The following is a 72,089-nucleotide window of genomic DNA, read 5'->3' as shown; positions in this document are numbered from 1 at the left end:
TTTTTTCTTGATTTCTTTACAAAATTAAAGTAAACATCTAAAACTTTTGGACCCGTCAACAATCCAGACTGATAAATGAGTTATTAAGTTGACATAAACAGCCATTTCTAAAAGCTTGTACCATTGTAATGTTTCTAATAACTCAACATACAGCACATGCTGTACTTTAAGAGACACATGTCCCATTACGATCTTCAAGCATCTTAAATATCAGTTCCTCAGTTTTAAGATGCTGAAGCCAGACAGAACGCAGTATTCCTGTTTGACATGTGACACGATACAGACACCGGAGTGATACTCCGTGATTCTGATAATGAAGGACAACGTACAGCAGTCAGACGAGGCTTTCTTCACCCTTGACCTCACGTCCTCCTGGTTGTGACCCCTGCTGATTCAAACAGCCTCCACTGTCTGGCCGCTAGCTCATTTGACCATGACCTCTGTCACAGCTCAATTCCATGGGCACGGACCTCCACATTGTGTTGCACTGCTCATTAAAGAGCGTGACACTGGATAACTTTGTTTCCTCATCGATTACCCAATCTGGCATTAAAGCCAATTCCCGTAAAAGCTTTGTGTTTAACGCATCATTAACTCATTGAGCAAATTTTGTTTATGATGCCTCAATTGGTCTCCGTTGAGCTACAGTTGCTTTTCGTCTACTGAGAACCGACTGTCTGAAGTCGGTCTGCGGAAGTCTGGAGGCGAATCTAATATGTGTGAAGCAGGAAGGGAGTTGTTTCGTTCCAAAGAATCTGACCTACATGAGTTTAACACACATTCATCATGTCTTTGATTCTCCATTAATCGCAAAAGCCACGGAAAGCTTGATGCGACTGATAGCGATGATGGAGCATCTCTAATACGGGCAGATTTGGTCAGATCACACCCCGGCATCTGAGCTGTAACCTTAGAGGCTCTGTAGCAAAACGACTGGTTCTGATCCCATTACAGACTCATTGATCTTTGTCTGGCTCCTGTTCTGCAACGTCAGCCCGGGGATTGTATCGATTCCAGGTAGAATCAACAGAAGCGCTGACCAGCCATCATCGACTGTCTCGGAGGATAAATACTTTGCTGCTGTGATCCCATCGGGCCGAGAAAAACTCAATAGTGAGGGCCATTTCACACTGATAATTGTAAACAAACACAAATTATATCATTAAGCCATCGCATGGAAGTCAACAATGTATGGCTGCATGCATGCTTGGGGGATTAGACTGACGTGTTTTCACACACTGCATAACACAATGAGGATCAGTTCAGGTGTTACAAGACTGCACAAAAACTTCCCCCAAACTGTTTTACTCAAGGCTAGGGCTGGGGACCAACCTTCAATACTTCTATGGTATAGACTGGTTATCACATTTCCTCTGCACCACCTAATATCAAAAATGTGTTGTCATTCAATATCACGTTTCAGGATCTAAGACAGGAGTTCATGGTGTGCAAGAGGTTAGGACCAGAGAAGAAGAAGATGGGGGGCTAACTGCATGGAGAGGGTGGTACTTGGTTTCATGAATGAAGGAATGTCAAGACGATCTAAAGTTCAGAGATATGAGAAATATGAGAGCAGAAAGTTGCTCAGTGTTCTACTGCAAGAAGATGACTGGACCAGCTATAACGTCTGAATTTTACTGTTAGGTGTAAAACTGGTACAGAATCATTCAAGAATCAGTATCAAAATCCAGATATAGTCTCCTAAAGAACTCCTAAAACCCCCAAGACTTCACCCACTCATTATCTCACTCACTCAAAGCAGATGGCACAACAGCTAAGCTGGGGACTGGCACCCTAAGACAGATCAGACACACGTGATTAGGGATATTTAATCAACTAATTTACAGCGCAATCTCTTGCACCCCATGAAAACCTCTGATTCCAGAATGCCTCATACATATTCTCCTCCAACCCTGGACAGACGAGGTGATGAAATATAGTGGAAATAGTGTTGGGTATCATTTAAATGTTATCTGTTCTGGTTCTGATACCAACTCGGCTCATCAATTCCAGTTCTTATCTCAAATTGGGTCAAATATTAAATAATGAGTCAAGTCCAACAGATGTAATCATTTAAGTCGTGCAGAACGTGTACCTGTCTGTTGTGCTGATGATGTAATAGTAATAATAATAATAATTATTATAATAATAAAAATAATAACGATAATAAACTTTATATGCATAGCACCTTTCATACAAGGATTGCAGCTCAAAGTGCTTCACAATATAAGGGAAATACAATTTTAAAAGAAAAGAGATGCAAATACAACAATAAAACACAACATAGGGTGGAATAAAAAGGAGCTAGTTGGAGGCTAGAGTAAAAAAGGTAAGTGAAATCTGGCTTCTAGTGTGTTCCAAAGTTTAGGGGCGTAAGTTAACAAAGGCGGCATGGCCAATTTCCTTCAACTGTCGTGGGGAACCTCCAATAAACCAGCAGCGGACAATCACAGTGTTCTTTGCGATACATATAGCTAACAAGGGAGTTGACAATGTAGCTTGGTCCTAGCCCATGAAGTGCTTTGTATACAATGAGGAGGACCTCTAAATGTTACAGGGAGCCAGTGTAGGTGCAGCTAAGACTGGACTAATGCTCTCTCTTCCTGGTTCTGGTGAGAGCAGCAGAGTTTTGGATGAGCTGAAGTCTGTCAGTGGTTTTCTTTGGGAGGCCAGTAACAAGTGCGTTACAAGAGTCAAGTCTGCTTGAAACAAATTGTATTTGTTTTTCCCGGGGACCCACTGCCCTGAAATTTTTTTTGCCCCAGAAATCTCTGGGGCAAAAAATTGGTTATGTAAAAGGGTTAGTTGGGGGATGGGGCAAAGGGCAAATAATGAATTCAAGCTTACTGGGGAGACGGAGCTGAAAGAGAGGGCGGTTGGGGATGAGGTTGTGCAGCTGAAGCAATGGGTCGATCCTCAAAGTGGTAAGGCAAACAAGATGAATTAAAAATAAAGCAAGTAGTAATTATGTAGAGTTTTAGGTAGCCCACGGGCGGAGGTGGGGAGTGGGTAACGAGGCTTGCTTTAGTAATCCCTACACTGACCTAGTTTTATAAGGTCAACTAATGATGTTATGCCAGCTGACTTTTTCAACCCCCATTTACACCCATTCTTAATCCCATCAGCTGACTGCTCCCCCAACCAGCCCCCGACCAAACCGCTCACCTCAAATGAGTCATGCAATTTACAGCCACTGGCAAATTGAGCGATGTCTGTAGGTTGTCCCGACAACATACCACCCAAGTACATATCTTTTGAAGGGGAAGGTTTCCAGCAGCGGCATGTTTATATAATAATAACATATATCCGACAACGGCTGCGTTACCAGCAACTCGACCTTGACGGCTTACCAACACTAAACATGACCTTAAAATACTCGCAGGGTGAGACACAACATGACTTTAGCCACTTTTTTTCTTATCCCCAGCTCAGCCAGGTTCAAATCCGAATGGTCTTTTGACATATCAGGTCCGGCATGCAATGTGGACATTCTTGCAGTGAAGACAAGGAGGATTAGAGCGGTAGAATCTGGGTTAAAGACACTGCACAGTCCATCTGTTGTTTTGATTTTCACCTCCAATGACCACAAGCAACGTAAATGCCCCCCGTTTCCCCATTGCCTTAAATCATTCTTCATTTCACCAGCGTAAACAAGGCAGTGTAAATACTGAAGCAGAGACAGAGGTATGTGAGCCGATCATAGCAATAGGAGAGTAAAACACATTCATAGCGATGACAGAGAAGCAATAGTCATAAAGCTTTGGCACAAGCTTTGCTTCAAACATCTCTAAAGGTTATAAGATTCACAATTTCCCTCAACCCAAGGCCCCCCCCCAAAAAAAAATAAATAAATGGAATTCATGGCAAACATTTATCTTTTTTCCCCCTTTATCTCCTTTTCTTTTGAGCACAATTGTTGTCTCCCTTTGTGAACCCCTTTGTCTTTATCTGGCTTCGGTGTATCTCAGTCTGTGGCTGTTTCCCAGGCTCCTACAGCTGATAACCCAGCTTAGTGATTTCCACACAAACACACTCAGTCGTGGACACACACTTCTTACCCGGCCACAAGCTTGCAAACACACACACACACACACGTACACACACACACGTCTGCCTCAACTCTCGTCTGTCTTCACACTCTGGTCTTATAGCTACAAACACAGGGACACCTCTGCAGACAGAAAGCCATGTTTTATTCAGGCCCGAGCCATTTGACTGACAGTGCTTCACAGTCAAATGTCTCCTCCCACACTTCCCAACAACATTTAGCATTTAAAGCAATAATTTAATTACAACCAGATTAGGTAATACTCTCACTACAGATTTGTTTTTTCTCTCAGTGAACACCCATGACTAATCTTTTTAATCACATTAACTAATAATCAGTGTCAGCATAAACTCATTAACACACCGCGATGTTTGTCCAATCACTTGGTTTATTTATCCGGGCACGTAAACACATCATCTCATTTCATTTTCATTTTGAATTTATGTACGTGCCGTAAAGGTCACGGAATGTAAAGTGGGGTTTCTATAAATAACAAGTGATGGCGGAAAATTTAATATCCATGAACTATGTGCAGAAATGGGGATTTCTTTTTTTCTGACAGAAAATAATGCAAAATATGATATAGTTCTGCAATTTTTTGATTAAGCGCATTGATAAATTCATACAAATGTTGTTTTTTGAGAAAAAGATGGACCTACAGTGACTTAAACATCACCTATTTATCACCTAATTATTATTTTTTATTTGTTTAAAGTCTGACTCTCATCTGTAAAACAAGGGCCTTTCTGTTCTTGAGCTATATACTGTAAGTCAGTTCCCCATTGATTATCTAATTTCGTCACACTCAATCAAGTCGAAAACCATGAACGCTGGATTTAAACAACATCAATGTTAAACAAGCTAATTTGTAAAAGACACACATTCCTATGGAGTCTATGTTTCACCTTTTTAACTCATTTAAGAAAATGATGTCATTTACCAAGTGAAATGCTGGCAAGACACACGAATGTTAAAGGACTTGGAAATGTAATGTATAAATTGCTTGCATCTGTGTGTCGGCAGCATAAAAACGTGTCTGTATGTTCTTGCACAACGGAGCCATGTGGCCCTTTAGTAATGTGGCCCTCCCATGTGTCTGTTCGGGGACCGTGGACCCAACACAGAGGCAATTTTATACCACTGACATAAAAAGGGGAAAGAGGGAGTAAAAAGAAAGGAAGAAAGGATAAATCAAGCCCAAAGAAAGACAAAGGCAACTGGCCAAGGGGGCCCAAAGTGTCATCTTGCCTCCACTTGGGGTGAAAAGAAGGGAGGGGGGGAAAAAGAAAAAAGGAAGTCTAGAATTTACCAGAGGAAAGTTCTCTTTCTTTTCCTGGACAGCTGAGTGTCTTATTATGGGATTAGATTTAACCAGTGCCCCCCTAGGAATGTGGAACAGAGGGCTGGTGGTAATGGGTGGAAGAGTTTTAGGGGATGATATGGGTCGGGCGCTGAGCTGTAGGGGTGGGCCTGGATGTGGGGTGGGGTGCCGTTTGGTGGTGGTAGAACGGGTCAGGGAGGCAGTGTGCGGGAGGGCTTGGCAGCCTGCCCAGGGTGAGGGGAAGCCGCAGCACTGGGGCCCACATGGATCCTTGCCAACAGCGCAATTACTCCTCATTCTGAACAGCTGGCACATAATGGGTATCCAGGCACTTGTAGTCCTTCGATAGGACATGGAGATCCCAGGTCACTGCCCCTTGCATGTACAACATGGCAACCAGAGATCATCCCACTGAGGTGGGTTTGGGGATGCAGTCATGCCAGCAATGCCGATGCACGCGAGTGTCATAACGGATGACCCCGGTTAAAAATAACATTAAAAAAAATGCTGCTTTGGAAATGTATTAAGTAGGCGCAAATACAATGCAAGCACAGACACATAAATGCATCAAAGTACAAGGATAGGCCTCGTCTGTGTTTGATCCACAGTTATATGCTAGCAGGCTGAGACCCGCGAGTAGAGTGTGGGGGAATTCTGTGTTTATAAGTTCAGTCTGTTTGAAACTCAGTCCAAGTTTATAATCCACCCACTGTGTGGCGGCTTTGTGCTTTCCCTCAAAGCACTCACACAATGTAAACACAGCGTTTAAAAGGGAGATCTTTTTTTTAATCTACAGTCTAAAACAAAGGGAGCACAGGAAATGGACTCCATCTTGAGGAAGAAAACAAACAGACGGCCTGTCAGTCAAGCTCATATGGCACGGCGATGTCATGAAGGACGAGATGTGGGTACCGAGGAGTCGTGGGGCCCCATGCGCGGTCCCGGGTACCAGCACCAGTAGCTGGGAACACATGGCGAGTGAACGTGCAGTCGTAATGGACGCTACACCCGTTAGCAATACAATTGACATCCTATGTGTAGAGTCCTCTTTGTCAGGTGGTAATGATGACGACGATGATTGATGTCTTGTGTGCAGTGATGGAGCAGTGAATCAGCCTGGCTTCTGGGTAGCCTCACCACAACCACTCCAAGAGTCTTTGTGACTCTCGGAAAGCCTCATCCCCAGTAACCCCCCCCCCCTTCAGAGGTTCACGTACAGGACTCGCGGAGACCATCAAAGAAGATGTGTAGGTTTCGAAGATAATGTCAATACTATTGAGTGTGCACATGTGTACACGCACATTACGCCTATGCAACTGTGTGGGGTACAGAACAGATGACAGCCTTATGCCGAAAATTATAAAACACCCAGGCCATCTGATAGAGTTTAACTGGCATGTTCCACTTCACTTAAGGGGCAACAAACAAGAGAATCTCTGTGTGCTGCTAAGTCAACACAGACCCGGCTCCACATCCCTTTAAATATGATTAAAGATTTGTTTGTACTTTATTTCTGCTCTTAATTTTATCCCCTCTGTAATTTCTCTATCACTACTCCATCGCAGATTTCGTATAGAGTGAACATGTGTTAATCATTCTTTCTTCTTTCACAAATGTTTATCCAGGAAAGAGTTTATTTAGCAAACACACAGGTCAACCATTGAGGAGAATCACTTCAGTACCTGCTTTGTGAAAAGAAAAAAATTGACAGGTAAAGGAAATAATTTCAATTCCCCTGACCACATTTTCTCTGCTTTTTCCCAAGGTTTGACTGAGCGACCTCCCGGTAACAAGTATACCAACTTGTAACCTTTTCCATGGACAAACAACGAAGGACCATAAAAACACTCCCAGGAATTCAATGGGGGAAGTTAAAGGTCCATTTGTGCTTTTGTTGTCCCACCCCCCACCACCTCTCAAGAGCCACATTAGACAAAGATTAGGCAAATTGGCCCAATAACAGATTGTTTGAGATGTTATTTTGTGTTGCTGTGCTTTTGTCTGGAATGGACTGTTGTTGTGGGCGTGAGGTGTTTCACTTAGTGTTGAAAAGAGCGGTGCAGATGTGCACTGCAGTTTGAAAAAGGCGCAATGCCTTTTTAGTGGTGTACCGCATAACTGTCTTTCAACAAATAAAATGTGAACCTTCTGTTTTGTTGATCACGCTCTTTTGTTTGACTCATTCTGTATTTCCTTTGTTTTTCTCTTTCAGGTCAGGAACTAAAACTGGCTTGACACGATTACAATTTGAGCCCTATCCATACATTGCCAGCCGGAATTCATTGACAGATTTAACAGCAGATAAAATGGTATCACCGTTTATGTTAGCAAGTAAGTTACAAGAAATCCAAGCAATGGAGGGTCAAAAATAAGTGTTGAAGCTATTGTTATCACTAACAAGTCACAGATCCGCTATGATCCTGTAGTGCAGGTACAACGTCACACACCGAATCCTGCTGACATGGCCATCGGGCACAACGCACACCCTGCCCTACCAAGTAAAGGCACCTTCCAAATGCAAGCCTGACTGAGGGCTTTACTGTTCCAAACCTTACCGTACTGTACCAAACCATAATACCATGTACCAATGACGGAAACATGGAAAGAGTCCTTAATGAACTCATTGGCTGCCAGCCATTTTAGGAGCAGTGATCAAATTGACGTCTATAGCGGTCAATAGCAGCCAATGGTCCGTCTGTGCTGAACGACACAATGATGCATGCACTTAAGAGTTTTCCTTGAAAAACTTGCCTAAAGTGCCTTTAATGCCCTTAGCTATAGTCTGACTTTCAATTTTAAAATAGCTGTCTAACCGGTGACATGCGAGGTAGAACTATGACAAACATTTGTTCACTGAGATGAGTAAATGGCAGTGAAGGCTGATTTAGACGCTCCCTAGGGCCTGTCAATCACACAAAATTAGATCTTTATTAAAATCTGCCACTAAACAACCCCCAAAAACACCATCAGTCAGGTTGGACGAGACAAAAAGGTACTTGTTTACAGTCTGAGTGACACATGGCAGGAGAGTGATGCTGCTTTTTATGAAACGAATCCTTGCTTTCGGCCATAAAGCAGTCAGCGAGAGATGAAATAGTTGTTTGGATGTCACTGATAGGGACGCAGGCAGGAGAGCAATGGCCTTAAAAACGTCAGAGTGTGACACGTTCATAACGTTTCATTATTTAATATTTATAACACATTTTGAACTAATGGTTCTTGGGAGAGTAAAAGAGTTCTATCACCTTATCCGCTGTTGGGGGGGGGGAAAAAAAAACCCTAACGCCTTCAGCATTCCTCCTTACATCATTCCAGTGTGGGAAGTTGGCGGTGCAGTGCTGAGGGCTGTGTTTAACGTGCCTATCAGCAGCCACCATACTATCAACATCAGCTTATGACTGACTGTAATGTGATTAGAAGCACACAACATTAAGTCACCGCCTGCCTTGAAGCATAACCATGACTTCCATTGCTCATGGGTAGGATTATGCTAATGTGAGGCAGTTGGTGTGTGTGTTTGTGTGTGTGTATGAGTGTGCAGAGGAGGAAGAGTGAACAAGAGAAAAAGGAAATGATGACCAGTCTTTTAAAAGAAAAAAGGCACACGGCACTTATTTCCCTCATGTTTTTCTTGTCCAAACACTATTGTTTCTGTCACGCGCCATTGTTTTTCCTCACCTCTGTTTCCCTTTTTTCTTCCCTTCTTTTTTCAGACTTTTCCTTCCACATCAGATGACTCGGGGCCCTCGCATCTGCCCTGTTGGCACAAACCCCGTCCGTAGCTGCCAGCAGAGGCTCAGCAGCCTGCTGATGTCAGAATAGCTTTCTTTCATCTAAACCTGCCTCATTCAGCAACTCCGCTCTCTGGCCTGCACTTTGTCCTGAACCCTCTTTTGTGTGTGTGTCTGGGTGTCTACGTGCCTTGTGCATGCACTTTCTATGAGCGGGTTTTTCACCATAGGGTGGTCGTCAGTTAAGACTTACACCTGTTGTTAGCAGAGGAGGAGCGAAGACGTCCCCGGCTGCGTCACACAAGATGAATTCGGAGAGTGCAGCTGCCAGGATGACAGAAACAAGGCTTTATAGTAGAAGCAGAGGCCGGGGTATCGGAATAAACACTGGGTTAGTTTTTCTGCCTATTTTGAATGCAGTATCTCTAAAACTTTAGATAAGACTTAAAACAGTTCTCCTGTCAAACAAGGCCCAATCAAACAACTGAAATTTGACAGCGATGCGGATAAAATGAATGAATAAAATTATGAAAATATAAAATAAATATTGACACTCGGCTCGACTACACGGTTTGGTTGGTTTTTCCATTACAATATAGCGCCTACTTAACGTGGGCAGAGTCATCCCTGCACAGCTGCATGAAACTGCCGTGACTTACACGTGACACACACACACACACACAAACGAGTGACTTGTAAACAGTTGTTTTCGTACTCTGTTAAATGTTGAGCTTTTTAGACATTCCCTTGCTGGAGAAGACACACCTTTTTAAGGATTTTTAAGTCATTTTAATTGATCTACAGTTCAGTTTGATTCTTGTGTCGGACGTCGCGCACACAACTCTTCCTGTGACGGCACTCTGACCAGTCGGTGGCCGACTCAGCTCACTTGGAACCTCGCCAGAGCACAAGTACTAAAAAAAAGGTCCCAGGTACTATCGCTAATAACTTCCTTTCGTGCCCTTGCTATCCCGAGGTCAAGAAATCAGGTATGTAACGTCTCTCCTCAGAGATGGCAGATATTTGCATCGTTTAAGTGACGTTTAACCAAATGATTTATACGACAGTTTACAGTGAAGAGACTGAAAAATAACAAAGATGCAGCATGATAGCCCAGTAATTTGACAGGATTAGTCTGAACCACCAGGATGCCTCGGTATTTACATAATCAATAATCTTGTAGGATAAAAAACGCTGAACACTGACAAAGACTTATTTCCATCGTTACAGATTAGCGGTACTCAAGGACGTGTCTCGTCTTTAAGGTCAGTGGGACTGGTTGATAGGGTTGGTCGATGGGTGCACACCCCCCCACCCCACCCCACCATGCACCAAACAGCTGCTCCTGTTCACATAGATCCTCCCTGGTTTTAGGAGTCAGAAATCAGCATCTAAAACAAAGCCCCGGTGAACTTTAAACACCCAGTGTGACACAAAAAGATTGACCTCGAGAACTGGATAACTAAAGACGGAAAAAAAAATGCAACCACCCAGAGACGTCCACTTTGGGGTCAGCAAGGCCAAGAGCAACACTGGCTCTATGTCTGGGGACATTTATGACGTCTGGGTCCGTGAGTGGTGGTGACTTACAGCACTAATCTCCGGGGTTATTTAACCTCTTGGAGCTTACAACCGCACAGGCTTTGATGTCATATATTGTTATGGCATCTGACCGCATTCCATGGCTCGAAAGACGTGATTAGATTGTGTTGTTTGCGGCACATCTGCGTGTTTGCCAGGCAGAATTAATAATTAATGACTCATTGGCCACAGTTCAGCCTGGGTGTTTTCCCCATTTCTGACCAGTGGATTCCACATGATAAGAATCTCTGTCAGTCTAGCAGATCGTGATCTATACCGAGTCAAGTTTGATTCCAGAGTCGGGAAAGCTTTACTACTCCATTCTACTATCGCAGACATGCGATGTTCCCGCTCACACCTGACTATTTCAGGACAGACAACCTGGAAGTATGAGAGTCCTTGTCACTTCCGTCTCCGGTGACAGGGTGCTTTTCATCACATGTTCAATGTCAATTCGGCCATCGTGACTGTGCTGCGATGTGAAGTTTCTCACTTCACTGCTGGGCTGTGGTGATCCACAGAGTGGTGGCGCAGAAACAAGGGAACTCATTTTCATTGAGCTCCCCAAGGAAATGTAATTAAATTTCATAATTACTTTGGGGACGTTAACTCTGCCGTCTCGGCCAAAACAATGGGAAATTAGGCTACCGTGTGTGTGTGTGTGTGTGTGTGTGTGTGTGTGTGAGTGCTGTTCATGTGCCTTCATATTTATTTATTTTGTAAGTGACAGAACCTCTGTTTCCACTTCCTTTTTCTCTCATCTTTTTTCCAACCCTCCTCCTCCTCCTCTCTTTGGCCCATAAAGTCACAGACCTTGGGGAGTTCCACTACTTTACCATTTCACTGGTGTTTCATTGCTCCCCATTGTGTGTACACACTGCAGGTCAGGGGTCACAATAGGAGGTCATGGCACAGTGGAAGTGTCCAGACAGCTCACTTTATCGCATTATATTGGGGTGGGGGACCCCTTGAGTCTTTACGGGCAGCGTTGGAAAATGATACATATCATTTTGGCATCAAATGGTTCAAGTGCCGTTACAGCGCCAGGAAAATTAAGGAGCACTTCCAGAACATAAAAATGATATACGAGCGTGAACATTCAATATGAGTTTAACTGCGGCAGCAAACGCGACACACACAAAAAAAACCCCGAGATGAATGAAAAAACACTTTCTCTTCACTACCAGCCCTGGAGGAGTAATAGAGCGAGGCAATTAAGCCTCAAAATACATAGAAGTGCTTTCCAATGACCTGCAGTTGAAACTGCTGAGCACCATATGGACCAAAAACATGACGGCGGTGAAATAGAGCCTGTGCGCTCAGCAAAAACACTCCGCGGGACGCAAAGATATTTTATTATCGCAAACAGGATTTGCCCGTCGGATTAAGGTTGTGTAAATTACAAACCGGCCTCCGAATCCCCAGTCAGCCTGCAGCTGGCGGCGCAGAGGTGCCAGCAAGAGGAAGGGGAAGTGCTGGCACAGTTGGGGCTCCACTAGATTTCCCTGTATTGAAGTAGAAAGCGACAAGGAAGTGATATAATCCTCCTCTGGACATCGGCCAACATCATCCATCCTGTGTACAATTCGTTTCGACACCTCGCTCTCTCTCTCTCTCTCTCCAGCGAGCATGTTGCATATTGTGTGCGTCTGTCACCGTCTTCCTCTAGTGCCTGCCTTGTTTAATAAGTGCAGAGATTATAGGGGCATATAGGAAAAGATAAGGAATCATTTGAGGGGTGGTGGGCGACAGTGGTGGGGCGGGGGAAACCTCAGGGGGATTTGGGCTGCATTCCAGCACTTTTTCTTTTCCACGCATTCCCTTAAGTGCCTCCACACACACACACACACAACCTCCCTTGGGCCAGCACGCGACAGGTGCTGACTTAAGAGCCCCTCTCCTTCCGCCCTCACACGTCCACTTATGCCCCCTTCACACCCATTACAACATGCACTGGCACCCTCCTTCCCCCCAGCCCAGACCAGTTCTCTGACATGGACTTGATACGCATACCTGTGCATGGAGGTATGTTTTATAACCCAGCCTCAACACACACACACACACACACACACACACACACATACACACACACACACATACATACATGCCCTCCATGGCCAGCTGCTGTCAGATGGGTAGATTTATGTTCTCTGCATTGCAGATGAATTTTTGCCTGGATACAAAAATACAAAACACTCAATTTCAGGCTCCATGGGCGCCTCATCAGTGTCTCCTCCTTTACTTTCCCTGTCTATTTCCCCCTATTTTCTGGTTTCCTTTCTATTGTTTTCTCACCTCATTTGTCTTCATATCAACCTTCATGTCTGTGTTTTTCTTCATTGAATCTTTCTTCCTTTTTACCCCCCTTTCTTCTCCAGTCTCTTTCCTTTTCTCAAACCCTTCTTCTAAATCCCTCAAGGTTCCAGAGCATCCTATTGTCTCTCTCTCCATCTTTCTCACTTACTTCATCATTCCATATAGTGCCTCCTCTGCATTACATTTTCCCTACCTCCTTTTTTTTCTTTGTCCTTTTTTTCCCCGCAGTCTCTTTCCTTCCCCTCCCTCCCTTCTTTCTCGCTTTCCTCTTTCATTCTCTATCTCTCTCTTCCTCCCTCCCTTGTGTCTACTAGTGTTAGCCAGTGCCAGACTACGGTAGAGAGATGCAGAGAGCGTTGCAGACTCCAGGCAGTTGGTGTTCCTGTTAGACACACACACACACACACACAGAGTCAACGAGGACAATGTGTCTGGGCCGAGGAGGTAGGAAAAACGCATGGCTGCGCTGCCACCCTGAGGCAACTCGAGGTATAGCTGCAGAGGGAGGTCATGAAGGGGAGACAGAGAGGATGATGAAATACTGGCAGCTTTTCAGTAACGGCTGAGCTGAGCCTGGTCCTGGTGGGCGGGGTGAGCAGCTGTGAGCTCATTGCTGCTGCTACTACTCGCTCTCGGCTGCGGCGGCTATTATGCAAGAGAAAGATGGGAAGGGGAGGGAGGAGAGAGACGCGAAAGGAGCTTTGTGAACAACAGGAGGTTCAGCGAGTGTACTATGCTCGCTGAAATGATGTGGAGGATGTCTTCAGCGAGCGTCTCAAAGCCACACACACTTGGTATTTCACAGCTCCTTTGTCTCCAAAAGTGGAGACCCCTCTCTTTGGATGGCATTCCAGAGGAGACTTGCAGGCTTTTTGCTGCTGCCCTGCAAACAGTAATCATCACAGAGACAAATGATGATGTCCCTAAGCGCAGTAGGGACCTTCAGGAGATAAATGGCTTTAATTAATCTCGTGGAACATAGCTCGGAGATATGTTCAATCAATGAAATATGATGGGAACATCCTCAGTGAAACAGATATGCAAATAGTCAACTGCGAGGCAAATCCATTCAAATTGGCATCGTCTCTGCACGTTGGGAGTGAGTTCAAAGAGGGACAATTTATTGCATGTTTCAGGACGCTTAGGAAAGCACAAGGTGACCCAGACAGGCGTTCTCATGTAATCTAAAGTGGAAATATTAACGCATTCCCCATGTTGCAGCTTTGCACTCGATGTCCGTATTTAAAGAGAAACGGGTTTGACGAGAGTGGCATTCAAGGGCGAGCGCGGTACTGTCAGGGAGGTGTTACACAACTCTGAAGAAGACACTGATGCAGGCTGATTGTTGTGCTGAAGGGCTCGCCATTCATCGCTCAGAGTCAGAGACACTTACAAGAATATGCGTTCCACTCCACCTTCCTTCAAAAACACGGGCAGCCACTTTAACTCGAGCACTCAGTGGGGTTTCATCAGGCTGAGCGTCAATTTCAATTCTGAATTTGATGCACGGGAAATGAATTCCCTCTGACCCTGGGGATCATGCACTCGCTGTCTTGTTTGCCTTTGTTTGTGCTTACTCTTCATTCCTGTACCACTTCACTAGAATGGCCCCTCCCCTTCACACACACACACACACACACACACACTCACACCTGCTCTCAGACTACAGTGAATGCTGAGGTGACCTTCAGAAAAGAAATGCCTCCTTACATTCTGGTCTATTTTTACCTCTCTTTGTGATGCGAGTGGGATTTATATACGTGTTTCTATGAACTCATCGCAGGGTCATAATAAAAAAAATGTGCTGCTTTTTGCATGCCGCACAGATCTCTAAGGTCTGAGTCAGAGGGTTTTCAGCTTTCGGGATATTGCCTCTTGTCACACAGGTGTCAAGTCGAATTTCTGCCCGTCTGCATCAGCACCTTCTCGGAGCCCTGTCCATCCAATCATCACCCAGCCCGTCAGAAGCATGGGAAAACTCAGTGATGAATATGAATCTCAAAGCAGCGTTAATTAGTAGACAGTCAAGGACTGCGAAGACAAAAGAGTGAAGACAAAAAAAAAAGGAGGAACTTCTTTTTTTCTTTTCCACAGCCATCTAAGACGGTTTAGATGTGTAAAGTTTCGCCGAATTGAGGCCGACAGGCTTCTTCGAGCCCAGTGGGGTACTTATAATTTGTTGGGGGAGTAAGGGAGGGAGAGACTTGGGAGAACAATGGCATTGTCCCTGTTGCACTAGAAACCTTGGCTGTCACTACTGCCTGCCCGCCTGCTCGCACACTGTTAACATTCATTTGCTTTATGTTGAGTGGAAGCAAGACTCAGGACGAAGTGAAGCATGTGGTAATTCCTCTGCAGGGATCATATGCCCTTATCAGTCCCCAATCACAACTCCATCAGCAGGGGGTTACATAACCCATGATCTTGGTATACTGTCATGGCGACCACCCAGGGCCGGTTTGTGCCTCTGCCAAGTTGGTGGGATTATGAGCAACTGGCATAGTATACGGTAATCCGCCAGAAGCGACGCAGGATCAATACGATTGGAGGAGGAGAGGACAGGGTCAGGCTTCTTCCCGGCCAGATCTCATGCAATACTCAAATGGCGCATTCGTCTTCACCGCAGCAGAACGAACACAAGGATTGATTTTGCCTGCCTGTGATCAATAGCAGACAAACAATTGTCTCGGCGTAGCGTGAGCAAAACAAAACCTTGATCCAACAATCAATTAGGAAGAAGTCATATGAAAAAGAGAATTAAATCACACACGAGATTAGCAATTGACAAGTCTGGCCACATGTGTTCGCTGAACTGACGTCCTCCGGCCTCATTGGGCATGACAGGAGTAATGACAGCAGCGAGGGGGGAAAAAATAGACTGAGAGACCAAGAGACAGACAGAGCGAGCAGAATAAAAATTAGACACAGCTAATGCAGTGGGACAGTAGCTTTGTACTAGTCATTGTGCTGTCCAGTGTGTGATGGCTTCCCTCAGGCCTCCGCGCCCTTCGTTGGCGGTAATTTGCTGTTGTCACATTCGGTTCATATCAAGACTGTTCTACAGGCCACATCATACAAAAAGACTTCTACAGTTTCCCTATATGGCTTCCTGTGGCTCCTGATCAGAGGCCCAGCAGAAGGGCTCAATAGTTTAGGCAGCGCAGGGTGACAGCTTGGTGGGGTCCTGGAGCCTCAGAAGGTTCTCAAGCCGCGGCCCTTTGGTACGGGCAGCTGTGAGGGGGCCCGGGGACAAGAGGTGGAAGGCCAGTGGAGAGGAAGCGCATTTTTCGTTGAAGGGTGTATTGTCACCACCCATCATCTCTCATTGCCCCGTTGAGAGTTGAGGGGCTCGACTCACATTTTTCTTTTTAACTGCTTTTCCTCCCGTCTCCTATATCACAAGGCAACTTCACAGATGCATGAGAATTGTGTTGCATTTCGGAAAATACCAAAAGCACATGGTCACTCGCGTACAGCAGCCTGCACTAATGCTCTCATCAACTGCATTCATTAACTTCAAATTCGAGGGATCGAAGGGCCCCCCGCGGGGTTTTCTCCTGCCCATCATTGATATTGCACGCCAGACACATTTAAACACGATGGTCCATTCTCCAATATCCCTTCGGCTTTGATCTTCCATTTTCTCCTGCGCCATGATTGATAATTACATTGCATTACCAGCGAAACACACTCGCATTAGTGACCATATGTGCATATGCGCACACACACACCCCATCCCAGAGTGGTACTGACACCTCCCAGAGGGGTCCCAGCGCTGGAAGACATCCTGCACATCGGACCGCAGGGTCATCATTATTAGAGCACTATACGGCAAACAGCAGACTCCATAACTCAGACTCAAGTAACTGGCGTGAGAGACATGAGGAGGTAGGAGAAAAAAGGGGAGAAGCGAGTGTGCCAAGTCGTCGTGGGATTAAGGGACGACGGTATGGCGGGGCAATAAAGTGAGTGAGGGTAAGAGGGCAGGAAAAGAAAGAGAGATGTTGAAAAAACAAATTGACAGAACAGCAGAAAAATATGTATAGGGCAAAACAAAAGAAACAAAGACAAAGGCAAAAGCGGGGCAACAAAAAAAGGTAGACTTAAAGACAAAGGCACAAAGAGACGTGGGGGTGTGACAGACAAAGGGAGACAATCCACTACCTAAGCAGACTATGGCAAGAAAATCCGTCTGGCCTCCCCTCCCCAAGCAGAGCACACTCGACTATTACAGTAATGAGTGCAACTGGCAGACTGACGTCATGTATCTATAGCATTTACTGCATGCGCTGATGTATAGGACAAAGAGCTGGAGGGAGATAAAACAAGGAAAGGGAGGGGAGGGGAGAGGCAGGGATGGCGAGGTGAGATATGAGAACGGGGAAGTGGGGGATCAGAGGGAGAGAGAGGCAGCGCTGTATATATGAATGACAAATAAAAAAAGGTGGGGTGGGGGGGTAAAGACAAAGAAAACAGTGATGGGGGAAATTAATTTGTGTCAGCCCCTCCTTTTGCCTCATTTTGTTTCATATGCACTTGGAAAAAATCAGCTTGAACACATATTAGATAATAGAGCATACCCCCCCATCCATCCATCCCTCCCTCCCTCCCTCTCACTCTCTCTTTCTCTCTCTCTCATCACACATTCAATTCCCCTCCACAGTCCAGTTCACAAAAACAATAAAACACTTATTGCACACATACGCATGTTAGTGGCTCCGCCACCCGCCATGATTGGGATAATGAACGCAGTGATAAAAAGGAGACCACCAATTACCAGGTTCTTAAATTCTAATTGGCTGGGGATCACAATAGCTCACTAATCTGACGCACAATGCTTCCAAAATTGGAACACACCTTTCCAAAATGACAGTTGAGCATGTCCTCTACGCAAAGTCCCCGTTGTACATGTACATTCCCACAGTCCTATGCAACGGGGAGCTGCAACCTGAATTCACTTATTGACCACTGTGCAAGTCCTTGCAGCTGGTGGTCAAGTCCCTTGTCCAAGGTCACCTTGATTATACACTGCAAAAACTGCGCATTATGCATTACACTGTGCAATGCATAAGATCGGGTTAGTAACCCAGAAATGCATTTTCCATTTTCCAGGACACAAAAGCAGTCAGTACGTTTACATGCACATTTTAATCAAGCTAACCCAATAGTCTGACTACGACAAGCAGTCGGACTACTTGCAGACTCCAAGTAAACATGCAGAGGAGAACATCGATTTATTGGCGTTATCCAGGTATGTTAGTCCGATTAAGGCTAGCTCAATTTTAGTTGGGCTAATGTGTTGACATGGCATGAAGAAAACTGAATTATTGTCATAGTCTGACTAAAATGGGACTTTTTAACATGCATGTAACACACTGACACACTGATTTGAATGGACTGCAGATTTTTATCTCCCTCCATCATCCAGATTGTTTTCCCTTTCGGTGAATCTCTCGCAACATCAAAGTCTGGGATTGGTTCAGAGTGCTCCACTGTACCTAACCCTAAAAAAAACTACAGACAAGTGAAGTAAATAAGTCAACGAAAAGTAAAACAAACAAGTTTAAAAATGCAAATTGCGCTTGACAAGATTATTTATCCAAGTAAGACGAAATACGATTGAAACATCCTAAAATAATATACTTTCCTGAATTGTCGTTCTTTCTGCAAATGTTTAGACTGAGCACACAAATCTTTGAGGTATTGCAGTGCAAATATTTATGCTACTTGTGTAGTATATTGTTTAAAGATTCACAAGCAAACTCTGTAGGATTTAGAAAAGAAAAAAAAAATCTTCATATTGCACATATAGACTTGTCCACCACTAAGAGTTATGATCAAAGTCTGAGTTGGCAGCAGAAACACAAGCTACTTGGCTGAAGTATATCACTTATGTTTCCAGAGCACAAAGACAGAGAGGCTCTTTATTTTAGACAGGCATGGCAGGGGGGCGACCTAAGGAGCTATGAAACAGGGGGCCTCTTGAATGCGACCACCCCAAAGACAGCCCACTGCCTGCGCTGACACTGTGAGATCTGCACAGGAATTTACCGTGACAGCGGAAACAGCCTCCACTCAGGTGGACGTTCATAAAGACAGAGCCAAAGTGCACACACACACACAAATGTCCGGACCTTGGCAGTGAACCCTGTGAAAGTTCACCTCCCTGTAACCTTAGGATTCTAGGAAATTGTAAGCCCTTTCTCACCTTTTGATCCTCGAAATGTTCTCAGCTTCTCCGAGTACAGGGCACCCTTGTCAACACAGTGTCACATTAATACTCGTATTATCATTGTTCTCAAAAGGGCAGAACATGTACATCAACTTAAATGTGAAGCCTGCCTTCCTGCGACTTCCAAAATCTAAACAAGACGTTTCTGCCCCAAATGTATGTTTATGTATGAGCGCAACTTGATGGTTCCTAGAAGCCTCATTTCCCGGGGGCATAATTAGAAAGGGGAAACACTTCCTGTTACAAGAAGAAGTATTTCAAACGTCGTGGTATTAGAGCCATGACACAGACTAAAGCAGGCCTCTTTACATCACGGTACCATTGCTTTGTTGAGAGTCCAAAAAACCATCACTTGGCAAAACTGAAACCATGGGAGCCATTATAACATCCAGTTTCTGTCGTCAGACGAAAGGCTGGGGTAGAAGCCAGGGCAGGCCTGTGCTTGATCAGCAGGGCCCCTGCAGCAAGCATCCAACCAGAGACAACTTGGTTGCGCATTAGTAACCAACTCGATCTACTGTACCTTGGGGCGGAACTATTGCTTGGTTCAGATCCAGATCAATCAGAGAGGTATGCTTGTGAAGAAAGCCTGAACTCTGGCGACCCGGCAGCACAGAATAAAACAACATGCACCATGGCCCTACTTCCAAGTATTTCCGGAGTGCACCTTGGGCCCATTTTAGAGTGAACCCACATATCGTCTTTCAAACTGAAAGTAAGTGGATTTGTGTGCATAAGAGTTCATGTATGTGCACGCATGTGCCTATGTACGGTATGTACCGTTTGCACATATGCACGTGTGTCGCCAGCATGTGTTTCTGATGAGTCAATATAGATCTGCATTTCAAATAAAGATAATGGGAAGCAGAGCAAGACTGAATGAAAGAAACAGGGGGTGGAGTATGGTATCCATAGGTGGGGAAGGGGGGGGGGGCCGACATTCGTGAGACCTGAGGTCGGAGGTAAATTAAAAATATCCCCGGCTGCTTGGAGGGGGTCCAAGGCGGCTGACACACACCGCTCAGTCAGGGAGCTCGCTGCTGATCCAGTAAGCGCTCACTCACGGCCAATTATGCTCCCTGTGATGTGTGTTCCACCCCCCGCCACCCTTCTTCCCTGCCTTTGCCCCCTCTAGCAACACTGGCCAAAGAGAGAAAGCTGTCAAAGAGCCAGGATCAAACATCCAATCAAACACTGGCTGTCACACAACCAGGTGATGATTAATGGCTTGTATTCTCTGACCCAGGGAAGAAAGGAGAACAGAGAGCAAGCTACAGATGGGAGTTTTCAACTCATTACAAAAAAAAAGCACAGTAACATGTGTTGAGAAGACCAGGCATCCTCCCCGCGTCCGTGCACTCCCGCAACTGGCACTGGCGAGCAATTACGGTGTTGAGAGATGAAAGCTCGTCTCCATTTTAGAAAGCACGGTTGTCAAGATTTTCTCATCGCTTCCAGGCAAATTAACAAATTAGATATAAGGGCTTTTGCTAGTCACCTGTGTCTCGCAGGCCTGCACAGAAGTCCAGAGGTTCTCACACATACACACTCACAGTAAGGGTCTAGCCACTGGCATCCAACCGTGTTCAATGGAGGAAACCAAACACTGGCCTGTTTTGACTGGATGTGATCCTTGTTTCCGGGCGGAACGCTGCCAAAGACGGATTGATGGCTCTCACCCAGAGGACGACGTTTACAGGAAAATCCTCCTGGCTGGAATTCTCCTCCTTTTCATACTACACTCGAAACACAGGGTCACACAGTTATGGCTGCACCGGGGCGGTGCTCCCCAAGTGATAATGAAGGCAATGTGGCTGTGCATATCAGCACGAGGACACACACATTTGCACTTAGGTGCTTCTGGGAGCCATCATTGATATAATGCTTAAAGCCCATAGCCCTGAACTTTAATCACAACAACACGCTTAAGGGCAGGGTCATACCGTCTTTTGTCCATGTGACGCAGATTTCTTCATCCGCCCACATCCCGCTAAATAAAACTAGACGTGTGCACGGAGCAAAACGTGCCGACGGTGCACGCTCCCCCTGTAGCACAACACATTCCACTCCAGTTGGTGACGCACTCTTGTTTCGGTCAAAAGAGACAACAAAGACGGCGGTAACCACGGGAACTCATGTGAGAAAGATCGCTGGTTGCCACACGTTCTACTCAAGGAATACAAGGCAACACAAATGAGGGTGATTTCCTGGTGAGAATTCACTGCTATGTATAAATGGAACTAATGAAACGCTAGACTGGGGGCAGAAAGCAAAAGTTGCTTTCCACGGGTGCAGAACCTACTGCGAGCTAACATTCAACATCACTCTAACTTAGAGTTTATAGTTATGAACATTGGATTTGTTGATTACTATAATGGGTGTACTTCACAGCAACATCTAACAAAATTAGACATGGTTTGAAACATTAGTAATCCTGTGATTACTTTTGTTCGTTTTGTTCAATTTAAAGCCTTTCAAAATGAAGGAATAATAGCGTTTGTTTAAAATCCGGAACTGGGTGCTCTTGTTTACTTCTAGAGCTGCAACTAACGATCATTTTCATAAATCGATCCATCTGCCGATTATTTTCTCGATTCATCGCGTAATCGTTTGTCAGAAAACGTTAAAAAACTGGAAACTACGATGTTCTCGAATGCCTTGTTTTGTCCACAAACCAAAATGATTCACTTTTAAGTATTACTTTGTTACATGGAGCAAAGAAATTAAGAAAATATTCACATTTAAGAAGCTGAAACAATCAGAAATCGTGCTCGATTCATTTAGTAAGCGGTTAATAATCGATTCATCGAGTCATTGTTTCAGCTCTGTTTATTTCCAACTCAACTTGCTTTTAGCAATGACATTATATTATTTAATATCAGCTATTAACACTGTTAAACATAAGATTGATGAAGAAAAAACAAACCGCAAACAGCCGTTTCCAAAAGAGGTCCTCACAACAGTTGAAGAACATTCATGTGCAGTATATGTAATACTACTCCCCGTCTCACACACACACACATAACAAACATGTACACAGAGTCCTGCAACACAAACAAGATTTGTTTGTGTTGCAGCCTCCTCAGTGTACCAGTCATCTCACACACACACACACACACACACACACACACACACACACACTAGTTGAATCCATATGGACACACACTAGTTGAATCCATATGGACGTCTCTGCCACATTTATCCTGAGCTGCAGGCAGACAGACCAGTTGCTTCCGCAGTGGATCGATAGGAGAGAAAGACGAACACTGAGACTGAAGTAGCAGAGGTGAAGAAGAGATGGGGTGGGGTGTGCAGGATGTGGAGGGTGAAGGAAATAGCAGCATGTGATCAAACACATTAAGATTTGACGTGAATATTGCGTGAATAATTATTGTTAAAATAATAACACTGAGAGCGCTTCTGACCGTGCAGAGAGAGAGAGAGAGAGAGAGAGGGGGACAGTGTTAAGACATATGTGTAGACTAGACAAGGAGAGATGGAAGGAGACGGCGTACAGAGGGCGGAAGTGAGAGAGACGAGGTGACAGTGATAGAGAGCGAGCAGACTCCTGGGACAGCAGCAGAGGCGAGTCCATCGATCCGGGACAGTGAGCTGGCTCACATTTCACCTCCTCAGCACTAACGCCGGCGCTTAGCCATGGAACTGAGACCCATATCCCGTCCACTCAGGGTCACCTCTACTCTATATGCATTTGGGTTTTGTTTTGTGTGCGTGTGTGTGTGTGTGTGTGTGTGTTTATATTTATGTGTGTGATAGTGATTCAGGGGAAACAGATCTTGCAGATGTAAAATCATTTCTCTTTTTTTTAAGGATCCAAAAACAGTGAAAAGATAAGACGTGGATTTGACGCGAGAGGCCACAAAACTGACTTTCACATGCCGCTCGTCCCAGCCAAACAACACTTGGAGCGGGACTTTTCCCCACGCTGATGCACAACCACATGGCATCTGAACACTTTGTCCAAGTCACATCCATCAGGGGGAACTGATAGCCTGAATGAATCACATCCATCTGTAAGTGGTGGGGGCTGTGGGGAGTGAGGGGTGGGGGCTGCTTGTTTCTCAAAGCCATCCACTGTCATTCGAGACGGCCAAGTCATGGAACAGACGACCGAGCATGTGGCATCTCTTTGACCTCTGGACCGGAAACCTTTGCCCTATCTGTCCCCGCCACAGCTAACGGACGGCCCGCGAGCTCGGAGACCAACGGCCAGTGGGGATCTTTTATGCGAGTGTCCAGTCACATCAGAAAAAGGTCATGCGGGGGGGGGCGGGGGGGTCAGATCAGAAACAGATGACCTCTGACCCCTTGTGACACTGCTTTTAATACTGGGATAAGGTACATACTTAGGAGTCCATTTTTAAGGTTTAAGGACAGATCATAAAAAGGTGTAAACAAAATACAAAACAATATTCTGACCCCAACATTCATGTATAATCTTAAATGCTGAACATTGTATTAAAGTGTCAACACACCTCGGCTTTGAACTGTATTAAACGCAGCTTGATGCAGATTCGGCAACTCCGCAGTCCGTTTCCCGCTGCAAGATGTTTGACTTGAACCACATTTTTGTTTTGGCTCTGTGCCATTACTAACTGGGAATGTAGTGTCCATTTTTTTGTTTTTTTTTTCTTCCCTGGCCTTGGATTTCTGATTCCCACTGTGACGTGCAGTGCTGACAACTCATTTAGGGGTTAACTACTGGATATGAGATGTTTAAGTAGATTTTTATTATTATGAAATATAAACGAGCGCAAGCAAAATCAGAAGCTGATGATTGATTGAATAAAAGGTAGGAAATCCACCTTTGAATCAACACAAGACTGGAATTACTTCTCAAAATAACCTCAGATTTCTTTGTTTGGACCACAAAGTAGATATTTACTGCCGTAATGGAGTCATAAAATGTCTTTTTAGTGTAAGAAAAAGTCCAATTTAGTAGTGGATTATTAAATTCAAGACTCTCAAGGGTCTTTTTAATGTGAGAAATCAAATTTGTGTCCAGTCAAGACCCTGATTTAGAGGCATGTGATAGTAATTACTGCTTAACTGAGCTTTATGACAGGTGTACTCGACACGTTACACAAACTTGCATTAAAATAGAGAAAACACTGATAACACGAGCCCCATAAAACAGTTGAATGAAAGAGGGACAAATTACTTGCATCTCTTACTCGCGAGAGAGGGAGAACCCACACTTTCTCTGGCCACGCTTTTCATATCTTTCCACGGATATGAAAGTTTAAGGGCCGCCTAAGGACTGTTTTCTGGACGCGTCCCAAGAACCTCCTCAGTCGGCACCAGTCGGGTTTATAACCCCACCTGACAAACACGACCACCCAGCAGGCCAGCAGCATTTACAGTGAGCCGTTTCAGTCCATTAGCCGGCATCAGATCCTCACGCTGCGGCACCTCGTGAGTGACATGGCCAGCGGCTCCAGGGTTTAACTGAACCCCCGACAGCACCGCCGCCGTCACCACCTCCTTTGCTGGAACAATAAAAGCTTGGTACTGTAACAGGAAGGGGAAATGTGGCTCCCCACTGATTCTTCCCCCGCTGCTACTCCTGCTACTATTTCACATAAATTCCCAGTCCAAATCAAGACTGATGAAATGACAAAGGGAAACTGTAGCCAACAGCCTCACATCTTCTAAAGGAGAATATGTGTGTGTGTGTGTGAGTGAGTGAGAGGAAGAACTACTGTGGATCATCCAACACATGGATACGAGACATTAAAGAGTTGGTCCTTAGAGAAGTGCAAAGATATCTTTATACAATCTACATGGCTGAAGACAGTTTAATAGGCTTAATGTCCCACACTTCACAGCCTGAACTTCTGACTCGCACACAGATCCGAGGTCAGAGGTAAAACCCACAGAAGGGCCCGCCTCGCTGGGATCTCTACAATCACAGTCCTCCGGTTCCACGTCGGCCTTCCGAAGCTCCAGGGACAGATCTACAAAGATGCTGAACTAACAACGCTCTGGTTTTGGGGTCAGAAATGAAACACAAGGGAAAAGGGGGGGGTGGGGGATATATACAATATATACAGTACGATTCTGACTTCGGATACCCCGAATGTTTATTTTTGTCCAGAGTCGCACTGCTCACACACACAATCAAAACATCCACGTGCGTGCCGCCGCTTTCAAACGTAAACACACACAGCTCGGTGATAAACGGGGGAAGTTCCTTCAACTCTCATTAGGTGACGCCGCGCTTACTTATACTTATTATAGTATCACACACAAATGACCCGCCACATCGCCGCCACTACACTTCTGACCTTCGCCAAAGTGCAACATGTTTTGTGTAAAGTTACCCCAAAGCCACCCCGCCCCCCCACTCACTCTCTGACCATCTGGACGGTCAAATGGAGAGTGGTCTCAAAGGTCAAGGCAGCTACGGTGCATCGTGACCCCGTCGCTATCGCTGCTGCACTTATCTGAAATGGAAGACACTTTGTGAGGCTGGCAGTCAGGTGGGGGGTCACGGCTCGGGTGCTATGTGCAAGTATGCGTGTGTGTGTGTGGTCATACAGTATGTGGGAGTGGTGACTGTGCTCAAATGATCTAGGTGTGATATGGATGGATCCCAGCCAGCGCTGTGACCTTGAGATGCTCATCTGTTCGGGGGGTTAGGGGGCGTCTGCCAACTGTGTGTGTGTGTGTGTGTGTGTGTGTGTGTGTGTGTCCAGCTCTGGGATGTAAAGGAGTAACACAGGAGTAGCAGAGTCTATAAAAAGCCGTGTTGGAATGAAAGCCGGGGCTGTCCTCCCAGTAGCAAGCTGTGATAGTGTGGACGTTCCTGCGCCGGAGCCAGATAATAATGAAACACTGGTGTCAGACAGGAGACAGAGGAAAGAAGTGGGCCTTGTGGAACAGTGGGCTAATAATAGCAGCTGAAACAGTGCTATTTCCCACCACAGGCTGTGGATCTATCATCACACTTACACACACACACACACACACACACACACACACACAGACTCGCAGACACGCACACACACAAACACACATTGACTTGGCATAAAGTTTGAACAGTAACCTGATCAAGTCACCGCAGAAACCAAAGCAATCAGGAATCACAGCAAATGCGTACAGTACGCGTGTGTGTGTGTGTGTGCGTGTGCCAAATGTGAGCGAGTGCGGCTGGGGGTGTGTGTGTGTGTGGGTAGAGGGAGCGAGCGAAGATAAATGGAAGCAGAGTTCGTTGGAAACCGCTTTCTTCCTCCATAAAGCAGAGGAGCACATGCCTCTGATGTGCCCTACCGGAGAGGAAAGAGGGCCTTTCATTCAGCAAAGAGGAGATCTGTCTCTTCTCTTCTTGCCCCTCATCCACCCCCCCAACGTCTCCACTCCTCGAGAGCATCTGAAGCCCATTCTCTCCCTCTCCTCCCCTCTCCATCACCCGCAAAAAATATAACGTCTCTCTCCCTCTCTCGCTCTCCACGACAAGACGAAAGGCTTTTTGCTCCTAATTGTACCCAGCCGTCACTGAGACTAAAGAGGTGAGGAGCTCTGGAGATGAGAGGGAGGGGAGAGAAAGGGGAGAGGAGAAAGGAGTAGGCCGGGCGAAGACGAGTCAAAGTAGGAGAGAAGAAAAGAAGAAATGAAAGATGTGTTTGTTCAGTACCACAGGCTGACACATCCCTCTTATCTCTTGCCCAGTCAAACCATATGCCCCTAGGCCACAGGGGGAGGAAGGGAGGGGAGCAAGATGAGGTGTAAGTGTGTGAACGGGAGGGCGACGGCTCGATTAAACTACAGGATGTGGCAAAAATCATAACAGAGTGCTGCTGGTTATTTAAGGTCAGCCAGGGATGGAAATATGGTGAGCGGGTGAACAGATACACGGGCGAGACACTGACTTGAAGCGGCTTCTGCCGCGACGCCACGTCCCCCGTCGCCTGTTGACCACACACGCCGCCCTGGCACCGCCGCGACACCGACGCAGAGCCGCCGTCAAAGCTTCAGACGCTCCAGCAGCGAGGGCCATCGCGGCTGACTGCAATTAAAAGTGGGAGAAGCGGAGAGAGGGAAAAACAAAAACACATTTGATTACGCAGACATTTACACTCTGGAAACAAAACAAAAAAAGTGGACAGGAATCGTGACTGTCAAACACCATTTTTCTCCCCCCCTGCTACCGTACATGGGGAGAGATGGTGTTTGGTTAGTTTCGTGTTTCCAGCGGGAGTCATTAACGTGGAGCCGAGGTTTGATTTGTTAAGATAAATGCAAAGTTAAATGTACACAGAGGTATCCTGACTGGTGAGCGGGGGAGAGAGGGAGAGCAAGAGGGGAGACTGGTGCCACATGTTCAACTCCTGCTGAACCATGCGTACGATCCTCCTGTTTATTGACTGGAAACCGATACCTTTAAGGGCTTCATTCATGCCACATTACTCGAGGTAAATTCAATAGCCCCGGCATCACGGGCTCGGTCATTCACCTTCTTGCCCTGGGTGATTTTTTACATGTTTGCTGGTAGCCCCTGTGTTTCCCTTCACAGAAGCCATTGTGTTCCCCCAGTGCTCCACATTTCTCAAACGCCACGGCCACTACACAGCACATGCCCAGAGGGGGCGGTGAAGTTTGGTTTTTATTTTATTCAGTGTGAGCTTTACACGCTTTTAATAGGAGCAGAAATGTATGCAGGAGAGAGGGGGGGGGTATCTGCTAGATTCCAATGTGTGACTCCACATTACTGGAGCACCATTAAATTTGAACTCCTGGAAAGTACGCGGCTTCTTCTAGGAACAGATCCATGTGTGTGTGTGCGCTGCTATCAGCAGCTCATGGTGTGGATTTACAGCGCGCCTCCAGAGCATACTTCCGACCCATCGTGCGCGCGCACACACACACACACACACACACACAGCCCTGGGTGCGGAAGGTGCGCTCTTTATCACTGTGACATTTCCATTTAAAACGCGGCCCAAGAGCTCTCACACTCACATCCATGTTTCCTGTGCCCCCACGCTGCGGCACAATACCGGCCCACTTAACATTTAGCAACGGCAGATCAGCCGCAAGAATTCTTCCCCTTCCCAACACTTCCATGGGAAAGCTCATTATTTATCTCCGATTTAGGGGCGACAACAGTTATGAGGGGACCGAAACAGAAGGAGCGCGGGCTTTGCGGCCGCACGCTGACAAACAAAAGTCTGTGTTCTGCTCGGGACTGTGATAAATGAAAGTTGCGAGCCGAGCCAAAAGGCATATGTCGGTTTGTTTCAAGAGATAATGAAGATGAAAAACACATACATGCTACACAAAATGATATTGATTTATCCCGGAGCCTCTGAAAAGCCATGGAACACACGGAATGACGTTAGGACAGAAAAATCATTTGCGTCTACAACTAATAGCTACAATGAAGCCTTAACGTACCGGGGTGGGGGAGGGGGGTCACATGAATGACGGCAACAGACTTGTTTTCATTAGAGCAAGGATCACTAACGTTTGAAATCACTTTCTTGGCTTGGAAAACGACCAAAATATAAAAGTTGCTGCAGAGGAATTACATGTTAATCAGCTTATTGCGCAGCGGGACTCACATTGATTTTAACTCAAAAAAAGTCAAGAGCCGTGGAGCTTTGGCTGAAGAAAGGACACATGAATGCAACACATAACTTTTCCTGGACATACTTTGGCCACAGTAAACACGAAGCCACAAAGACATAGAGTCGGAGGTGACGTTACTCCCCCAGTTGTGACCGCCGAACCTCTGTTATACGAACCTCAAATAGTTCATGTCCGACAAAAAAAGACTTTCGCCCGAGAACAGAGGTGCAGGGTGCAGCGTGCAGAATGGGAATGAAAAGAAACACACTTCTCCCTGTGACAAGTCAGAGACCGCTTAATATGCAGGAATGTTTATTAGCAGAACTACCCACGAGTGAGTTTGCATCAGTGTATAATTTCTTTAAAATAATAAAAAGGGGTTTGTTTTCGTAGCCTTAAAAGTATGTACGTAAAGACAAGGGCCTTGCTTTACATCGCCAAGTTGCTACGACCAGCCGGAGCATATGCTTTGTGTTTTGAAGCAGAAGCTTATAGTGCACCAAAGAACAACAACATCCTTTCTTGTATGCAAATGCCACCTTATGGCGTGTTTCCACCAATTGGAACGGTTCAGTATGGTACATATTGTTTTTCGCATTTCCATTAGGAATAGTACCAAAATAACCGGCCCTGACTGTTCCATTTTTCAGTACCCGTCCCTTGGGGGTCCCAGAGTAATGGTACAGTATGGTACAGGTGGAGCTAGACCCACAACAGTCAGCTGATCAGTCTGTTCACATCCACATCCACAAACCGAGCAGACGTCGCTTCGTTGTCACAGTGCACACCCCGCCCACCAGGTAAAGGTACTGTTCCAAGGCCTTTACTGTTCTACACCATACTGCACTGTACCAGTAACAAATTCTCTAGACTACTCTGGATTAAATACTGAGATTTTAGACGTTTTCCGTCCTAAATGTTGGAGATTAATGCACGTCTTGAGGATGTTTAAGTATTTTTAACCGATCTACAGTTCGGCCTTGTTCACTTTCATGCTCTCAAAAAAAAAAAACATGCCAATTTGAGCCGTGTTGGAACTGTGTCATGGAAAAGTGCCTTTAGATGTCACGACAGGATCTTTGAAAACCCTTAAAATGGGGATAATGGGTCCATGTCATATAAGGCTGGTTAGTTAGTTAGATATTTGGCATCCGGCATATTGTGACTTAAAAAAAACAATAAATTGAAATGTTGCAGGTTTATCTGTGGTCGGGGGCAGATTTATGGAGAGAAAGAGCGTTGGTGTATAAAATGTGCTCTTTTACATACTCAGATTTAGGACATATTTGATATTAGGATGTCAGTTAAGAGGCTACAGGTTAACCTTTTGACTTAATTCATCTGTCAGCCATCAAACCAGGGAGCCACATAAAAGGAGAGCTCATGAAAAGTATGTCGGACTTCTGTTCGTGACTGTATCTCACCTCTGTCCTAATGTAAAGCAGATGTTGACGGATGACGACTTTTCTCCACTCTTTCATTTGCTGCTGCTGCTGCTGACCCGGGTCGTCGCGGCGGCCCCGGGGTCTCTGTCGGCCTGACGCCCGCTCCCTCTCCATCCCTCCCCGGGGGAGAGGAAGGACGCTGAGCTCCAGTGTTCGCGTACACGGTGATTAACCACACACACGCAGCGGCGGCGGACGTGGTGTGCACGGCCAATCACCTCCATTAAAGCGGGGGCGGGGGGTAGATTGGGGGGCTTCGGCGGACACAGAGGGCACTTTGTGTCGGGGAAACACGGGTGATTGTCCTGTGCGACGGGGGGGGGATGAACGGGGAGCTTGTGTGCGTGTTTTGACAACCTCGGTTGAGATTCTTCCCGAAATATAAACCGCATGCGTACCCCATTTCCTGTTTCATATCCGGGTTTGGTCACGGGATTATTTGGGATTAAGACGACAGATGAATGTTCTGTGTTTTCTTTTTTTCTCTGATCCGATAGACTAAATCACTTACATGTAGTAGGACAAGAGAAATTGATAAGCTTAATTTCTGAATTATTTACAGAAGACTAAAACTACAATCCAACAGGCCCGCGTTGAGTGCTGGCTAATGATTGGCCGCAGATCAATGTTCTTACGTGGTGTTTACTGCCCCCTATAGGTCGCCTCAATGTACTGTCAGTAGACACAATGTTAGGTACACTTTAAATGAGGATACTGTCCCTTATTTAGTTGTTTTTTTGTTTTTTTTAAATAGGGTAATCTTTCTATTAAATCTACATATTACAGATGAAATCACAAAACAAATCATATTTATTTTAAGTTGGGGATATGTTTCACAGATTAATCCATCTCTGTCATATAAGGTAAAAGCTTGTAGCGCTTTGTGAAACCAGACCTACAACTAACTTTTTTTTTACTTAAGTAAAAGTTTTAAAGTATATGCCATTTACTAGTAGTAAAATGGCATTATGCCATATATATATGGCATAATGTCCTGATATAAAACGTGCTTACGTTTTAGAAGTAAAAGTGTTAAAAAAAAGTGAGGAGTAATGATTGAGCCATGGTCACTCAGTGATAGGGCTGATAGGATAAGTTGTCTTTCAACTGGAACGTTGTGGGTTCAATTCCTGGCTCTGCTAATCGCTATGTGTCCTTGAGCAAGACACTTAACCCCATATTGAAGCGTGTGAATGGCAAAGATAGATGATAGATAGATAGATAGATAGATAGCTAGATAGATATCTGGCAGACTCATGGAGATCAAGAGAGCTGTCAAAGAGGCTTTTCATGGCCCCACAGGAAGCTGGACAGAAGTGTCTACGACAGAGACTCTTCATCCTGGCAGACGTACAGGCGGGCAGAGCCGGGTGAGCGTCTTGGCACTGGAAGTGGAGCCGACATTCTGGTGGAGCAGTGTCTGGCACTGGCAGCAGACTGGCCTCTCCAGTGGCAAAGAGGAAGATCACACACACAGACACACACTCTGCCACACTCCTGCTGAGGAGCAAGCAGAGGCTGGCAGGGAGGGCTGCTCTTGAAAGGCTGCTGTTGTCTGGAGATGGCTTTCACGTGAATGGGAGCCTTAATGGGCATTGTGTGGCGGCTCTCGTCGCATGCTGAGTGATCCTCTTCTGCTGGGCTTTAATTAATAAACAATGTTTGAAGACCACAATGCACTTGGAGGGACAACACAGCAACTCCTTGGTGGCCTTGATGCTGTTTGTTTTTGAGTTGTACTCAAACTCCCACTGAGGTGACCACATGAGCCGGGTGGTGTTGACATTTTTCATAAGTTGTTTTCCCACTTTGTAAAAAGAAAAGAGACAATATTTACCAGAGTGCTGAGGTTTAGTCATGATACTGGAGCAGGGACTGTTTTATATATATATATATTATATATATATATATATATATATATACACACACATATATAAAGTGAATCACTTGTTCACAGTTGTATGCACAGTTAATGAAGAATGTCAATACTGACCTAAAATATGCCGACTTGGCCAACTACATGACTATTGAATTTTGATTTATGATACTACTGTAATCCATTTTATGTCCAACTTTGTTGATGCAACAAAGTGTCAAATCTGTCTTTTGTCCCTCTGCCTACCAACTAACCACTGATCAAAATATACCTTTTGGCCTCTGCTGTAGTCGTATAAAATGAATTGCCAAATAATGATTCTCTAAGAACAGTAAGAAAGCAAATTCAGACAACAGACAAGATTAAGTGTTTTCAGCATCACTGTATGATGAAAATTCTCAAGGTTAATTGTGCAAAGATGGTGTGACCCATGAGGGAAGGCGAGCCTCCTCAGAAGCTATTATATAGACTAACGGTGCCACCTGGTGGAATGTGCAGATATCAATGGATGGCCACACAGTATCTTGGAAGCAAAATCAGTAATTTAAACAATAGATCATATGACATAGGTGTGAACCCAAGAGTAAAAAGATGTTTATCCAACGGAAAGGAATACCTTTGACTGTATATTCAACATCTTATAAATATGCATGGCTTCACAAAAAGTAGTTGATCCTAGAAAATCTCACTACTCAAATGTTTACTGTACTTGGACTGGCTTGACATCCAATTCAAAGGTCATCTGTATTACTGATACATTTTTTACTTTTTGTGTTGCAGAGTAAACCCCAAACTAATCTGATGCAGCAAAGAAACACTTGGAGTTATTAGGACAAAGGGTAGTAGGACATCATACAGCAAAGATCATTTTAATGGTCCCAAATATTCTGAACAACTAAGTGTACACTCATGTAAAAGAAGAAAAAAAAGAGAAGATATGACAAAATTCATCACATCTAGAATTCCACTCAATCTTTAATCAAGACGGGATTACAAATTCTCCAAAAAATCTGCAGTTTCAAAGGGCAAAAAGGGTAAAACTAGCTCACCTACTGAGGTCTTTAAAAACCAGTTCAAGTGTGACAGAAAAAACGTCCTGAACATTTAAAGGCAGGTCTTTTTTGTTTGTCATTTACAAAAACAGGAGAAAGACATAGACAAATAAAAAAAAAAAAAGAAAAAGGAAATAAGGAAGAAACTGCTGGCTTTTTTTCTCGTCAGAGAAAGAACGTCAGGTGAGGAACGACGACACTGATGACATCATCAAACGACAACAAGGACAGCTCTTTGCCACATGCTGCCTCCCGTCTGGTCCTATACACTAACGTAAAAAGAGGGACAGAAAGCAACAGACAAAGGGAGTGAGAAAGAGCAGAGGAGAAAAGAAGTAAAGGAGTCTAAGGGGGTGGGGGTGGGGTGGGTGCAAGTTGTGGTTCTGGGGTCAGAATTGGCCGACCCATCTGGGCCGCTGTGATGTCCTTCCCTGAGTGGGGGGCGGGGGGCAGTGGGTTATGGTCCAAGCCTGCAAGCTCTCTGGGATTTCAGTCTGCTTGCGTGTGTTTCTGTATGTGGTCTTTTCCTCCAAGTTGCTAAATCATCCAACTCCAACCTGTCTCATACTATCCAGGTCTGCTGAAGATCTTCCAAGTGCAATCCCCTCCCCCCCAAACATTTACACATCTGTTCCATTTTCCAGACGTTTTTCACTTCTGGTCTCCTGATTGGCACTTGTATGAACGAGTTGTGGGCTTTTCAGAGGAGGCTTTGAATCCATTCACAGTCTACACCTCTTTGGGCCACCCGCTGATGGCGAGTGGGTGGCTTTCATTCATTCAATTTGTTTACAAGTTTTGATCGTTCTTGTGTGAAGTCTATGCACGGATACTCTCGTATCGTAGGCAGAGCACAAGCTGAGACAGTGATGCTTCTTTTAGGAGCTCAGTTTGGACTTCTTGGAGGGTGGTAAAGGTTCCTCTTTACTCTCCCCGTCCTCCTCCTCCTCTTCCTCCTCATCGTCGTCGTCGGGATAGTCCACCAGTCCCACTAAACCGCCCTGAAGAAGTCAAAATTAGTGTTATTAAATTGGTATAATACTGTCACCCATCCGTACAACTAGCAAAGACGTGGAAGACATTTTAGAAACGTTTCACAGCAGCACTGTGACATTTTAAAGATTGTTTTTGATGTCACTTCTCACAGCACCATAAATAATCCTGACACAATGTTCCATCACTTAAATGTCTGTATATTTATTAACTGTCATTAATTTGTTTTTTCTGTTATAGCACCTTGAAATATAGCATCTGCATTTTTCTGCACAGCGATGTTGCATCTCGACCAGCAAGCCCTTCTTTAAATCAACCTTTATTTCAATCAATTGCTTAAATAAAGCTCACATGTATTAAATGAGTGCAGTACAATGGCAGTAATGGTGACCATTCCTCTTGAATACAAGGACTGTAGGAGTGTAAAATTGACAGTCTAAGTGTGAATTTCATAGTTGAAAAAGTGTGCAAAAATCTTTTTCAATCATCTTCTTAACACCATCACAACACAAGTGAGACGTCATTTACAGACGTCATATGTACCTTTGTGGTTACAGTCGTGGTGGAGGGTGAGCTCCGTGCCCCCGAGCCTGGAGACCCTGGTGACCCTGGAGAACCTGGGTTCAACGAGGCAGATGACGGAGGGCTGGACAGGCTGGTTTTTGTGGAGCCGGAAAAGGAGAGTTTGAAGCTGGGGTTCTGTCTGCCTGACAAACTGGACTTCCCTAATACCTCTTTGTCGTCTGTGTCTTTCACTGCAGTTGGACAAAGGTGAGACGACAAACGTTAATCTTTCTCCACCTTGTGAATGCATTTCAGGAAAAACACCCAGCTCCGCTTACACGGCCGATGCTTTCTGACAGTGTAACCTGCATTTCCTGTTTAGTTACAGCCATGCAGTACAGTTTTTAATTCATGCTTGTGTAAAATGTTATCAGATGTTGGCCGTTTTAAGGGAACACAATGAAACTGGTTTAGTATCAGGTTTGACTATCATCTTTTCATCATTAAATCACGATGCAAACATGCAACAGGTCAGACTAAACTCTTCCTTTCTGTCAATAACAATAACTTCCATAAATTATGGCCCATGCAACAGTGCAAGCTTAGGTTTATAAAATAGTCCTTCAAAAATGCCACATAGAACAGTCATTTTACTGACATTGTTCTTACAGGAAAAGAAAATGTCCCATCAAAACTACAACATGCGATTTTCCCCCCAAAACACTTTCACTGTATGTATTGGAAAACACATACATTTTTTTCTCTCCATGAATTTGCTAATAGGTTCCATGAGGTCTTCCTCGGTCTTCATCTTGTCAGAGGGAGGAACCACTGCCTCACCGTCCTCGAGGTCATCCTCATCCGTGTTGAACCACATCTCCTCCTCATCCTCCAGAGTTCGGGCGTCACGGCGGAAGCGATGGTTCCTCAGGATGGAGCGCATGCTGCAGCGAATGACACAAAGCTTAGTGGTTAAAATACACATGTAAAGCAGCTTTCCTCTTTGCCCTCCATGCATTGTGATGTGGCTTAACTCATAATATAATTATAATCTCTGTTAGTATATCTCCATCTTGGAAAGCACAACTGACAACATAGGTCTCTTAATCCAAGATTAGATACTGGATACAAGTCACTGGCTTTCACTTGAGGTGAAAAGCCAGTGACTTGAGGTAGTGGCCAGTGACTTGAGGTAGTGGATTACCAGCATGTTAGTCAAAGCAATGAAACTAGTCTCTGTGTCACACACACAGCACACTTTCTTATCAAAGTGTTTACCTGATAAAAGCCATAGTTTAACACTTGCATTTATACAGTCAATGCAGTGCAGGTAAACATGCTGAATTTTAGAAGATATACTGCCTATAAACTATGAATTTACTGTTTTAAGTAATTATACACCAACATTGTGGTCCAAAACAATATGCCAATTGTTTCATCAGTATAGTGATCCAACTAATGTGAATGATAAATTATTTTGCTACTGTCATTTATTGGGAGACGCCCTTAGATGAAGGACTGTGTCACTCAATAAATCACCAGTGACAGTGTAATCACAGTAATAGTAGTTAGACTTGGTTTTCTTACCTATCCAGTTTAGGGTTGTCTTGTCTCTCCCTCTGCTGTTCATACCGTAGTTTTAGGCCTTTAAATGTCTGGACATAATCCACATCTTCCAGGGCCTTCCAGTAGTTTTCAACTATATGAGCTGTGAGAGACTTCACATCCTCCTGGGAGCAATGGGAGGGGGAGAGAGAGAGGAGTGTAGAGACACGACAGAAAGGCAAAATGAGGGGGGAAAGTATAAAAGCAGGAAAAAATAGGGGAAGTTGAGATTTTTAGGGCAGAAAAGGAATGAAGAAAGGTGGAAACGAGAGACAGGAGGAAAAAAGAGAGAGAGGGGAGATCACACCAATCAAGTTAGTAATAATAATGTAAACTTTTCCACACATTTTTGGTAATGCATTATAATTTGCCTAATGTTTTTAAAGCTTTAATCAGAATGCATCAAGTAAACAAACATCAAAACATTTCCTTACTGATACTAGATATTATTAGTATGAGAAATCACTGCCAACCGGTAACATTTGCGGTGAAATGCGCATGTTGCTGTCATAAGCGCAGGGAATATCGAGTGTTTTATCGCCTGTAGTTACACTAAGGGGGACCACGAAAACATGACTGAGTATTCTTTTTCCACACTTTGGCAACTGGTAGGGCCTCCAGAGTGCCAAATATAAGTATTGAAATGGTTAAAAAGTTGATTTGGCATTATATGTCCCCTTTAAGATCAGACATAATCCCAGTGACATCGGAAAATCTGTATAACCATTGGCATGCACGTGGTAGCTCTACTCGACAAGCAAGAGGAACATAAAGAAAATAAACGAAAGCTGAACTGACAAATCAAACAAGCCTGATAGTGAACTGCAAGCTTCTATGCCTCAGCGGTCTAACTGTAAACCACCAACACTAAAAAAAAACCAAAAAGAGCAGAATTTAACAAAGTTTTGAAATGAAAAAAGCAGCAAACAACACTCACCACACGGACATACTCAAACATCTCAATGATGGCCGAGTTCATGAGATTGTAGCGTGATCCGTTGTTGAGGAAAGCCTTGATTACGGGCTCAAAAAGAAAGTTTCTCATAATGTAGCGATTGTAGAATTCATCTTTCAGACCAATGATCCTTCGCATGAAACGCAGAGCACCTGGACATACACATATACAGTATATTAAGCTCCAAAGTCTGTACATTGGTGGATAAAGATCAACAATGGGATGCATTTCTGGTAACGTGGGACTTACACAGGGCCAGGAATGCGTGCTGAGAGGCTGTGAGCACCAGTACCCTCCTGAGAATGTCCTTGTTGATGATGTAGTTCTTGATGTGATATGTGTGGTGCTCAACGCAAAATGTCAGCAGCTCCAAGATCAGGGCCAGCAACTGGGATGTTTGAAAATCATCTAAAAAGGAGGAAGAAGAAATGTAGTAACTTAGAAATAGAAAATACTTGTTGACAAAACACACACGCACGTATCCAGACACCTTGCAGATATTCAATACCTTTGCTTGGCTTTTCCTCTGTGGTGTTGGCCAATAGTGGAGCTGAGAGGACGTGCATACAGTGCTTATAGAAAAAGCTCAGAAACTCTGTCTTTTCAGTTTTCTGGGGGAAAAAGATAGAAAACTTTTGTTGGAAAATGACTTTGATAAGAAAGTCAATAAACCATTCCAAACACATGAAAACAAGGTGCAGGATCAGTGACATTGCTGAAAGTGCTGCTAACTTTCTCTGACAATGAAAAGTTAACTTCATGAGCAGAAATATCAGAAGATAATTCTACTCAATTCAAGATTGTAGATAATCTTGAGATTGTAAAGATTGTAGTACAGAATAATCAGTTCCCTGTTCCTTGTTCTCTATCAAGGATCTCGATTGTGTTGATATCAGGCACTTGGGCTCACATCTACAGTTACATCATTGGAAGTATTAACTGATGTACACGGGATCAGTCAACACACTCACATTTGCTGTGGCCAGCATGTTCTCTGGGTCCACCAGAGTCCGTAGCAGGCCCATCAGCTGCACCGCCCCACCTAGTTCTGGGTCTGTATCGCAGATCATGTGTTCGATGATCAGGTTGATCAGGAGGATGTCCTGGTAGGGCAACAAATGAGTTAGACAGAGTTAGACAGATGAAAGGCCACCACTGTAAATCCCCATGACAGATAAAGATAATGTTCTCATATATTAATATAAATTACTTTTATATACACTTACATCATCATTTTGCTGAGACTCCTGCATGACAAACTCTCGTACCATGGAAGGGTTGTACTCCACCAGATACGAGAATATATCTGTGGCTGCCCCACGCACCTGAACGTCATCCATTCCCTGTTTTGTAAACATACATTATATGTCAGTGAACTGTGATTTTCCTGAATAAATTCCTTCCTTTCACTATTGTTTTTATTTTCAATTGCAAATATTTTGAACTGCTAGCTTTCTTCGCCAAAAGTACTTTCTTCTGGGAACATAGTGTAGGTGTGAAAGCAAGGTAAGAGTAAGGTAACCATCCATTTAACATGTAAATCGGAGACTGAAAATGTCAAACCACAAAACGTAAAAAGCACTGCAGCAAATTTACTTTACAATGGCAGACCCCACTCCCCAAAAGAAAAAAACCCCACATAGAAACAAATTCCTTGTGTGACTGAGCAGTCACCCAAACATAATTACAATGTACGTTGATGTAGCTGCGCTCACCAGTATGACCTCTAGTGCAGGTAAAATGCCCATGTTTGACAATGTCTTGAAGAAGGCGTCTCTGTTTTGAGGTTGTAACGTTTGTGAAAATGCACAGAATTCCTTTAGGAAATTCACCTGCAAGACAGAAACAATCATGAATCCAAGCGAACAAGGAGGAAAAACTGAAATTACTTAAATCAGATCTAACGTACCAGCTCGTGTCTTTTGTCATCATCAGTAGCCTCATCTGTTAGCTGTGCAAAGAGGTCTGTTAGGAACTTCTCATCGTCCTGGCATTAAAAGTAGTGGAGGAGACAAGATGGAATAAGTGTCACAAAGGGGGCCAACAAATCAAGATGTTATAAAAAGAAAATGACCAGCATCCAACAGCCAACTGTGACCTTAAGCAAAGTACTTGTAGAACTTACACAGGAAAAAAATACACTCACCATATTTATAAAATGTCTGATTTATAAGCAGTTATAGTGTGCCATAATCTGTCATTATTAACAGCTGTATACATTCATTAGCAGAAATAAAAACAATTACATTTATTTACTGCCATTTAAACTGGTGTATTTTCCATTGAGAAAAATTGCTGTACATAAAATATTAGATTAATTACATACATGTTATATTAGAAACTGTACACTGAAAACCAAGTTGCATTCAGTTATGTATGTGATCCAGTATATCAAGTGTTATATTAAAGTGGTTTCTTAATACTGGCTTACAAAACTACTGCAAGAAAAGTACTGTCTGTGATGTTCCACTTCACATTTAACAGTGTGCGAGAGTCAACAGCGTGCTAGTTTCAGTTTTCCTCTACCACAGCATTACTGATTTACACAACACTTCTACGTCTCTATGGAGACTGCCATACATAAACACTGCTGAGTTGACACAGTACAAAAACACAAAGGTCACATGACCATAAAAGATTGCCACACAAACTGAAATGGATAAGCACAAAATGTAAAAATATAACCTCTGTGCAATCCTACAATTACTGTAATTGCCAGTTCTCACTGCATGAACACTGTTTTATCTTGTTGGTGCATTCTGATATTATGACACGATAGTTAGAGAGACTTAAATGTTTAAGTAAAAATGTGATACATACACACATTTGTGAAAAAAGGGACCAATTACCTTTCACAGGCAATCTTTTAAGTGTCTGCCTAGCTCACCTGTAGCATGCCCACAATCTCCACCTTGTTGAAGAAGATGAAGGAGTGCAGGGTGGACAGCATGTTTTCCTCGAAAACAGAGGGAGTGGGCAGCACCATGTCCTGAATATACTGCACCCGATATGTCTGGTGTATTTTCTGACGCAGTTCAGGATCAGAGATGGGGATCACCTCCTTAAAGCGGGCCGTCTTTGTGAGAAACTCCCGATGTCGCCGTGGCTGTGGGAGTGCTGGGTCAAACTCCAGACAACCAATGACGTCCATGATGCACTCATCAGAGAACATAACCTCAAAGAGTGCAGTGCGATTTAGCAGGAAGATGCCTTTAATGATTTCATACAGGTGGTGCAGTCCCTCTCGGTTCTCTAAATCCTCACAGACACGGAATAGTTCCAGGAGCTTGCGAATGTAGCCCTCGTTCTCCACTGCGAGTGCCAGTTTCTCACGTCGCAGTGGAGATGGGAGTGAGGATGCCACCAGCTCAGCCAGGTCCTCTAAGCGGTTCAGTTCACATGGCGGCAACTCCAGACCCGGTGACGACATGTCATCAAAGCGCTCCTCCTCAGACTCATCCACTACATCCTGTGTGATGTCCACTGATGGGTCTTTCCCCTGCACCTTAACAATGAAACAATCACATGATGTAACTAATGTATTTAAAGAAAATATCAATATGGCACTAAATGCATAAGGAGTTAGACTAGACAAACAAACACCCACACAAAGAGAAGTGCACTTACCTGGCATATTTTCTCCCAGATTTCATCACAGCCAGCCTTCTCTTGGAAACTGAGTGCCAAATCATAATTTTCTGCCTCTGACCATACTATCAATGTATCCTTATTGAGAGAAAAATAAAGCCAAACTACAATCACTACACAGGGAAAGGAAATACATAATCTGTATAAATAACAACATGCACCACGCCATCCACATACCTGTTGTTTCTGATATGCAGTGTTTGGGTTGATTTTTGATTCCAGCAGTAAGGAACCTATCGGATTACAGGGGTGGTCTGTGTTGTCAATAGGACTTTTATGAGAAGCTATATTACCTGCATACAATTAGAGTTCTATCAATTGTTCCAGTTGAATTGTTGACATATAATGACATGTGATTACATATAGCCGGTGGCCATCACTACAGTGAGCAGTGTACTTATTGTCCATTAACTTACCATCGCTCTCTGCTCGCACTAGTAGAGATGTGCCTTTCAGTCGCTCCACATAAGCCGAGGAGACGTGCCCGGTCCCACGATCATCCCATTGTCTTTCCTCATTGAGTGTATAGACTTTGACCCGTCGGCGAGTATCCGTCATCCTGACAGGTAGTGGCACCTTCTCTGCTATTAATGGATGTCTGCCTCACTTGGTGACCCCACAACTTCAGTTCTCTTTTTTACACCTGTTCACTTCTGTAATACGGTAATGACTTTACATAAGTCAGGATCAGCCAGGCTGACACTTATATGAGGCACCTTGCAAGTGATACACCTGGATGTGAATAGAGGAAAAGTCTACGATCGGCTCAGCTACGGTATATGATTATTTTTGACGAGCTGTCTCACAAGTTACGCTTCAGCGTTACAGGCAACGCAACACACAAAATCAGGTTTCAGACCATTGTAGCAAGCTAGCAGTCAATTTACAGTGCAGAGGGCAATGTTTGCTAAGGTGTTAATTGTCCGTACAAATGACTGACACTCACTATCGACTACCAAAAGAAAACTGAATGAAGCGGTTGAAGAATACGCAAAGATATTACGACCTCTGACTACAAAAACACCCTACCTATCTATTAGTACAGTCTGTACGCTTGAGGGCAATGTTAGCTAGATACGCTAGCGAGCAGACCTATCGAGTAAACTAGTTGGCAAGTACGCTAACTACTTCAGCCCCACATAATCAACATTCAGAACTATCTGAAGCAAGATGACTATAGTTTAGCACCGATAACACCATTTAACACCCGCGACCCACAAACACCGTGTTAACCCCTGACAAATGTTTTCAATGGTGTCGGAATAATACGCCAGCTAGTTAGCGTTAGCCGCTATTTCTGCCCCAAGTGTTCCGCCATGTTCTGGCTCGGGGCCGCGGAGAGACCACTCTCTCCATACTGGTATTCATGCATCCCCAAAATTATGCAGACTTATTAAACGTAGTCGCGTAATTATCTGAAGGTAACACTTTACATCATACGTCTATTTGCCATTCATTTGCGACGTCTTGCTCAGATAATTGCTAACTGGTCCCCCCGTGAGTATTCAGCCATCTTGGGTCCCTTCGCAGTCAGTACGGGGTTTCCAGCACAGCAACAACAGGGCAGCCCGCCAGATTTAAAGAGACAGTAACATGGAAATAGGACCAGGCATTGTTTGTCTTGTTGGTCCTGCAACACATACAACTTACCACGGAGCATCCACCCATTCGTGTATACATATTTTTGCAGACTAGCACTTATGAAACTTTGAATGAATAGGCAAGTGTAATGGTACTTGCACCAAATGTTGTATACTCAAGAATGAATACCAGTCAGAAAACAATGGTTTATTTTGTTCAAATCAAAGAAAACTACAACAGGGATAGATGAAATTAGATGCTATGCAAAACTAAATGTTTACAGTATCAGCATTTTGATTGCAAGCTATGGTAACAGAAAGAGTATAAAAATGTCACATAACTAATATGGCATCTGAATAAAAAGCATACTACTAGAATTTGACAATGGAAACACATTATCTAGGCTGTGGAGCTCTTCTCCAAACAGGGATCTCTCTCTCTCTCTCTCTCCATTAATAAATTAATCATTGCTGTTAGTAGTGGGCAATCCTCCCAAAAACCACACCATGACACACAAACACAACCCTTAGTCTTTCTTCTCAATTTTAAAATGTACTGTTAAGAACATCCAGGCTCAGTTTTTATTGTGTATTTTTAACTGTTTAAACATGCTGCCAGACTACATTTGAAAGGTTTTGGATACCCACATGGAAAAGTCTTTTTTGATATAGACACATGATACAATCTAGTAGACAATCAATCTGTTGGTTTGCTGACATGGATTATGGTTCAACCAAGTGTAAATGTCATATAATGTCACCTCTAAAATTCTCAAGGAACTGTTCCAGATTTGTCATGGTGTGATTTCTCAGATCGCCCACTCCTATTTACAACTATCATGTCTATCCTCTTGATGCACAAGCATCTGTATTCTGCCAAGTACATCCCCATTTCAATATAAAGCCCAAATGTCTTACTTTACTGGTTTTGAAACCACAACCTTTTCCCAAAAATAGTATGCTGCGAAAACCCACCCCTTATCAAACTGACGATGTTGTCCATATACACAGATCCTAAAGATGCTGTGGAAATGTAGTGCAGTGTAAAATCCTTCCAGGTGTGTGTAGCAGGACAACCTGTCACCAATGCCTTTACTTTGCTGCCTGCTGAGCCTGACGTCGCAGCAAGACATATATCTTCTCCTTGATCCAGTCTTTGTTGTATGGTTGGTATGTCTGGGTGTCAGCTCTGTACCTGTTAAAAAAACGAAAATGGTTTGTTAATGGGATATAACCAACACACCTGTTGTAAACAAGGTTTCCATTAAAATACAGTGACTGGTTCACTGATCAGATCATACTTACACAAGACAGCTAAGATCAGCCAAGTCATCAATGAAGTCAAACAACTGGCTAATGTCATAGGTGATGGAGGGGCTGTTTGGATTCATCCTCTTCAGATGTTCTTCATACATTTTGCAAACACCTGGAAAAGACAAGCAGAACACGCTAAACAGAAGCAAAACCATCTCCCAAAAGTGTGCATCCACAATATGATACAGAAAATATATATAATTTTGTGATTTGAATTTTGCACCATTGTCATCTGAGTATTTCAGAAACCACTTAGCTACTGGGATTTTCACAACAGAAACTATCCAGTGAATGACCTAAAAATGAAAATACCTTATTGATATTAGAGGTCAGAGGAGAGTGACTAGTTTATATAAATATAAAGGCAACAATTTTTCAAATAACCACACAAGGTACGCAGGAGGACATGCACAGCACATTAAAACTTGAAGCAGGTGGGCTACAGCCACTCACCACTTTATTAGGCGTCATGTACAGCTAATAAAGTGATCAGTGAACATCCATCTTCTGCTGCTTTGGGTTTTTTTTGCCTTCACCTATTGAGATTCATCAGCCCTGTGATTTATTACATAAAAGTACTTTTTTTTGGCAAACTCACCTTCCATGCATTCGTTCACTGACTCATAGTCAGCATATGTGCGGCCCTCAGGTCTCTTGGTGGGTTGGACAAGCAAAATTGTGTGCGACTGAACAAAGAAAAAGTGTAAGTGCACGTTATATTTGTAACATCAAGTACCAGATTTATGCAGTCAATTTCTTCTGACACACTCCGAGTAGTTTTATCTCCAAGGATTTTCAACCAGGAGTTGCTGGTATGCTGGTACATCACACTGTACTATTAACGTAATGGCTGATGTTTCGCAAAATACCACATCTGCTTAAATCATATGCACATAAAAAAACAGACAAATAATATTTAATTACAATCATAAGCGGCTTGTAGCCACAACAAACGACAACATATGAAGAAGTACCAGAAGTGAGTTAGCCTCGGAGCTCGTTAGCTTAGCTGTGAATGAATTAACAGGAGCTAATGTCAATGAAACAGGACGTTCTATCCATATTAGACGTTAAAAATAACACGCTTACCATGTTTATACTGCCTACGGAACGTGTCTACTTCTTAGGTACAAAAAAACTGCACAAAACCGTTGATTGTTGCTTCAGAATTCCCCGTGCGAAATAGCTGCTGCTGGGGCAAAAGAAATCAGAGGAAGTGACACAAGCCTTGTTCCGGTTGTAAAAGTGAATTGCTTTCAAAATAAAGGTTTGGTTTCATAATAAGAGTCTTGTAATCTAGTTTGTCTTTTGTAGGCTATGGATCTTTTTCCAGTGACAGAAAAATAAATACAGTTTACTTTAGTTAAATAAATTAAAGAAATAATATATAGTACTTAATCCCATCTTGGATTAAAGAGAAGTAGGCTACTGAATCATAACAAAGAAAGTATCAAAAGTAATAGTATTTATTGTGTATGTAGGTATGTGGTGACTCAAAACTGAATTTGACCATTTTTCATTTTCTTAAGATTCATTTTAGTTTGGGAAAAAAACTGCAATGCAATTTTGGCAATGCTATGAGAGAAAAAAATAAACCACACATTTATGTCAAGGTTAACAATGGCTAAAGGTTTATTGATCATGTGAAGTAAAACTTAACTCTTGTAATCACATTGACATAATTTTACTTTACTCTAAACCATAAGGCAAAGCACAAATGAATAAAGTGAATGTCACAAAAAAATCAATAACATCAGAGACCATGTGAGTTTGAATGTGAGAGCATTAAATTATTAAAAATGTAAATTCTGATGTTTCAATGAAATTGGATACATTTCACAACACATATTCTTGTCTTTGACTGTAAATACTTAGAGAGAAAACCTGCTTATGTACTGGAGGTAAAACTGTGTGCAGTGTTATGCCCTTGCTCTCAGAGCACCCATGAGTGACCCTCTTCTTGGCATCGCCCTGCGAGGTGGGAGTCGGGGCTCCATCGCCACATGCCCACACTCCATGTGGCAGATTTCCAGAGACGCAAAGTTATTGGCATTTCCATGGCAGCTTCCATACCAGAAATCAACACATTTACCAGTGGCCAAGTCATAGTAAACCCGGGCCACCCATGTATCACAGGGCCCCTCATCACGAGGCAGCGAGCACACATCACCAGTGGGTGGAGTGACTGAGGGTGGTGAGTGCACCTGAGCAAAGAGAGGATAAAGTGAAGTTACTGTGATCTTTTGTGATTTTTAAATCATTTAAAAACATAGGGGTACTCCACTGATTTGTTGTTGTGCTGCACATCACATTTTTTGAGCCCAAATCAGTTGAATGACCCTTTCATTTATTAATTATATTTTATTATTAAGAAGTTTACTGAAATAAGATGAGTAAAAGATGTGACTCCTACCTCAGCTGTCTGATACTCTGGACATCCAGCTCTGCCAAATCCTTGAGCTGGAGTCACCTCGTCTGAACAACAGCCATACCTAGAAGAAGAAGAGAAGAAGAAGATGTAAAAGTCCAAACATTTATTTGAGGTGTTTTCTATTGTTCCAATAAGCAATTCATCATTTTAATGTTACCGTCACATGTTGGTAACAGGGAGGTGATCCAAGAAGAAGAAGAATTACCTAGTGTGAACACAGTCATAGTCATCGTGGGGGCAGCCTTCGTTCTCGGGTCCAGTGGCAGAGGTCAGGCCATCAGGACAACAGCCATAAAATGAATGTCCACATTGAGGGACATTCACAGGTGAGTGGGGATCGTAAGCATCACTGGTCTGTGGCCCAGAAGCTAAAGCAAATAAACACAGATTATCATGTATTCCAATCACAACATGGAAACAAGATAAGTGGTTTTTACTGTTTTACTGGCTGGTCAGAGTAGATAATGTGACATAAATTCAAAAGAACGTTTAGGTTGCAGGAATAAAACAGTTGCATAGTATAGCAGCATAGAAACAAGTTGATCTTTGTGTATGTAAATAAGAGAGCTACAATAAACAAGAACACAATGAAATCATGATTTAGAGAAGAACAGTAACATATTATGGGCACAGGTTATATATTGCCATAGATTAAACATAATAACATAGACATAATATAGAATATTTGCACAAATGATCTTCTCCTGCGTACCTGAAGGCTCCTCTGTAACATGGGGCACATATCCTCTAATGATGCTCGCATGTGGCCTTGGATCCTGTACACTTGGAACCACTGAGAACAAACTGCATTTATTAACATGCACACACAAATAAATAGCAAAATACTCAAAAACAAGAAGGAGTTCAGTTTGGCTCACTCTGGGCTCCGTGGCATGCTTGTGTGTTGCATTCCTCCACAGAAACAGGTCTGCTGTCTAGTCCACACTGAGTCTCAGGGTACGGGTTCAAATCTGTGTCGAAACAGTTCACCCTCCTCTCCCTCACACCCCCACCACAGCTCCGAGTGCACTGCAGACAGCGAAGGAGAGAGGCACGAATGTAACACTACCAATTAATGTTAGGGCCCGAGCACAACAGGAAGTGAGCCATTTTGAATTTGGTGTCCATCTTGGTGATTTGCATGTTTCCGAAATGAACAAAGTTGTTTGAGCACAATAATTGCACAACATAAATAAAAAAGCACATCAATTTATACTAAACATATTAAAGATGAGAAGTTATCAAAAGGTATTGCAGATTCAGAAGCGTGTGGCCACGGCAACCATCAGGAAGTGGAACTGTAACTTTGCCATACATTAATCGATGGGCTCAAAACTTGACATGTGTCACAAGTGACCGACCCTGAACACGTCTACAAACATGAACTAGGCCCAACAGGAAGTCAGCCATTTCGAATTTAGCCGCTGTTTTAAGGAAACTGGAAGTGCCTTTTAATTTTTCCATATATTTAGCGATTGGCTCGAAACCTAATAAATGACACAAGAGACCTGGCCAGACATAATCGACACAATAGAATTAAGTCAAGGGCATAGCACCACCTGCTGGCAGCACAGTGGATGCGAGGGCCGCACAGTGCTGCCTGTAGCTTTTGTTGTAATTACTTTAAACTACTATTTTAATGTATAAATACACAAAATGTATTCATTATTTTACCTGATAGCCATGTGGAACTTTTGTTCCTGTTGTATGTTTCCCCACTGTCCATTTTTGTGCTACCCCTTCCCTTTTGGCTGGGACACAGCAGGGAAAAGGTACATGACTTTTTCCATCCCTCATGTTTTGTGCTCAACCTTCCCTTCCTGTACCTCCTTCTTTTACACAACACAACTCAGAGGTTGTGAACCCCCCCCGGTCATGTTTGTTATTCTTGTTCTTGTCCTCACTCACCAGTCCGTACTCGGTCACGTGCCAGGTGATGTGCGTGTAACAGGCAGGTCTTCGGCACGCCTTGACAGTAGGAGGTCGTTCCAGTCCACTGCAGGCGTGGTCATCCAGATGTTCTAGTCCTGGTCCCACACAGATCACCTCCCTTGCCTTCACACCTTCCCCACAGGTAACTGAACACTGGCCGTCATATGCAAGGAGTAAATAGTATCTTGTTAATTAAATGAGTGACCAATAGGTCAAACAGTGTGAGGGTTAGGTCTGTGGACTGTGCTTTAGACCTTTCATATTCTACAAGTCTTTTTTTTTTTAATAGAACATCAAGTTCCTCCTATTCATAAACAATGTACCTGAGTGTGTATGATAATGTTTAATGTCTCTAATAATAATAATACAAACCACACTGTAGCTTGAGACACTGTACTCAGCAGCACACGGATGCATGTTGCACGCCTGTTGACTGTGAGGCCGCTGCAGGTGCTGGCTAATGCAGTGAGTCTCTTCCACCACATGGGGGTTCACTGGATCCTGAAGCCAGCACTCCACACTGCGGTGCTGCATGCCCCCACTGCAGTTGGCCGAGCACTCCCCGAACACACCAGTTTTATAGACATACGTGTGCGTCTCGCTTGGCTCAGGTGCGACAGAACCAGCGGAGGGCAAGTCAGTGACGTCTTCATCTAAGCCCATAAATTCTTCATGGGTCAGCAACTGGAATAAAGATGAATTATCATTTCTTCTGAAGGAGGGGAAAGTCAAGTAAATCAACAATTAAAAGCTAAAAAAAAAAGAAAAAGAAAAAAGTAGACCATGACATTTTAAATGTGTATTATTTCTGTTCTCACCCTGCAGATGCCTTCCACACAGATATCAGTGCGGCCCCCGCCGTAGCATGGTGTTCCATCTATCACTGCAGGGCTTTGGCGATAGAAGAAGTTCTCTTCTCTTGGGAGACAGTTGAGCTCACATGGGTTGCTCGCTATTATTTACGTTGCAGACATGACAAAGCAATAATTAGATATTATCTGTGCATGATTTTGAGTTTACCAGATTTAAATACTGTCATGGTTTAATATACTGTATAATAACAGGTCAAACCTCCATGGTAAGGCACCCAGGAGTAATAAATGCCCTGAAAGTCAAATCTGTCAAAGTGGGAGCATTGCTCTTCCCTGAAGTCCATGGACCCAACTGGACATTCCTGCAGATACACAACATTTCTGCATTACTGCTGTTGTTGTTGTTGTTTTAGGAAACATGAGTGCAGTTTGTGGGCTGGTGTCATTAATAATTAAGGCAAAAATAATCTATAAGGGTAATTACCTGTGTGTTGCAGGTTTGGAATGAATTGGGGGATCCTATGCAGTTATGTCCACCGTCTGTTCTGCAGGAGAAAGAGAAAAGGCTGCAAATATAGTTTTTGTACCTTTTTAAAGGTGTTGATAATTACGGTGTCAAATCCAACGGGGACGCTGATTTCAAAATCTGTTATCAGAGAGGCCAAAAACTCATCGTCATAATCCTCTATGTTTTACCTTGACGTGATACATTTCCTGGTTCTCTTTGCCACTCCTGTGCCACATGTGCGGCTGCAGGACCCATAGGCCCCGAACTCTCCCCAGTAGTCGCGAGATGTTCGCGTTAACTGTAAAGATAAATAAATACACAGTAAAACTCGCTCATGCTGCTGCACCACAATGTGCTCACACACACATGATGATATAGTGTCCGACCACGAACCACCAGCACATACTATGAGTATGTTAGAGGCACCGAAATAGAAGCTGGAACATTTGGCAGCAAACCATCACCATGCATGTTATATAACTGTGTGAAACTGCTATTATTTACGTTTTTATATATGTACTTTACAGTATGTGCAAATGATATAATATGAAACACTTACAGTTAAAGCAGGTATAGCCAGCAGCTGTAGGAGACCCAGGACTAGCAGGATGTTCATGTTCACCAAAATCCACTGATAAACTACATGGATATGAATAACAACTCAGTATTTCTTCAATGACTTCAAAGTACTATTTCATAAAAATCCAGTACGTGCAATCAGTCCATTACTACTTGTATGTATAGCAGATAAGACCTGAGTGCAGATTTCTTTGATACTACTTAAAATATACACATAAAGAGTTGGATAATACAGAATAACAAAGCTCAGTAAACATTATCTTACCTCGTTGAAGTGACTTTAGCAACTGCTCGACCTGCAGTGCAGAGGGACATGCACCTCAGTGGTGATGGTAGGCAATGACACCCTGCTTTCTTTCTTTCTCTCTGCTCACCAGCTCCACAGCCCAAGTGTCAGGTTTCAACCACAAAAAACACACATTCCCCCTCAATAAAATTAGATTTTCTTGTTTAGACGATAAAAAGACATGTCGTCCATTCCAACAGTGTTGTCTTTAAAGTTGAATCAACTCATTTATTTGAAGAAAAACAAAGAAGAGAATGTGTTATTTGGTGCACAAACCGACAGCGGAGAAGAAAAACAAGGTTTTTGAACACACAGGATTTAATTTTAAACTGAAAGCAACAACGGACATAAAAGTTATTACACAAGAAACCAAATAAAGTGTGATCGCTGCGTTGAAAGATTTATCGATTCCTCCACACGTTGCTCTCCATCTGTTGTCCCTTTTGCACTCATCTCATAACCACTAAGTACAGGGCCGCCTGTCAGAGCAGAGGTGCTGCTGGGAGGCAAACATGGCCTAAGGTTATATTTAGACTTATTTTAGTGTGAAACCACAGTGGAGTATGGCTGGACGGGAGAAGGAATATGGAAGATGTATGAAGATATAACACCGAGGAGTCGGAGGAGAGTAACATTCCTGTGCCAGGATTTCAGCACGTTGAAGGAGCCATCCAGGCGGATGAGAGTGAAACATATACTTTAGTCTTATGAATGAATGCAGAGTGTCTGAGTGCTGGAAGAAAAATAAGTATGATGTGGGTCTGAGTGTGTTTGAGTTCGTTAGTGGGTGTGTGGGGAGTAAAAAAAGAAAATGTCGATGACAACATAAATGCTATAATCATTTGTTGACACGCACGCAGAACAGGTTGAAACTCTAAATGGTCGAGTCATCACCTACAGTAAAGACAGCAGCACATTACAATCTAATATGTAAGCAATGTGACAAATTACACTATTTTATTTTTTTTACTAATTATACTCAGAATTTTTTTTTTTTTTTTTTAGGCTTTGTCCTGTTAAATTCAAAAAACATACACATATACATATATTGCCATTCGAAAGTCTCATTAAAGGACCAGTGAGCAGGATTTGGTGGCATCTAGGGGTGAAGTTACATTATTACTTATTGTAAAGAACTGAATACCTTTTGGTTTGGCTGTCCAAAAACATGCAGAGTTGAAGATTAATTAGGCAAATTGGACACGCTAAATTGACCGTAGGTGTCAGTGAGAATGGACAGTTGTTTGTCTCTATATGTGGCCCTGTGGTGGACTGGCAACCTGTCCAGGGTGTACTTGGTGTCAGCTTGGACTGGCACCGGTGAACCCCCGTGACCCTCATGTGGGTGATAAAGCGGTACAAGATGGATAGATGGATCCTGTGTTTGATTTGTCCAGTCTGGGCTACTGTACAAACATGGTAGCGCAACATGGCGGATGCCGTGATAAGAAGGTCCTGCTCCGCCATGTAATATAAAGTATCAAAAACAGGTGACAATAAATGATTGAAAACATAATAAATATTGTGTTGAATATCCCTTAATAGATTGTCTAAATCCTGCACACTGGGCCTTTAAATCATCGTTTCAAAGCCATGAAAACCTCTTGATAACATATTGATGTCATATATGAAGCCATCGCTTCCAGACGTTCCCAACACACGACCCCGTCCAAAACCACCCCAATTCAGTATTGTTTTTCTTCCATAAGGAAAAACAAAAAAAGTCAGTCAGTGTGTGCGTGTGTCCCTCAGAGCTGCCGGTTCAGTTTCTGCACTTGCTTCTCTTTGGCTTCGAAGGCACTCTTGGTGGTGAACAGGTCGTCCACCGAATCCATGATCTCCTGCATTTCTCTGGACAGCTCGGAGTAGCTCTCCTTCAGCTCGTCCTGCTGCTGCCTCAGGTCCACCGCCGCGCGCATCAGCTCGGTGGCCTGGTGGCTGCAGTTGCTCCGCAGCTGCTCCACGTCTGACAGCAGCACCTCCATGCTCTTCATCAGCTGCTGCAGAGAGTCAACGGTCCCCTCGAACCCGGACGTGTCCAGACCCTGTACTTTAGAGTTATCTGGGACCTGGTATTCAGACTCCAGGTCTGACTTTTGGCCTTTCTCCATCCTTCTGCTCAGTATGTCAGATATCTGGAAGAGAGATGAATCATTTATGAGCAGCCAGTGACTGTTAAAGGCTACAGGAGCAGATTTAGGAGATGTTGAGAAAAGGTTGAGGATATTTTAAAAGTGCGCCAACACTCTTTTTCAGCTAGTGAGGAGTTTAAGCCCTTCACAGGAGGCGACTAATCTCCTCCACTTGGACACCTGTGACCAGTGTGTGTGTTTACTTGTATTTGTTTCCTCTTTAGGACCATTTCTGGCATAAACACTGGCCTTGTCAGGACCAGTAGTCCTCATGGAGACCATAACCTGCTCCTAATGAGACAGAACCTCATTTCTGGGGAACTGTGGCGTCTAAGTGGCCTTTCACTGACGTGTTGCCCCGTAATCCACTTAGGACAGCTAACATAAAGAACTCACGCCAGACTAGCGCTGTCTTGGGTGAAAGACAGGCGGGACATCAGATTACGTGGTGCGTCCCTCCTCCTTAGTTGTGGCAGTCTGAGCAGACAGATTAACCCCGTCTTCATGAAGTCATCTGTGGTGGATGCCCTCGACTCTCATGCTCGTGCACACACACACACACACGAAGTCTAAGCTTCCTTCTCTCTGCCGGCTCACATTTTCCTGTCAGAATTTGTTAATTCCTCTGTGCGAGCTCACACAGACGGTAAATTAAATGGTGTGCTATAGCAATTTTGTTGAATTGTGTTGGATTCTATGTCAGTGATTCCCTCTGATTATATAGTAAAAACATGTCAATAGCCACTGGAAATGTAGACTGTTTGAATGAATTCAATAAAATTGACAAGCGGTACCATAATCTCACCTTTTTGAACAAAAATATAGTCCATTTATGTTAAAAAAGACTAGAGTTTATTCCATTTCTTTAAATATAAAGCTTCTAAAAACTATTATTGATCATATTCTCTAATTAAATTGACTAACTGATTATTCCTATGACAAATTCCACCTGTTTAAAGAGCCAGCAAACGTTCTGACCCTTTAAATGGCTTTACAGATAAGGAGAGTAAGTGTTGAACTCACCGCCGCCGCCCGCTCTCTTATCAAAACGTGACAACCTGCTCTGGAGGCCAGAGTTAAAACAAAACTATCTTTCTGCGTGAAGTAAATACAGTGGTGCGTCAGGAAGACAGCAAGAAATGCTTTTATTTAGGACACAGAATTCTGTCATTAACAGTTAAAAAAAAAAAACAACTTGAGGAAATTGGATTAATTCAACATGTGCAACGAAATTAAAATTGATTGTAAAGGACTGTGGTGAGAGAGGGAGCTTTTATTTATATATTTCTTTCATGCGCAAGAGGAAGTTGCAAATGTAAAAGGAGAAATTCTTAATTGAAGAACAAAAGCAGAATAATGAGCGGCAGAATAGAGCAATTTAAAGATACAACATACGCAAAACTCACATCAATGCAGGTAAAATAAGGAAATGAACTCTTACTTGTTTGTGGTTATTCTGTGATCATTGAGGATGTTTCAGCACACAGACTGGAGATGAAGTGAAGCATGGCTCCTGTCCAGGCCACACTGGTTCTGCCCACTCGCTATGACGACGCTCATGATGTTGCTATTTCTGTCCCGACTCTGAACGCTGATAATCAGCCGTGCACCAAGTGAGTGACGTATGTACATTAACTACAGTAAGGCCACTCACCATTCTCATTCACTGTGAAATAAACTGCGTTTTAAAGGTTTTTATTTAAACACATCGTTCAGTTTTTATTCTTCATCCAGTAAGATTAAGAAAAAGACATTTTAACAGAACTTTTCTGCAATATTAATGCTGGTAATGGTTGTAGCATAAAGAGAAAAAAAATTGTTATTTCTGAAATCTTTCAAAAAACGTGTTGAATATTTATTTAGCAAATATCAAACAAAATTCACCTTTTAATATCCACATGTGAGTCGGCTCATTCGGCTTCTGTGAGACATTAATCAAGCATAACGTTCAACTACTAAAACTCATTTTTCTGTTCAGGAAAGCAAATAAATAATTATAATTTGACACCTTAATCAAGAAATAATGATGTGCCACGGTGGTCTCAGCTTTAAGACTAAATGTGGGTCTGATGCCATGTTTTAATTCACAATTTACAATACATTTACATCACACTTTAAATTTGTGAAGTTGTTTTCACTGTCTTCTTAGGGATGTTTATATGAATTATGCATAAAATGCACATTTCTTTTAGTAAAAAAACAGCTCCCTCTAATGCATCACTGTCACCACATGGGGGCAGCCTTGTATTTTAAAATAGATTTTTTTTTTAAGCGTCTTCTCAATGATGTTTGAGCTTTCATGTCTAAAATGAACTTTTTTGATTTGGCATTCATTTACAATAAATAAATAAAGTTGATGCATTTATTCAATGTCTCCACACGGTGGCAGCAGCCTTGTAATCCTAAATGAGCAGAACTGTGAAGAAGCACACACAACCTGGGAGATGTATGTGCTTCATGCCTTCTCCTCCTGTCATGTGTGTTTTAAACTTACTCACCTGTGACAACACGAGTCCATTGCACCTCGGTGTTTGCTTAAGGCTCTCAATGCTCGCAGATTTTTTTTCTTTCACAAGAGGTTATGTGTACATTTCAGTGAGTCTCAACACGTGTGACCGGTAACATGTCAGCATGTGTGTGTGTGTGTGCAGTGTGGGGGTTCAGGGGTATGGATTATTTCACCCGAGGTCGTATTCAGAGGGAGCAGCCAAGCGTGAGGCGCGGTGGAGAAAGGGGACATTGTTGTGGTCCAGATGAGTGTCAGAGGTGCCTCAGAAAATAGGAGGGGGTTAACAGAAACACACTTGCAACAACCACATGACCCTTCAGTCCATATGACCGTGCTTGAACCCCTCGTACAATAGCGAGGCGGATTAAATGTATCAATTCACATGGTTTTTAATGTTGGTATGTGGCTGCAGCTGACTGATGCATATGAAAGGTTTATTTAGTCCAACACCACCACCACCACTCCTTCTAGTGCTAAGTTTGTTTTTGTTTAAGTGAAGCATTGTCCAATAGAAGATTTCTGAAATAACACTTGTGTCCCAACCTATTCCCCCCCCCATCCCTTCTCTTTAACCTTATCTCTTTTTTCTTCTCACACGTGCAGCCGCCACGCAAACATCTGGTTTGTCACCACAGACAACACGCCATCATCCCTATAAGTCTAGTATAGCTGAAGCAATACCCCCTCCCCCTCCCACCTCTGTGATTTACTCACAAGTAAATGAGAGCATTAAAAAGCTCGGCGTCACTGAAAGAATGACAGAGTTATGGGCCGGTGGCTCGCACACTGCTCGAGCCCTCAGGACATGAGGGAACCAGGAGCTTGTTGTGGTGTCGTTACCCTCGGAGGTGTTACACTATTTATGGACTCTCCCGGGTGTACTTGTGTCTGTGATTTACAGTCGTCCATCTGGTGCTGTTTGGACGTTGCTTTCAGTACTTTGGACATGTCGTTGAGATGTCACGAGAGGAATCACAAGGAGGATAAGGAATTTGGAGTTCGATAATGATCATAAATAAGATGTTGAGGCAATAAAAGTGAAGACAGAAGGAGACAGGAAAAGAGTGATATTTATTAGGAGACACTCCAGGAGACATGAAGCCCTTAGAGACAAGATTAAAGCCATTTCATCTGCACTACTTACTCAAAATGTCCATATCTAATTTGGGTCAGAGATAAATCCAGTTCAGCTGAGAGCTTCTTTTTTTTTTAAATGAAAACAATAAAAGAAACAACAATAAACAAAGACAACATAGACACAACACGACCAGCTAGACAATCACGTCCATAAGTAACTGCCCATAAAGTGCAAAAGAAAACATTGACAACGGTAAAAACAGTACGAGTGAAAATATACGACCCCAACAATGGGAGGGAGATGTGTGGATTCACTGCCTCCACTTTCATCACCATTGTTTCTGGTCCCAGCAGTCGTCTATTTTAAACAAAACTGGAATTACCACCCAGCCGTTACATACCTCTGCTGAACAATGCAGCGTCAGTCTACACTATGTTGTTTTTGTTTTTTCCTCTCTGACTCCTGTAACATGTGCATATTGCATTTTGTCTTGTTTTGAGTGTTCAAGATTCTCAAATCTGTTTTGTGAGGCTAACGTGGCCTTTACCTTTAACCCTTTGCCAACACAAAGCTAAAAGAGCCCATCACTGAGTCAAAGTGTTTAGAACTAAATTTAAAAGGATTTCCCTGAAAGTATTCTTGAGATAAGTTTAAAATAAGGTAAAAATGTGTTTACCAAGGTCACAGCAACCTTGAACTGTGACCAAATTTGCATCAATTCATCCCCAAGTCAAATTTAACATTGCCCCAAACTGTTCTTTACTGGGCCAATGAGCATCTAGTCTGGTCAAAAGGGGGCGGGTTTAGAGGAAAAAAAGTAAAAAAAAACTAGTGTGTGAGCAACGTGAACGTAAAATTATAAAAACAATAGTCCATCATGGCTGGCCACACAGTTGATGTTGTGGTTAGCACTCTTGCCTTTGCACCAAGAAGACCTGGGTTTGAGCCCCCGTTTGGAACAAGGGCCTTTCTGCATGGAGTTCGCATGTTCTCCACTAGTGGGTGTGGGTTTTCTTGGGCTTCCTCCCACAGTCCAAAAACATGCAAATTGTTACTCTAAATTGACCATAGAGTGAATGGTTGTTTTTGTCTATGTTTGGCCCTGTGATGGACTGGCGAACTGTCCAGGGTGTCCCCCGCCTATCACCGTATGTCAGCTGAGATTGACCGTCCTGTGGAGGATAAAGTGGTAGATAATGGATGGATTGATAGTATGATGATGACATTTCCAAGTGAAAGTGCCTGTTTTGATTTGGGATAATGTGTAACTCAGCAATGAAAACATATTTATGATGCAAAAATCAAATTCATATCAGAAAATGGTGATAATAGATATTGTGTTTCAAATATAACCTTTCAAAATACCGGCAGAGAAAAAATAAACACACTTCATATGAACCCAAAAGGATTATTTATGCTTTCATTATTTTTATTTGTTATTTTAATAATAACCTTGACTGGGACAAAATCCAAAGTCATTACGATCAGTGTCCTTCACGTTTCCAGTGCATGTAATTGCTTTCCCTGCCCTAAAGACTTGCACCTGTGTCTCATTGGCTCTTCCCCTCTGTGTATGTATATATATATATATATATATATATATATATATATATATATATATGTATATATATATATATGTATATATATACATATATATATATATATATATATATATATATATATATATATATACATATACATATATATGCACATATAGATGAGTTTTCCTTACTGTCAGGGCCCAAGTGTCAACATTCCAGCAATGTGCCTGGTGTCTCTTTGATCCTTGTCTGTTTCTGACTTCTGGAGTATACTGACATGCATGTTGTGCCTCCTCTGCTGGACTCACGCTGATCTTCCTCTCGTGTACAAAACCAGTTTTGTATTAAAGATGTTGAACTTGTTCCCAGTCTCTGGGTCTGTTTAGTGACTCATTGCTGTCTGTGTGTCTGCTGCTTCTTGATTTGGCTCAAGGACCGACCGTTGCTGATATTCTCCTTATCTACAAAACAGCAAATATGCAATTTAAGGAACGTTTTCTCGGGGGAGAAATAATGAGTTGTCCTTCAGCCTGGGGCCCATCTTTACCTTGGAGATTTGAGTTCTTTTACCGTTTCATTCAGACGTCACTCACTCTGGATATGAGTTATATCAGTTAAATCCCCTCAAAAGGAGAGAGTTGCTGCTTTTTTTTGTTGAGACATTGTTGTTGCAGAAAAACAAGGAGAAAAAAAAACAAAAGCAGTTCCACCCTGATCCCACAGACTCCTTGAGACGCTGTCGTTTTCTGGTAAATGGGTGTGATTCCTGATCCTGTCCCTGCAGGGGAGTACAAGTGCATGAATAGCTAATGTTCCAGTAAAGACCTTCCCTGCTTTCATTCGATGCCAGAGAATTCCTCCTCCGCTGACAGTGTAAAGTCTCTGCCGTGTACGGGTCAAAAATTCAATTCTAGTGAAGTTATCTTGAATCAGATGGGGAAGTTTAAACTATTGCCTCTGGAGCCCAGATTGTGGAGGGGAAAACGTGGAGGATTTATGCTTGAAAGGAAACACAATACGACTGATCTCACTGGTTTGGTATCTGCGCTGCGGCGGTTGGATGCCTCGACATCATTAGACCCTATAAAACTGTCTCTCACCCAGGTGACCCGATCACCAGGTGGAAAACACAAACAGTGGTGATCCGAATCGGAAACGAGCAGGTGTATCTTCTTTTCCAATTATGCAAAAGTGTAATTACGAAGAATGGAATTCATCGAGCTGACCTTCACCACCTCACGTCCATCACACATGTCTAATGTGTCCATAGTGTCTTTCAAGTGAAAGCGCTTGGCACGGTTCAGGATAAGTGATGCGTGTGACACAGATCTGTTCTCCGGCTCAGAATGCTCTATTGTGTGGTCTCCATTACACCTGATGTCTGATCACTGCCAACACTACACTCCCTTAACAGACCTTTAATTGTGTTACAGCCTTTTCCACATTCTTGGGCCCTGCAGTTTCACCTCCGTACACACACACATGCACACACACACTCGTGCTGAGGAAAAGTCATCGGACATTATTTTCCCTTTTGGCTGAAGTGCTACGCTTGGCCGGCCGTGAAAACAAATACATGTGTGTGGGAATGTAGGAACCGCTGGCCTGAAAGTGAAACCATATTTTAGCAGAAGGACAATATGAATTCAGGTCTAAGCTCAACTGAATCATACGTCTACTATCCAACGACTACAGTAGATATGGGTTTTTTTTTCATGGATGTTGTTGATACTGCAACTTGAGAAGAGAAAGAACGTCTCGTAGTTCCTTGCCATGTGATTATATCCACTGATTCACAATGGAAAATAAAGCAAAGTACATAGTTCCCATTTTTTTGGGCCTGTTTTTGCACATTGAGAGACAGAGACTCGCAGTTTTACACTGCTCAAATTTCAAACTTAACATGCAAAACCTCTTGCTCACATACAACTGCAGTGTCTTTTCAAAGTAAAACTAAAAGTTAATTTAAAATCAAATTCAGCTTTTATGTTTTGCTTCATTTTAAACTCTTAATACACTCTTTTCACATATAGATACATTTATTCTGGATAAATAGGCAAAAGCACTTTTTTCTGGCTCTTTTATGGGTAAAATAAGTAAAAAAGTCCAGATGGACATGGTGTTTTAACCCTTAGAAAACGGATCTGTGCCGCAGGTGCACCCATGGTAATTTGCTGTGGGAATACTACACAATACAGTTATATAAAACATCTTTTATATATACAGGCTTTAATAAATGTGTTCTTTCCGTCTTCTTATGCGTTGTAAGTTATGATTCATTTTATTTGTTTTTCCTTTTGTTTTTGTTCATAAAAACGAGCCAAGTGAACTTTGAACTGTGACGTATTTCCAGATTTCACAAATTAAGTACGACGTTAAACATCTTGAGCACTTTTTGCTCGTGTGTGTTTATATAGTTGGTGAAAATGAAAGATTCATTTTTCATCAGATTGCCTATAGGTTGTTCTGGAAAAAGGATATAAGACACATAGTAATGGAATGCTTTGTGTTCTAAGGGTTAAAGAAAGGATTGAAAGAAATTAGCTTTATTTCTTCTTTCCCCCTTCTTCATATTGTTACTTCTCAGATTCATCTTCAATAAAAATCTGTTACGTGTATCACTCATTAGTCAAAGTTTAATTAACTGTCCTCATCACGCAGTAGAATCAAGGTTTCAACTCCCAATTCCCAGTAAATATGGACGGTTTAACTGTGATAAACCTTTTATTTTATTACACAAGTTTTTCTTTTTTCCTTCATTCGTGCTGCTGTTGCCAGGACCTCATTTTCTCTTATTTAGGCTGGGAAAAGAGTTTTAAACACCAGGGAAATCTGGTATGCCTCTGCTTCTCTCATAGCTAATTAGTGTGTGGACTAATTACATGGCTAAGTTTAGCAGCGCGACAGCCTAGTTCCATCTGTTTGCTATCTATAAAGTAGAGAGGGAGATGGAACAGGCTACAGGTGATAATCTGGGTCCTTTTTAGAATATTCTAGCAGATTAACATCATGTTTTTCTGACCATGGTAAAAAAAAAAAAGGGAGACCTTTCACAATCAGAGTCAATATTGTGTTTTCTGTGGTGTTTCTCATGGAACATAATTCATATAAATATAGCGGTCACGTTACTCTCAGCATTGTGTTGATGCATTAAAGTAGAGAGTATTTTTCTTGATTAACTGACTAATCATTTGGTCCAAAAGGATTCAGTTTTAATGATTTCTTTGTTATATGGAGCAGAGAAACCACAAAAAATATTCAGAGGAGTGGTTTTGTTTAACTTGAAAAAGTTAAATTCGAATAACACAAAGACACGAGCAAAACATGAATGTAGCAAAACTACTTACCAGTGTATTGGTTAGCACTCTCGCCTTTGCACACAAGAAGACCCGGGTTCGTGGCAAGGTTCTTTTTGTGTGTGCGAGTGGGTTTTCTCAAGGGTTCTCTGGTTTTCCTGATTTGGCAAATTGGACACTCTTCACAATCTTTCCCGGCAAAACACACCTGAAAACAGGGAGGGGCAGTTGGTCTCCATGCAGGACTAGGATTGAGAAACCCTGCTCTAAATTGACAGTAGGTGTGAGTGTGAGAGTGGATGGTTGTCTCATGTGCCCCCCCCCGCGACCCTCATGTGGACGAAGCAGAGTTACAGCACCTGTAAAGCTTTATACACACACATTATATCTGGTTTTCCTTTATTTATATGCTTTTAGATTGGGGTGAGAATAGGTTTGACCTTTGAAAGACAGATGATTTATAAAGTGGGCAAATAAAAAGCAGTTAGATGTACCAACATAAGACACAAGGAGATGGGTCGTCTGACAATCATAAGGCTGCACATGACATATTGCACTGTGAAAAAGTATAGCATTACTGTCTGCTGGGAAAAAAAAGTGTAGGGTACATTTGCCCCTGCTGTCTCCAGGCTGTGGCTAATGAAGAAAACAGACTCTCATTTCCAACAGACTCCCCCCCACTCCCCCCTCACCTGCCACCCAGCTTCTGACTTGACAGCCTGGAGAGTGAGTGCCGAAGCTGGGTGTTCGCGTCTTACTGCTCCCCTCTGACTCGAACGTGACATTTAATGCGGCCGTCACATAACAGATGAGAGAGAGGGGAGAGAAAGATGAAGCAAGATTAAGAGGAATGACTTTCAGAGCCATGGTCTGTATGCAAGGTAGCAGTAGATCAGGTTTCAGGGAAGCTGAGGTCACGCAGGGGTGAAAAACTTTATACTGAAGTGAACGTATAAAGGCATCGGCGACATGAGATGTTGACATCAAACCGGGTTTTAAAAAGGAAATCACCAATAGGGAACTATTAAATGAGGTCACAGGTCAGGGTGTGTGTTGATGTCGAGTGATTTACATGAAATCATAATAATATGAAAATGATATGCCTATTGTTGTGTTTGAAGAACACTGGGGACAATTCAGAGGTGGAGAGTAATGAATTACATTCACTCGCGTTACTGTAATTGACTAAGTGTTTTGTATACTTTTACTTAAGTATGTTTTTCTGGAAGTACTATACTTGGCTATATTTTAAATCACATCTAAGTAAAAAGTTATGTTGGCCTTTGAAGAGAATTAAATAAAAAAATAACTAGTACCGCGCACGGTTCTGAACGGGTGCGGCTCAAATTTTCGCCAACTTTGCCGGCCCCATTCTCGTAAGCCATATGACATTTTAACTAAAACTTTCAGCAACTTAAGCTCGTCAACTTGTCCACAGTGACCTCACCAAGTTTGAAGGTCAGTCATCATCTACCGCTTTATCCTCAACCAGAGGGTCGCGGGGGGTGCCGTGCCAATCTCAGCTACATCGGGCGATAGGCGGGGTACACCCTGGACAGTTCGCCAGTCCATCGCAGGGCCACACACAACTAGAGACAAACAACCATTCACTCTCACACTCACTCCTACAGTCAATTTAGAGTGTCCAATTTACCTAATCCCCACATTGCATGTTTTTGGACTGTGGGAGGAAGCCGGAGAACCCGGAGAGAACCCACGCACACACGGGGAGAACATGCAAACTCCATGCAGAAAGGCCCTTGTTCCAACCGGGGCTCGAACCCGGGTCTTCTCGCTGCAAGGCGAGAGTGCTAACCACTACACCACCATGTGGCCCAAGTTTGAAGGTAATTGCTCAAAAGCTGTAGGCGTTGTTAGTTCAAATGCCAAATGACCAAGGTGGTTGTTTTTTTGTGTTTTGTAGTATGTATATCTGTATATATAGATATACATATCTATATAATTATTATTTATTTTACCATTTTTACTTTTAAGTAATAGTTCAGTTAGATCGACATTTCGATCCACACTCCATACCAGATGGTGGCGGTAACGCACCTAATCGTTGTTTGCCAACCGCCATAAAACCTCAGAAAAGAAGAAGAAGATGAAGCATCAAAGGAGATACCACACACCTGCTCGTCTTCTTCACGCAGGTGTTTTTCAATCAGCTGATGACCGCTGATTGCTTCCTCCTCCTCTTCTTATTTAATCTTACTGCCGTGGAACGAACAAAAAAGACGCGAAAAGGGTGTTGCTGCTTCACTACTGAAACTGTTCCGGAGAAGTTGTGGCAGTAATGCACCAACCGCCATAAAAAAAAACTACTGCCGCGTGACGTCAGACGCCGAAAGGGTGGTCGCGTGCATCAGCTTCTGTACAAAAACGCAGCAAGGCGCGCCAGGATGGCGTGTTCGACCTGGTCCAGATTGGTGAGTAACTTTTGTCAAGTTATCTTAATTATCTTAATTTTTTTACGTTAAATGTTTAAAATCACATTCAGGGGGTTATACATGTCTTTCATAATTCTAAACTTTTCATGTAGTCATTAAAATACAAACTTTTTTTTTTAAGGAACAACCTGCTTCCTTCCTGCTCACGGAGACCTGGTCGGACCTGCCATATACAAAAGCCTGAGGCTGTCGAAAAAAAGGTGAGTGACACCTTTAGAGATAATTTACTACATCATTGAAAAGGTTATGGCTAATTATCATAATGTATTTAACTGATGGCAATATATCATATTAATGTAATCACACGTGTATAATAAAAGTTGTTTGTGTTTTTAAAAGAGTGTGGCTGTATGACAATTTACATGCAAAGGTAAGAACACGCCTCTCTATGGAGCGTTTTCTTGCCTTGCCACTGTGCCCTTAACCACTTTTTCTTTCCAACTGTTTCTTAAGACGGTACGTGACACGTGCGCCATCGCGTCGATCCTTTCCTCACTTCTAAAATGAAAAAAAAAGTATCAACTTGAATATTTTCTTTAGCTAAATATAGTGATGTTGGAGGACCAGATCTTAAATGAGGTTTAAATGGATGTTGGTGTACAGTTAAAGCTCGATGGTAGGAATAAAATGAATGTTGTGCCTTGTACACTCTGTCACAAGGCTTAGACTTAGACTTCTCTCTTTTCCATCATGGCCATTCATCTACCGTTAGCCCTAGAATGTTAAAATAGATCCTGATGATCTACAAACACAGTGCCTGGCTTTGGATGGCAGCCGTGCCATTGCCTCGGTATTGCCATACGTCCCATAACGCAAGTAGGCAACGATCGCCACCGTGCCCGTGCCTTCATGGCTTATTTGTATTGTTGTACGTATGGCCTTGCACGTACAGTCATTTTTACATAGACAAACATGGGTGCCTTCCGTGTCCATGCACAGTCAGTGAACTAACCTGTACTTTTTTTTTAGCATCAGTCAAGAGGAGCACCGACATCACTGCATGTCCACCCTAATTAGATTGCGTTTTAGTTTCGGTAAAATTTCAAATGGTTAGTGCAGTTTTTCGTTCTTGCTTGGCCGCTGTGCCATTACTGTACCTGCTCTGACCTGAATCTTGATTCTTCATGGCCACTGTACTTGGTCTTGGTGTTTATGCCAGTCTATAATTTCTGATCCGTTCTTCCTACTAAGTTTTCCTGCTTGAGTGTGTGTGTTGACTGACTTCGACTGACATTAATCTGACCTTTTGGACCAAGATTAACACTCCAACTGACTTAACTGCACCAGAAAGGTGAACAAAATTTAGGCTGCAAGACTGGCAAGATGCACACCAATTAGACAACAAGCAAATTCAAATTCTTTCAATAACAGGTCAAATTTGTACCTTTCAGGTTAGTTTTAAAGGCCTTTGCCACATGATCTTTGTGGGTAAACCTTGTCCATTCAATTTATAAAGTTGATTTGCATCTAACCATTTACAATGCCTGACACAATGGCTTTACAATAATCAAATTTTTTTTGTTTTGCATTACTGAGCGCAAAGGCCTTTATTTACACACTGACGCATGCCAAGACTGCCGTCATGGCACGTGTCACTGTCTCTCTCTCGCTGGTCTGTCTCTCCTGTGTGTCTTTCTGTCTGTCTGGTCTCTGCCTGTCTCGTGTCTGGTCTGTGTCTTGTCTGCCTGTCTGTCCTTTGTCTGTGTCTAACTAAACTTTGATTTATATGTGTAGTCACATTAGATTGTAGGTTTTATTCAGCCCATGGATAATGTTACGATATACTTTAAAACTGGCATTTGTTGGCACACTTTTGATATCCTTTTTAGTCTTAAACTTTACGCACTGCCAACAGCCTTTTGTAGTCACTAACTGAAATCGAATTTAATATTAATGCTGACTTGTCTCACTCTGCCAAGTTTATTTCCCTCTAAAGGAGTTGAACCTTTTTCTGTTCATAGTATTTTTGTGCGTTATGTTGGGAGGCCTCCCAGCAGGGGGTTTTTATCTTCCCCTGCAAAACTATGCGTTACTCGCCTTAGGGATGCAGGGCTATCCTGCAGAGTTTCTTTCATAAATGAGATTGTAGGTTGCAGGATTAGAGCACGTTTCTTTTCTTTAGGAGGACACAAACCTGGCAAAGAGACAACTCAGATTATTTAAGTGAAAGTTGCATTATTTTTCGTTATTTGATTTGTTTCTTGGATTGACTTGGTGTCTGGAGCTTTGTGGTTAATAGTGATCATGTAAACGTGTAAACAAGAGGTCTTTTGCCTCTTATTTGCGAAGCTGGCAGCTGGTTGAAATGATAGGACTTTATGGCTTGCCCAAAGTGGGATTTTTGATAGAGCATAGGGTTAACACCTCACCATACACTAGTTATTTCAGCCAACAAGTGTCTGTAGTCTGTTATTACCCATGACGTTCTTTTAAATTTCACAATTTAGGCAGCTTGTAGAGTCATTAGGAAGATGCTTAATCCCAATGTCTTGGTTGGTTGCATGAGAAACTGTTATCGCGTTCCTCTGATTTTTGTAGACTTGCCCTAAAGTTTCTCTCCACAATAACTCTTGTTGAGCTATGCATTAAGTGATTCCTCCAACTTGTCTCCATATCAAATTTTTTCTCCCTGCAGCCTTCCACCACCCACTGCTGCTGTTGCATCTGCACCAGAAAATGTTGAAAAATGTTGATCATTGTTTCTCGAACCTGGAAATGTTCTCAAATGTCTTGTTTTGTCCACACAATGAATTGGTTTTAATGATTTGTGTAATATGGAACAAAGAAATTTAAAAACTAATACATAAATCATGCACCGGAAACCTTGGCAGTGAACAATGAGGACGGGGGAATTGGCACTAATTAAGGTGAGAAAGTTGAAACATTGGTGACCTTTGACCTATTTTGACTGACACATTATGTGTTTACATATTATATTTTGTCAGCACTTTAATTGGAAAAGGTTTGACTTTAAAGTAAATTTAAAGTAAACTACTTTTTTAGGCCAGTCCTTTTACTTGTACTATAGTAAGATTTTATCAAAATAGTGGTACTTTTACTTGAGTAGAATATTTCAGTACTCACTACTATTGTGAGTACTGACGTAGTACTGTGAGTACTGTTGTGTATGTACTATTAAGTACATACACATTTTTAAAAAGAATAAAAAAAGAGAATGGAGTCTATTTTGAGGGAAAGTGATTTATTTTGGTGTCTTTGAGCAAGTAAAGTGTCAACACTGTCAACAGACTGGGGCTTTTCCTGTTCTTTGAATGTTGTGTTTGTTGTAGATAATTCTGAGGGGGAAACTGATTCCTCAGCTGGGGTGATGTACACTTTACAGCGGCCTCTCTGCATAAAAAAAAGGCCTCAAACAAGCACTCATGGCGTCTCACTTTCAATAAATCGGTTGAATTATTGAACAGATTTCACAGCAGATTCACAAGGACAAAGTTTCCAGTCTCCTCCTTTTTACCTCAACCAGTCACCCAGATTACATCACTGTCTCTGGACAACTTGACGCCAGGTAGTGATGTAACCAAGAAGAAAGGAGATCTTAAAAGAGAAGAGAAGGAGGGACACCCGTCTATGTGATCTGAGGAGCTGTGCTTTGTTAGAGGACAAACACTCACGGACTGCGTGGCTCCAGGTGTGTCTGTGCTCCTCTGCTCTGAAAAATTTATTACACAACACCATGTGTCATATTCTTTTTTGACAGGAGCCTACATTTGCTATTCAATACTCCGCTGTTGTTGACTATGCAACGCACATGTGGGCCACATGGTATAACGGAATGTTCAGGAAATGAATTTCCCGTAACCACAGTGGATTCATTAAAACGTGAGCGTGAACATTATCTGATTAACCTTTAGGGAACGTATCAGGTGCTTTATCCTGAGTTGTGCAGTATGTGTTGGTACCTGCCAACCACCTGCTCTCACATCCAGCTGTAAGAGCTTTTCACACCCACTGAGCCAAAAAGAAAGGTTTTATTCTTAATCACTGAACTCGGGAAATAAGTGATGAATAAGAGTCTTGTATGAGCCCAGGGACAGTGATGACAGATCCACGCTATAGTTTCTTCCTGTGCTGATCAGATTGTGACGTGTAGAGATTGAGATCAGACACATTCTGTAACATGGATCTTATCATTTGTAAGTATATTATACAAATAAAGTACACGTAATATGAAATTGTTGCTATTTATTTGAATTCAAACATTGTATTTGTTGTTACATTTGAGGCTCTACACAAACTAAAACTATACATGTACATTCATGGGTGTTTGATAAAGTAAAAGAAACAGTCATATAATTCTAATATAATTTTACACACCTATATATACTTCATTGCTATACTTAAAGCTGCAGTATGTAACGTGTGGTCCCTTTTTTGTTTACAACAGGCTCATCAGACCTGATTGAGGGAGTGTTTGGGAAATAATTAAATAAAATAGCGTACCTGAATCTTTATCTCAATTGCTGAAAATCTGATCTTTTTTCCTGATTTGCAAACACCTTGCTGACTTATATCACAGTATAACATAACAGTATAATATGTGTTTAAAGGCAGACTTCTCGTTTAGAATATCTCGTGTGCCACAGGATACACAGACGCCCCCACAATTTTCCCAACAAATCATCATCCATAATGCTGCTGTTGCACTGGCACTGATCAGAGATGGCATTACACACCCTCTTAGGCATTTCCTGTGGTGTTTCCTGTTTCCCTCATGACTTCATGTGCAAATGCCCATTAATCCGGGTAAACTCTCGTCAACTCTCTCTGTCTCGGGGTCTGATATCACAAAGACTCTGTTTCTCTCTCTCTTTTTTCTCAAACACACACAGCCGTCACTCTGGACTGAAAGCAGCAGACCGGAGCTCCGAGTATTTCACAGCTGATGGTGGAGATAAGCTTTCTTAGCTCTCTGTGCGTGTGTGTGTGTGTGTGTGTGTGTGTGTATGCACAAGAGAAAAGCTAAGATCTGCAGGGTATACAGCTCAGCCCCGGGGGAAAACTGTCTGGGAAAGTGATGCCAAGTTGGGCCAGATTTGTGTCAAACACGTCTGCAAACAAGTGCTACTTGAAATTTTTTAAGATTAAAGTCATGAGTAGAGCATGCATTTGTCTGTGTAATGAAGAGGTTTTTCCAAAATCACCATAGCATGTCATCCAATCATTACCACTGTGTACGAACTGTCAGCATCACAGCTGAACTGATTTATGACTGTCAGTTAATAGTTTCTGTTTGAAGGACAGAAAAAAATAATCACTGAATCTATTTCGGGCGTCTCATCTGTCATGTTGCCCTTTGACACGATAAACGCTCGGCAGTATTTGCCGTTGCGTGACTTAATTCAGCAGCAATCCGTGCCGTGTCTCCTCCACAGTCTACCGCAGATAAGCTTTCCCCGAACCACCTCACCACAAACTGTGTTAGCCTGCTGCTGAGTCACATTAATTTAATCACCGAGCCACCAAACCATGCAGGAAATTGAACAGAATACAATATATCACTTATGTGCACTGCACCTTTTTCTGTTTCTTTTCAAGGGGGCGACCCACCTCGACGTTACCCACTGGTTTGTTAACTGCAGTTTTGAAGGCTCATTCAGCGTCATTGTTCGTTGTCGTTGCACCAGTACAACGTCACGCTAAACCCGCCTGCCAAGTTAAGGTACCGTTCCCAGTCGAAATGCAACCCTGACCGAGGGCTTTACCGTTCCAAACCACACCTTACTGCACCAACCCGAACTGTAACATGATGCACACAAGGCTTAATGTGCAAAATGGACATCATGCAATGTTGCAGAAGACCTGAAACTAGCTACTGAGCAACCCTATGGGAAAATGGACCGAGTCATGCTAATATGGGGTCTTTATTTTAATCAAATGCGGTTAAAATCACAAATTACAAGGCTTCACAATAGGAATTTGTTTTGCAGCCAGAAGACTATGTCCATTTTATTATACAATCTATGTCCATATTGTATTTTTTTTCCTTTCATTATAAGGCAGCTGCACATGTCCATGACGTCCACTGGTTTTGCAGAGAAAAAAACATTAAAGCACACCATTTTGTATAAATGGCCACAAGTGCCTTTTCATTGAAAGACAGTCGGGTACTAATGTGCCACAGTGTCTGAAAATAACATTGGAGCAAAAAATAACTCCCGTACACACATTATCAAAAGAGCATAAACATTGTTAAATGCAGGAAGCCTTTATCTGGAGTGCAGGAAGTCATTTTGTGTGTCCCACAGCCCAAGTCCTCGGAGATAAATGTCTTGTTTTGAAGCGCATCTCATTTTCTTGTGTTGAAATATAACAACAGACATGTGTAAGGTGACAAACAATTCAAACTGAGTTCATCAGTCTTTTCGAAGCCCTGGTTGTTAAGTTCATGACCACAACTGTCTCACTTGAACTCCAAATTATTTGGACTATGGCACTAAAACTTAACTGAAATGGCCAGACATGTCAATACATGCATGGGGCTGTTATTAGCTAACTATAATTCTAGAAAAGACAAGAAATGTTAATAGACGGCTTTGACACTTGAGGGGGAAATCCTTATCACTTTCGGGATTTCAGCAGTTTCAGGCGACAGTGACGTCATCTGGCTGTGAGAAAGACAATATTCGACTCAACAGCACCAAAGCTTTTACTCAGGAAAAATCATGAAACCTATAAATCACAACGCAGAGGAAGGATCTTTTTCTTTTTTTTTTATATTAACAATACTGCCCAGACAAAGGCATACATTTTCCTTGGGGCAAAAACACAAGTTGCAACGTGTGACTAACGTCCTCTTTGTTTCGGTATTTCTGAGGAATAAGATAACAATGACACCATTAACGGCAAAATGCAACATAAGCATGAAAAAACTAAAAAGAAACAGGTATGTGGCTGCTCCATTAGTTTTCTTTAGTGATCAAGTTGTTAATACAGAGAAAAAGGACTAGTTTCTTTTTCCATTATGTTTGTAATTGGTAAATGTCAGTATAACCAAAGGGTCTTAGTTTAAATTTTTTTTAAAGAGAAATCTTCCTTTCAATGAAGTAGTAAAATTAGGCTATATTTCCCTTGATTTATAGATTATTATTGTTGTTTCAAACTAAATATGCAATTTACATTGATTAGGCATATTTGCGAGGGTGCAATCAGTGACTTACTTATTATATTTTGGTTTGTGTTTATTGTTTATTGTACGGTCTTCAATATTAATGCTTTCAGCTTTTTAGTCACCAGTACATAATTTATATATATTTATATATACAAATACAATTTTTAGGTCATAGACTTAGCAGGTGACATGTAGCATCGAGACTTTGAGCAAACTGCTGAACATCTACGCGAAAACGTGGTATTATTAGAAGTATTTAAAAGTGTTTCAGTTAAAAAAAATAAAATCGTTAAAGTTGATAACGTGATGTAGCTAGCAGTCGTGCGTGGGCGTGCGTCGTTACGGTGACGCAAAGCGACAGGAATCGTCGTAACGGCACCGCTGGACTAATGAGGACGTGCTGTCGGAGCCGACTGGGTTTTCATCGCTTCCGACGAGTAAACATTTCACTGAAGAGTCAAGGATAAGCGTTTATCGTGTCTCAATGAAGAAAGACTTGTCCGCGGCGGCCGTAGGGACGCGAGGATATGCGCATGTCCTCACTGAAAATACGTCGTTCACGAAAACATGTGAGTAAATGAGCGAAATGTAGAGTTGTGTTTGAAATTGCTTGTATATTCCGCTTCTGTACAGAGGAGGCCGCAGGTGTGTGTTGTTGTTGTGCAGCCCCGGTTATCACAGGTTAATGCTGACAGAGGAGAGATTGATGGTGAAACAGGTTGCAGGTTAGATGGAGAAATTAAGAACATTGGGGCAATGACTTTGACCTTTTGTCATGAGATGACGTGTGTGATTGACATGAAGTTATCCAGATTATGAAACAATAAAACCTGGGGCTGAACAGACCAGGTGAACCCTCAAAAACCTACAAGCAAATGATTAGGATGGGCTCATTAACACTTTTGAGTGCTACTAATATAACAACCTTGAGTATATACTTATATAGATATCATACATGATACTATGCAACTGCATTTAACCCACAGCCACAACAAGCCATTTCAAAAACATATCTAATAGGAGTGGGCCAAAAATATTGTCGTCCTTCCTTGTGCTATCCGATAATCAATACACTAAATTAACAAATTAAAGTGCTCTAAAGTAGACAGTCCCTGCCAGTGTTATGGCTCCTCATGGATAATGGCGGAGAAAGCTACATTAAGAGATGCCATATGTTGTTTATGACAGAATCGTTGAATTGTGATATTATTGGTACTGTGCACCATGTATCGTGAGGGATATGTTGTGATTCCTACCCTAAAGAGTATGATCCTGAACTAGTCCAGATGTTCAAATGGTTATATTTACATTTAAACATTCTCCAATGTTTCAGTCTGAAGATTGCTATTCCATAACTAATTTATCTAACATTCTATATAGAATGGTTAGATGGAGAGATGTCATCAGTTTGGATGGTAGTTATGCAATATTTTCGCAAGCCCCCGACAGCCCTATTTCATCAGCCAAGTACTCGCTCGATGTTCTGGCCTCCGAGAAAGGGAAACGTACATTTTGTTCCTTTTATTGAGACGGGATGGACTTTGACACTGACCCCTTTGAAATGAGTCTTGTAGAACTGGAACACCATGTTACAAACGATGTCTTCTCCAG

At 42.7% G+C, this 72,089-nt stretch overlaps 3 protein-coding genes across 5 annotated transcripts; all 3 read right to left on the bottom strand.

Moving 5' to 3' along the window:
• Window positions 1-33,714: 33,714 nt before the first annotated feature.
• Window positions 33,715-42,445, bottom strand: smek1 (SMEK homolog 1, suppressor of mek1 (Dictyostelium)). Of its 3 annotated transcripts, none has more exons than XM_044048978.1 (15): window positions 41,315-42,445; window positions 41,076-41,152; window positions 40,878-40,976; window positions 40,138-40,755; window positions 39,160-39,237; window positions 38,966-39,082; window positions 38,477-38,593; window positions 38,222-38,353; window positions 37,759-37,861; window positions 37,500-37,658; window positions 37,233-37,402; window positions 36,278-36,420; window positions 35,444-35,634; window positions 34,730-34,941; window positions 33,715-34,194 (listed from the first exon to the last, which is right to left on the bottom strand). In XM_044048978.1, exons 1-15 carry the CDS (start codon window positions 41,454-41,456, stop codon window positions 34,072-34,074), a joined length of 2,481 nt encoding a protein of 826 aa, XP_043904913.1. In that variant the 5' UTR covers window positions 41,457-42,445; the 3' UTR covers window positions 33,715-34,071. The 3 variants fall into 3 exon arrangements, with proteins under 3 accessions (XP_043904913.1, XP_043904914.1, XP_043904915.1); XM_044048979.1 differs by having other exon boundaries at window positions 36,278-36,417; XM_044048980.1 differs by having other exon boundaries at window positions 41,076-41,131.
• A 226-nt stretch (window positions 42,446-42,671) lies between these two features.
• On the bottom strand, window positions 42,672-45,021 carry erh (ERH mRNA splicing and mitosis factor). The gene is made up of 4 exons (XM_044048981.1): window positions 44,882-45,021; window positions 44,391-44,478; window positions 43,784-43,904; window positions 42,672-43,673 (listed from the first exon to the last, which is right to left on the bottom strand). Exons 1-4 carry the CDS (start codon window positions 44,882-44,884, stop codon window positions 43,571-43,573), a joined length of 315 nt encoding a protein of 104 aa, XP_043904916.1. The 5' UTR covers window positions 44,885-45,021; the 3' UTR covers window positions 42,672-43,570.
• Window positions 45,022-45,387: 366 nt separating this feature from the next.
• On the bottom strand, window positions 45,388-51,345 carry paplnb (papilin b, proteoglycan-like sulfated glycoprotein). The gene is made up of 13 exons (XM_044048614.1): window positions 50,320-51,345; window positions 50,035-50,114; window positions 49,664-49,773; window positions 49,452-49,512; window positions 49,227-49,329; window positions 48,974-49,107; window positions 48,528-48,839; window positions 48,132-48,308; window positions 47,102-47,252; window positions 46,936-47,016; window positions 46,429-46,591; window positions 46,206-46,284; window positions 45,388-45,996 (listed from the first exon to the last, which is right to left on the bottom strand). Exons 2-13 carry the CDS (start codon window positions 50,089-50,091, stop codon window positions 45,712-45,714), a joined length of 1,713 nt encoding a protein of 570 aa, XP_043904549.1. The 5' UTR covers window positions 50,092-50,114; window positions 50,320-51,345; the 3' UTR covers window positions 45,388-45,711.
• Between the last annotated feature and the right edge of the window lie 20,744 nt (window positions 51,346-72,089).

This window comes from Solea senegalensis, linkage group LG17 (genome assembly GCF_019176455.1).
Source record: "Solea senegalensis isolate Sse05_10M linkage group LG17, IFAPA_SoseM_1, whole genome shotgun sequence".
NCBI classification, from domain to species: Eukaryota; Metazoa; Chordata; class Actinopteri; order Pleuronectiformes; family Soleidae; genus Solea; species Solea senegalensis.
The sequence above is the reverse complement of the archived record's forward strand: the minus strand, read 5'-3'. Positions and strand labels throughout refer to the sequence as shown.

Bases quoted from the DNA above. Each gene is read 5' to 3' on its own strand.
- smek1 (XM_044048978.1), bottom strand. From the start codon at position 41,456: ATGACGGATACTCGCCGACGGGTCAAAGTCTATACACTCAATGAGGAA. The intron at 41,153-41,314 runs GTAAGTTAATGG...TTGACAACACAG, and splicing joins AGTGCGAGCAGAGAGCGATG to ACCACCCCTGTAATCCGATA. The intron at 38,594-38,965 runs GTGAGCGCAGCT...TTTACAAAACAG, and splicing joins CTGCACTAGAGGTCATACTG to GGAATGGATGACGTTCAGGT.
- erh (XM_044048981.1), bottom strand. The intron at 43,905-44,390 runs GTGAGTTTGCCA...TGTCTTTTCCAG, and splicing joins AGTGAACGAATGCATGGAAG to GTGTTTGCAAAATGTATGAA. The intron at 43,674-43,783 runs GTAAGTATGATC...TTTTTTTAACAG, and splicing joins GCTGATCTTAGCTGTCTTGT to GTACAGAGCTGACACCCAGA.
- paplnb (XM_044048614.1), bottom strand. From the start codon at position 50,091: ATGAACATCCTGCTAGTCCTGGGTCTCCTACAGCTGCTGGCTATACCT. The intron at 49,108-49,226 runs GTTTGACCTGTT...CGTAAATAATAG, and splicing joins CTGGGTGCCTTACCATGGAG to CGAGCAACCCATGTGAGCTC. The intron at 46,592-46,935 runs GTACGCAGGAGA...TATTTGCTTTAG, and splicing joins TGTTACAGAGGAGCCTTCAG to CTTCTGGGCCACAGACCAGT.